This window comes from Vigna unguiculata, chromosome 2 (assembly GCF_037176805.1).
Source record: "Vigna unguiculata cultivar grain cowpea cultivar isolate G323 ecotype 2 chromosome 2, ASM3717680v1, whole genome shotgun sequence".
Lineage (NCBI taxonomy): Eukaryota > Viridiplantae > Streptophyta > Magnoliopsida > Fabales > Fabaceae > Vigna > Vigna unguiculata.
Window position 1 is genome coordinate 7,734,447 of NC_140793.1, and position 72,089 is coordinate 7,806,535.

The 72,089-nt window shown below is 34.1% G+C and overlaps 3 protein-coding genes, 1 long non-coding RNA gene and 1 pseudogene across 7 annotated transcripts; 2 read left to right on the top strand and 3 right to left on the bottom strand.

The window, feature by feature from the left end:
• The first annotated feature begins 8,031 nt into the window (after nt 1-8,031).
• Nucleotides 8,032-12,315, top strand: LOC114168468 (methyltransferase). Of its 2 annotated transcripts, none has more exons than XM_085669588.1 (10): nt 8,032-8,209; nt 8,754-8,927; nt 9,002-9,067; nt 9,169-9,504; nt 9,793-10,045; nt 10,190-10,247; nt 11,227-11,313; nt 11,418-11,549; nt 11,663-11,801; nt 11,881-12,315. In XM_085669588.1, the coding sequence occupies exons 2-10, from the start codon at nt 8,851-8,853 to the stop codon at nt 12,038-12,040; spliced, it is 1,308 nt and encodes a 435-aa protein (XP_085525714.1). In that variant the 5' UTR covers nt 8,032-8,209; nt 8,754-8,850; the 3' UTR covers nt 12,041-12,315. The 2 variants fall into 2 exon arrangements, with proteins under 2 accessions (XP_085525714.1, XP_027909104.1); XM_028053303.2 differs by having other exon boundaries at nt 8,033-8,209; nt 11,922-12,315.
• Nucleotides 12,316-14,319: 2,004 nt separating this feature from the next.
• LOC114173167 (uncharacterized) lies at nt 14,320-15,564 on the bottom strand. 2 transcript variants are annotated; one of them, XR_003602456.2, is made up of 2 exons: nt 15,408-15,564; nt 14,320-14,628 (listed from the first exon to the last, which is right to left on the bottom strand). It is a non-coding gene; the product is annotated as an uncharacterized LOC114173167 (long non-coding RNA). The 2 variants fall into 2 exon arrangements; XR_003602457.2 differs by lacking the exon at nt 15,408-15,564 and adding an exon at nt 15,124-15,401.
• Nucleotides 15,565-32,884: 17,320 nt separating this feature from the next.
• Nucleotides 32,885-50,761, top strand: LOC114173670 (protein VAC14 homolog). 2 transcript variants are annotated; one of them, XM_028058179.2, is made up of 20 exons: nt 32,888-33,368; nt 33,491-33,604; nt 33,702-33,767; nt 34,491-34,580; nt 34,663-34,782; nt 34,877-34,905; nt 35,031-35,173; nt 35,263-35,357; nt 35,682-35,768; nt 35,918-36,025; nt 36,174-36,265; nt 36,387-36,468; nt 38,610-38,675; nt 40,415-40,530; nt 40,648-40,768; nt 41,700-41,861; nt 42,018-42,146; nt 43,256-43,324; nt 49,774-50,064; nt 50,265-50,761. In XM_028058179.2, the coding sequence occupies exons 1-20, from the start codon at nt 33,279-33,281 to the stop codon at nt 50,364-50,366; spliced, it is 2,172 nt and encodes a 723-aa protein (XP_027913980.1). In that variant the 5' UTR covers nt 32,888-33,278; the 3' UTR covers nt 50,367-50,761. The 2 variants fall into 2 exon arrangements, with proteins under 2 accessions (XP_027913979.1, XP_027913980.1); XM_028058178.2 differs by having other exon boundaries at nt 32,885-33,368; nt 49,774-50,761.
• A 1,113-nt stretch (nt 50,762-51,874) lies between these two features.
• LOC114173768 (ankyrin repeat-containing protein At2g01680-like) lies at nt 51,875-55,799 on the bottom strand. Its single transcript, XM_028058355.2, has 3 exons — nt 55,239-55,799; nt 53,815-54,224; nt 51,875-52,949 (listed from the first exon to the last, which is right to left on the bottom strand). The coding sequence occupies exons 1-3, from the start codon at nt 55,543-55,545 to the stop codon at nt 52,080-52,082; spliced, it is 1,587 nt and encodes a 528-aa protein (XP_027914156.1). The 5' UTR covers nt 55,546-55,799; the 3' UTR covers nt 51,875-52,079.
• An 8,313-nt stretch (nt 55,800-64,112) lies between these two features.
• Nucleotides 64,113-65,075, bottom strand: LOC146888294 (uncharacterized; annotated as a pseudogene).
• Nucleotides 65,076-72,089: the final 7,014 nt, after the last annotated feature.

The window sequence follows — 72,089 nt, forward strand, 5'->3', positions numbered from 1 at the left end:
GTATCTTGGGAGAGAAACGCATATGATAAGAAACACATATATGATTGTGTATTGATATATTTGTTTAGCCTTGTGCAGTAGGGGCGTTTTCTCTCTAAGGATAGCGTTAAGCCTGTCTCAACCCAAGATATTTCTACTCCTTACCTTTTATTTATTATTGTTATTATAATTGTTGATCTCTGGTTAAATATTCATTGTTTTATATATTGTCTTAGTATTATTATTGATTTAATAATTATTATTATATTATTTTCATATTTTTATTATTAATAGTATTATTTGAGTAATCATTTTCTAACATTCTTAGAGAGAAAAATATTATCTTGTTATTTATATTTTTTTGATTACTCATCTGTATTCATTTCTACAATTAAAAACAATATAGAGTTGAAGACTGAAAACACATTTTATGAACTAATGTGTTTCTTATGGTTATAATTTAATTAGTTTCAACAAAGCCTAAAAATGGATGTGTATAATTGTTTCTATTTCTATTGATAACAATAAATGAAATTTCATGCTCATTGAATAATTTTCTTTTGTGATGTTTATAGCTAATATTTTGGTTGTTATATTAATTTATGCTTTAATATTGTCTATTCTTACCATTGATAAAGATATTCTATATCATGTATATATTTTAAGTATTTTGTATGAAAACAATTATAAAATAATTTGTCATACTAAAATTACTATTGTGTTATGGAGAAAATTAACTTGATATTTATATGAAAAAAAATATGACTGATAATAAATATAATCCTTATCAAATTTATGAATTCAAAATTATTGTTTATGACATGAAATTAAAATGAATTATTTTAATTGATATCATGTTTAAGATCATGTAAATGCTGATAAAAGAAGAAATCTCCATATGATAAATTGAAGGGATGGTCAAGTAAAAACTAAAATTGTCTTCCAGAAACTTCCTTTTTGTCCAACAAGGTTATGGAGTGGTTTTTGAGTGCAATATGATTATTATTTCTAGACTTTGTTACTTGGTTGGTAAATGATATATTTGTGATGATTTGTTTGAGTTAAACACCTTATCTTGTAATAAAACTTTTATAAGTTTTCTTTAATTATTACAAAATGTTGAAAGTTGTCATATATGACATGCTATTATTACAATTGTTGAGAAGTTGAGAAATTTTGGTTAGAGACCATTCAAATTATAAAATTTTGAGGTGCAAAATTAATTAAATAGAGAAGTTATGATACATGTCTTTATAAATGAGTGTTTTGTGTAAAACTCATGGTCTTATTCATTAAGTAATATCTTCATATAGTGTTAATCTAAAGGTGCAGCGAAAGAGAAAAAAATGCTTTGATATGGTAAATGTTATTTTACAAGTTCTAGCTTGCCTAATATTATATTAGTGAAATTTTATATCATGCTTACCATATTTTGAACACAAAGATTGTGATAAAACTTTTTATGAGTTATGAAAGAAAAAAGAACCACATTTAAAATATTTCAAAGTGTGGGGGTGTCTTGTAAAGGTTAATATACCTTTTAATGAGAAAAAAAAAATCTTTGGTTATACCGATAAATATTTAGAGATGTTTCCTTCAAATAATAAATTGACTAAATTTGTTTATGATACCTCGAGAACTATTTTGCCATCTAGTGTAATATTATTTGTGCTTCTTATATTATGACAATATGTCCAATTTCTTGAGATTATTGAATGATATTTTTAATGTAAATTGGATATTGATTTTGGTGACGCAAAATCACCTATTGGTTATGGCTATGTTTTAACCTTGGATGAAGGTGTACTATCATGAAAATATGTTAAAAAATTGTTGTCATGATTTACCATGCAAGCATAAATTATTCTTTTTTTTAATGCATCCTGACAATTAAATTGTTATATTTAAACTTTTTAGTAAAAATGTCAATGAAATTGACATATGAGAATGAGAGACAAATATATTAGAAACTAAATTACTCATGGTACTGTCTCTCTTGACTTTGTAAGGTCGGAAAAAGAAATATTGCAGATCTGCTTATCAAAGGGTTGATGCATCAACAACAAATATTTGAGTCGTTGAGGGGAATGAGACTATGGCCCATAAATTAGTTGCAACAATGGACACCCATCTCCACATGAATGGCGATCCCATGGAATGAAGTTCAATGGGTAACAACGAAGTTGTTGTTGACTAAAGTACACCAAATAATTTGATTAAATTTTATGTCTCATTCCTATGGCGAAGTGTACTATAAATTGTGACAATAATAAGGTTGAGGTATGTGCATTATTATGCTTATTGTATAAAATACCTCTTAATAAACCTAATGGTTGAGGTATGTGCATTATTTTATAAAATACCTCTTAATAAACCCAATGACAATTATTTTAGGGGTGTGAGTCACAAACCACCCTTTGAAGGTTTACCTAGTGAGTGTGATGGTGGGGCCGCCATTATGAGACATGGGCAAGTCTCTAAGTGACACTCATGAAACAAGATACATGCGCAAGGCCGTAACGTGCACCCACTGATTAGAACCTATAATGAACACCGATATTGTATGTGTTATTTACTAAAACTTGGTCACAGGGGATGTAGTTCAAGACAATTAAGTCTCTGCATTTTCTCGGGTGGAAGTTTATAAGCACTAGGTGTAAGGGTCAGACCCGGAAGGTTCCTTACACTGAACTACAATATTTTGTTTTAAAAGATAATATATTTTGTTTTACTTTTTTAAAATCATGTGGGGATTGTTAGAAATATTTTATTATAATTTAAAAAATAAATAATTAAAATAAAAAAATTTAATGTTACTCATGTTTTTATAGACTTTTAATTTTATGGGTTAATGTCATTTATGGCTAACGACTATATTCTTATTACTCTTTACTCTTTTGTCTCCTTTTGCTACCTATAAATACCACCTAGGTGCATGGGAAAGAAAACAACAAAACCAATAAACAATAATAGAGTTCTCTAAAAAGTGTTCTTCTTTTCTTCTCTATATTATCTTTAAGATAGTGGTGTTCGTAAGGTTCGGAGATCCTTCGCTACACTCGATCGATCTGACGGGTTGTTGTATCTTAGGAGAGAAACGCATATGATAAGAAACACACATATGATTGTGTATTGATATATTTGTTTAGCCCTGTGCAGTAGGGGCGTTTTCTCTCTAAGGATAGCATTAAGCGTGCCTCAACCCAGGATATTTCTACTCCTTGCCTTTTATTTATTATTGTTATTATAATTGTTGATCTCTAATTAAATATTCATTGTTTTATATATTGTCTTAGTATTATTATTGATTTAATAATTATTATTATATTATTTTCATATTTTTATTATTAATAGTATTATTTGAGTAATCATTTTCTAACAGTCCCCTCCTTGCCTTCTATCGAAAAGGTCGATCATTTTCGGTGCCTTCGCCCTGTTGGCGGCGAACCTTTCTACAAATGTACGAGCAAAAACCACGAAAGAAGTTATTGTTGAATGGGGCAAATTTCCTAACCACTTTAGGGTTGTGCTTACCAAAGTTCCCACGAATACCTTGCAGCGCATCGTATCACTTCCCCCGGATATCAGCATCTGGGCATTAAACGCCTTCAGATGACTCTCCAGATTTGAATTCCCTGAAAACGGGGGCAATTTCGGTATGATGAATTGTTGTGGGACTACCTCAGTCATAATGGCAGAGAAAAAGGGATAGTCATCCTCAGGCATCTCGAGATCGATTCGGCGTCCATACTCTCTTTCGTCCATCCGACGCTGAGTTGCTTCTGCCTCTGAATGTGCCATTGTGTGCTCCTCACTTGCCTCATTAGTACAAAGGTGGGCTTCTTCAGCCCTCTACCGAATAAGCTCGTTTTCACGCCTTAGGTCAAGTATATGGTGCAAAAATTCCCTAGTGGTGGGTTCGAGAGGAGTGTCCTCTCGAGTGTGATTGGCGTGATTTTCTGCTTATGAATCAAGGCTTATTACCATGTGTGGTCACTTTGTTTGCTTATAGGACCTAGGAATTTGTTTTATCGAGGTCCTCGGTGGGCGCCAATTGTCTTGTCGACACTCGACCGAATTACGTCTAACAAAACCAAGTGTGTTTTTTGTGCTAATCTTAAGAAAAATGCCTAAAAGAAGTGCTCACCTTCCGCCGTCCCCCATTTGTGCCTATTATCCCCCTTTTATACTCAGACTACTATTAGTTATTGTCAACTACCCTGGAGTTGCGGACTTGTTAGGTTTTATAATTGAGGTGGTTGCAATCTTTTAGGGCAATTGTGACTATTGAGGCGTCCTCTCTCTCGCATGGCAGTACAAGGCTAACAAGTTAATCTCATCTTGAAATTGGGCCCCTAGAATTCAGCCTTTGATCGGGCTATAATCAGTACATGCTAGGTTGGGGCTCCTAGTCGGTATTAAACTTGGGGTTGGTATGGGGGCTGGATTAAATTATGATTTTGAATGTGTTGTCTGAATTGCCTGGATTGTTGTTGTTGAGTTATCCTATGAGCATGAATGGTTGCTTGGTAAGTTTCATGTGTGGATATGAGACAAAGTGAGAAATGCATGTGGGGATATAAGATGGATGCATGTGATGTGTGATTGTGTACTTTGAGTCATGTTGAGCCTCATGAATATGTGTTTTTGTGTTCTGGAAGTATACATTGGATGGTTGGTGCATAAGAGATCTGTTTTGTGGTGTAAAACCGGTTTGTTTTGACACTATTGGTATAGCGCCTAGGGGCGCTATTGGACTACTAAGCGGTCTACAACGAAAAATTGTCAAGCGACGTTTATGCTCCGCCAGGTGATAGTCTAGGGGCAGGTTACGGGTTTTTGTGTGTTTTGCATGCGTGAGTGTGATGGTTTGGTGATTTGTTTCCACTAAGAACTTAGGGTTATTATATGCTATATATAACTATTTGTGGAGGTGATGAGATAAGAATCATATGGGTTCTTCATATGTTATGCTTGAATGTCTTACGAGCAGGGAGGTTCATAAGTGAGGTTAGAGGCGTGATACATACGAACGGGAAGGTTCATAAATGGTTACACTTCATGCGTGTTGGACTACGAGTGGGGAGGTTCACAGATGTTGGACTACGAGCGGACAAGTTCGTATAGGGATTCAATATTCTTGAGATTCTAGGGAAATATAGTAATGAGGTGTTGATTGTAACATCCTGGCCGGATATTACTAATTTAAATAGAATAAAATAATATGATGATAAAATTCGTAATTAATATTCATACTCTTTCCCAAAATGCGCGAAAATTTTCATCTTTATTAAGAGCGCTAAAAACCAAAATCCATATTTCGTTTCAACGTTTACATATTCCAAAACTAATAATAAATCCGAGTTACAAAATAGTAGAAATAAACTATAAAATTCCCATCTTGCCCCTCTATGGCACTTCACCCCACCAGCTCCACCTGCAATATCATATGCTCCCGTGTAACGAATTACACGATCAATGTCAAATACAAACAGATAGGGTGAGCTAATAACATAAACAATTATATAACCAATGTAAAGTGTGCACACACACCCGTCGGAGAACCACCATCATCCAACCCCAGAAAAACATGATCACCATCATGTTCATCCACGTTCTACATCCTCAGATGATGACCTTAAGATATCCTTTGTTGTCTTAAGCCATAACTCGTGGTTCCACCATCTACAAGCCACAACTCATAAATACACATGCAGAAGTATCTTGTTACAAACCACCATCTGTAACGCCAGGTGGAGTTCCCAATACGAACCATAATTCGTTGTCTCGACACATGATTAGCAACATCACTAGCCACAACCTATGATTGCCTAATCAAGTGGAGACCATTCGTAAGAGCCAAAACTCACACACTCACACCGGTTACTAGTATCACCAGGCCATAACACAGGATCGCCACCGGTTACTAGGACCTTCTTCCACTCTCAAGCCCTCAACCATTATTCTCTATATGAGTTTAATGATTAGTAAAGTATTAGGATAATTCCAACCTTGAACTCCTATATCAATGCATTCACTCACAACAAATGGATCTTCCTCATGGAATTCCTTTCCCCACAATAAATCACACTTTACTTCATCCTTATTAATCATTAACTTATACAGAATCCACTAATTTACACAAACCATAACTTAATAGATTTCAGACATTCATAACATCAATACCACAAACATATATATATATATATATATGTGTGTGTGTGTGTGTGTGTGTGTGTGTGTGTGTGTGTATTTATATAGACACAGACACACACATCAAACAAACCATTATGAAGTGTAGAAAATATCGTCAAAGTCACCCAGCCACCGCCTATCGCCATTTACTACTGCCCAATGTCACTCAAATAGAGAAGTCCCTGGAAGAGTAGGGCCCAATGCCAACTAAGTGGTGCCCAACTCTAGCCTAGGCGCCCAACAAGTCTAGTGGTCACCCAATGAGGGGATCTTTGGAACTCTCGGGTTCTTTATTAATTTTTTGGCGTATGATGGTCCTAAGTGGCGCCATCATACGCCACTTAGGACCATCATACGCCAAAAAACATCCTAATTGCCAGTGGTCCTAATTTTTTGGAACCAAGTTAATGAGATTTCTGACTTTAGTGTCGTCCAGCGAGAAGAACCGTCGCCAAAAACAACCAACACAGAGAAGCCACTATCTTAGAGGCGCCCAGCGCTATCTGTAGCACTCGACAGTATCATAAAACTCCAACTTCTCCTTTTGATCTTGATTTGTGTAATTTGACATTCCTTAAGTCAATGCTCAATGTTAAATATTTATATGATTATAAGATTCGTTATTCTTGACTCAACAAATGTCATATTATCCAATTGAAATATCACACATGAAATCCACAAAACCAGCTAACATCACAGATAAACCACTCTAAACATCAATTACATATTTTTATCATTCCATACATGTTCTACCACAACATCACATATTAAAAGCACATAAGCAACAATTTCACATATACAACAAAAACTAAAATCAGTACCAACCTAACCAAGTAGAAATTCTAACTCAAGATTTCACAACTATCCACTTAAATCAACAATAATCATAAAATAAGCACATCATCAAAGTAAAAATTTAGCTTCCCTTAACACAACGACTCAAACAACTCTAATACAATCAAATCCCCTTTAACTCCACAAGATGCTCTATCTACACATAAAAACATCACAAAAGACATACCGTTATGATCATTGATCAACAGAGACTCATATAGAAGATTAAAAAGATGCATGCAAGTGGAAGAAAACTCACATGCAAAAACAAAATACATAAATAGACTAAGAAATGGACTGAAACTTAACTTACGTGAACAAAGTAACTGATTGATCCAATTTGAAAAGTTCAGTGAGATAACCAATTCTACTGTCTCGGTTCTTCAATTAAACGAGCAGAGAGGAAAAACCCTTAAAAAGAAGATAGATAACTCTAGAAAAATTGTTTATAAAAAGATAATATGTTTTTTAAGATAATGAAATTCGATTATAACAAATTTATTTATGTTAAAACATTTTAATATTAAAGTAATTGAGTCTCAATATTTTTAAATCAATATTAGATCTAAAATATCACCTTATAAGTCTTTATCGTAGTATTATTATTAGTATTAATATTATTAGTTGTGTTTTCTATAATGTATTACTTTAACATAAACAAATTAATATTAAAATAGTGCTATTTATTTTTGATTAATTCGTTATAAAAACAATAATATTATTATTTAGTGTTTTTTCATATCATCAAATTCATTCTTTAAATATTATATATAATTATGTAAATAAATTATTTATTTAAAAATAATAACAATTCTATTAATTTTCTTAATTCAAATTGAAAAAAAAAATAAAACAAAACGAAAGACACGGTGTAAGACTAGTGTGTGTAAAAACCAAGAAAGATAAAAAAAAGACGTAAAAAACAGTTTAAAAAGAATTCCTAAAAATGGTTATAAAAGTAGGGAAAGGAAGAGATTAAAAAAATGAAAATAAAAAAATAATTTAAGCCTTTGAATAGCGAAACAAACACACCGTCTTTTTTCCTATACGGAGGTTAACCAGACGTCATAACTTTTTGTTAGAAACGGCGTCGTCTCCTCTAACAGCGAATTTACCCAGAGCTTTCTTTGTTGTTCGGAATAGGGAAAGAAGAAACAGAGTCGAAGCATAGCTCCTGTCGTCGATGGCTTCAGTGTTTCCGGTGTGTGATCGAAGCTTCGATTCTCTCTTATCTCGTTTTACTTCTTTGTAAATTGAAAACTTCAAATGAATTGGTTCATTGGTTCGGTTATGTATGATTAATGAGTTTTTTCTTCATGTATTACATTACATTTCTTCAAGTACCACATTAAGTATGAAAATTTTGAAAATAACCGCCCCGCAATAGAAACAGTTTTTGCAGCAAAGATGGATTTCATCTCGTGTAGAATCCTTGTTAGGGTAAGAAGAAAATTTGAAATTAGCTTAGTAAAATAAAACTCTATGTTATAATTTCTCTAAATTTATAATCTTAATTTGTATGTGAATTAATTTTAGTTTATGTGAAAACTTATTTTTATATTATTTTAATTTTCTTCTTAACCTTTTTCTTTCAAGAGTTCTTGTGAAAAAGTTGACCCAAACAAATTCATAGTTATATGTGTTGTAGTTGGGTATATGCAAGTGAAGGTGGCATTGGATATGTGTATTATTGAATGCATACTTTTTTTTAATTTTTATTTGTGGTTCTTTTCTTCGTTATGCAGGTGATGCAATCTCCTAAGATATGAGCAGTGCTTCTAAAAACCGTAATTGAAGCCTTTCTTTAAGGTTTTTGATTGAATTAAGTTAAAGCAAGGTACTATGAGGACCAAGCGCTGCAACTTCTGGCTTCCTAACAAGAACAGATTTTGTGCAAACTGTCCTCTCAATGGTTCCTTGTAAGTGTCACTCTCCTTGTTTCTATGGAATTTGATTCATTTAACTCACTCACCCTTTAATTCTATGAGCTCAGATTCTGTGGAAATCATAACTCAAGGTCCGAAGGCCAGTGGATCCCATGCCCCATAGATCCATCCCAGTATTTGCTCTCTCTCTCTCTCTCTCTCTCTCATGTTTTCTTCTGTGTATCAACTTATGTTGAGGCTTCTAATTTTTGAGCTCTTTTTCAACATTTGGCAGCTCGGTGCTTGAGGAAAATCTCAAAGGGCATGTTAAGCGGTGTCCATTGCTGAAACAGGCTCAGTCCTTGTCTGTCCAACCTTTCTATCAAAAGGGTATCAATACTGGTTCTGATGGAGAGGAGGAGGCATCTGGGGTTGATGGTTCAAGGTTGCCAATAAAGACAATTTCTTCCGAAATGAAGAGGAATGCTCTTCATGAAATGAGTGTGCCTGAATTTTGCAAGTTGATTGAAAAGATTGAATTTCTTCATGAGTCGTTGTGTAAAGATATTCAGGACTCAGTTCAAATGCCAGAGGTCTGCAGCCTATGGATTAAAAGAGGAGTCGAAGAGAGGTAGCTATTAGTGAATCCCCTGAATTTATTTGATGTCAAAATCTGATTACCTTATGAGTTGTAAAATAATTTTCTCGGGGACTCCTATTTGTTACTTTTCCCCGAGGTTAGTTTCTTCATCACGAAAGCTCCTCATCTGTACTTCCTTTATTATAAAGCTTACTTCTATCCATCAGTCCTGCTGATGAAACTGAATATTTGAGGTTACAAAGTCAAATCACAAGTGGGGGGACGTTGATTTCAACCCAAACTAGAAGGGAGAAAATTGAATAATTTGAGTTGTTGCAGGAAATTGCCATTTCAAGAGAAACATATAATGCAGCAGGCATCTATTGTGGGAAATTTGGAAAACTTTGGGTTACTGAAGAATTCTCATGGAAGGAAACCTTCTGAGTGTGTGGAACCAGTTGAGAAGAAGGACGAGGATGTCCCTGCAGTGATTGAGTTTGGTGCTGGTAGAGGGTATTTGACACAAATGCTCGCAGATTGTTATGGAATCCAACGAGTCTTTCTAGTTGAGCGAAAGGCATACAAGTTGAAGGTAGGCTTAAGCTACTTGGAAAAGTGATAATCATTAAATGCCTCCTATTTCCAACAAGTTCTAAAGCATGGCAATTTTTGGAGATGTTTGCATTTATAGTGATCTTTGACTTGTTTATTTACATCACGCCAATGCCATTGTCAGGCTGATCGATCACTGCGGCAGAATGAGAGTTTGATGTTAGAGCGCTTGAGAATAGACAGTAAGAGTCTCAAAACTCTGGTTATAGAAGATATTTTCTGAAGTTGTACCTATAGTGGTTTAGTTTGCCTGCTTAGATATCTTTACTGAAGAAATCATATTGCATATTTCAACTAAATATGAAAAATTTGTGAATTACAGGATTTGGATTTTTAAATTTAATCTTAATTAAGTATAAACAAATGTTTCAAAATGAACTCTATTACTCTGTTTCTCCCCTGCACCACACGATTCTTATGCATTCATGTTTAAAAACTCTTGATAAAAAACAATGCAGAAGATGCTATTATTTAAGGAAATGAAGTAAGCATATTCGTTTTCATAGCCTAAGCATGTAAAGTCTTGCTGTCCTCTGTATTGGGGTACTTTAAGAATGGTCTGGCATAACAAGAAGTGCCGTTTTTTCTTTGTTCCCCTTTTCTTGTAAGTCACTAGGAACCCCTTTTCATATACAAATACCCAAGAGCTGCTCCATTTAAAAAGTTTTCTCATTTTGCTCCTACTAATATAATTTTAGGCCAAGGGCATATCAGACCATGTTATGAGCATATGATAATTTAGCTCCTTTCATATTTTTCTGGCAAAATAACTTTGCAGCCAGCATTTCTTCTGAAGACTTTTGTGCATTCTCAGTGGTAATATGTTAATCTATGCTCTTCATAATTTTATTTCACCTCATGCTTTTCATCAGATCAGTAAACAATATACAATTGTCGTGTACTATACTGAATTTCCATGCACTTTATATTTTATTATCACCATGGCATGTGCATATTGTTGAGTTATTTAGATTTTGTTCTGTTAACTCTCTTATTAGGTTTTGTCATTTTTAAGTTGTAATCATTTTAAAGGTTTTCTAATCTCCTGATAGAAATTTCTGTATTCATATATCTTCTTCGGCTTATTCATAATTCTATATTGCAGCTATTTTTTATCTATAATTTTGTACCCAAGAAAATTATAACACCCAACTTTTACAGTTGAAGATCTAGATTTGAATGCCGTTGAGTCCTTGCAAGGAGTTCCATTTCTGGCCATTGGTAAACATCTATGTGGAGCTGCAACAGGTGACTTTTTGGCAATTTAGTTAGATAAGTGTTGCCCCGGCCCTAAAATTTTAGGTGATTGTTTAATTGAAGAAAACATAAACGGTTATGCAACTTTTTTTCAGATTTAACTTTGAGATGCTGCTTTCCTGAGTATAGAAAAGATAGTAGTGAACAGCACCCTGCTAACAGTAAGTTTGGAGGTTTAGCTATAGCAACATGTTGTCACCACCTTTGCCAATGGAAACACTATACAAGTAATCACTTTATTCTGGCTTGCTATTGAATACTGTAGTTTGTATATTTAAACCTCTTTGTGGATGTGATTATAAGTTTTGGTTACTTGCTGAATGAAATTGTAACCTTGCAGATAAAAGGTTTTTTCTGGATCTGGGGTTGACAAAAGAAGAATTCCATGCCATTACATGGTTTACCAGCTGGGCAGTAGATGCTAATCATGATTCCGATCTTCCTGATACAACCAATTGTATATCACATTTGCAATTCATGTAATCCTTCCAAATCCAATTCTTTAGTCATTAAATTGAGCATTAATTTCTTGTTACCAATAAAATTTTCTTAAAACAGTTATAGAAGCTGGTATATCAAAAGTTGTGTTTTGGCTGCAGAAAGGAGCAAGGTGATGGATATGCAGACGGAGTTGAAAAAATTCTTTCAGACATGCAAGCAGATAGACGAGCAGCATTGGGATTTAAGTGCAAGTGGATTATTGACATGGGCAGGTTGATGTGGTTAAGAGAGCATGGATTAGATGCAAAGCTTGTCAAATTTGTTCCATCTAGCATTTCTCCTGAAAATCATTTGCTATTAGCTAGATCTTCAAATTGATTTTGAAATGTTTATTTCATTCTCTTGTTTTGCATTTATCGCTGGCGTCAATATTTTTGTTAGCTTGATACCTTCATGTTCTTTTTGATATACTTAAGTAAAACGAGCAGAACATGACAACTTACTGTCTTAGGGATTCTGATTGAATTATTTAATGGCAATTGCTTGGTGCAATTATTAGTTACAGTGAAATGACAAAAAACACTTTCCGAAAAACACTGTTTAGCATGTGTGAACATGTTTTCAGATTACGTATTTTAGATAGACAACTTAAAAAAAGTATAATCTGGTTTGAAGTATCAGACTGCATAATTTGAAGTTAACCTACTTGTTTGGATAAGAGGATGGATTTGGGAGAGTGGAAATGAGTTGATTTGAGGAAGAAAAAAAATAGAGATGAAAGTGAGGTTTTTGGAATAAATTAGAGGAAAACTTATAAAAGTTATTGAATGATTTAATTGATAAAAATAAAAAAAATGTTTTAATGAATAAAATTAGGCTTAATTATGTTTTAAATCTTCATAAATTTAAGAATTTTTAATTGAATTTTTAATAAATTTTTATGATTTATTAGGTATTTACTAAATTCAAAATTTTCAATTAAATCCTCTTGTTAAAATTTTCTATTAATCGGTAATGTAACGGTTAAGTATGTGTTTGGATTACTATTTTAACACTTAAAAGTCAGTTGAAAAATTTTGAAAGTCATACTTACTTTTTGATAATTTTCTTTTTTCTTTTTTGTTTCATTTAGTATTAAAGAGATCCAAATTGTGGTTGCATTTAAAGCAACACTTTCGATACTTTTGTATTGGATGTAGTTTAAGTGTCATTCAACCAAATTTATCTTGTTAAGGTAATCCAAACACACAGGGTGGATGGATTGGAGGGGATAAATAGAAGAATTTATTTTTCTTTAGATTAATGGAGAGATGGTATGATTTGAGTATATTTAAGATGAAGGTTTGTTAAAGTTTATGTATAATATGATGGATATGATAGATTTTTTTTTAATAAATAAAAGTATCTTATTAATATTTTACCCTTCAAAATAAATATGGTATAATTATAAATTATATAGGGGGAAATTATTTGAAAATTAAATTAAATTATAATAATTTAACCACACGTATGAAAGTTATCACAACTTTTCGATATTTTTTACCCAACCTTATGGAACATGATATTTTGACAAAAGAAAAATTGACAAACTTTTGACAAAGTATATGTCTCCTATGTGGTTTTACCCTCTTTTTAGCTTTAGGGTTTTTTAAGATTTCGTAACCCTAGTTCTGGGATTGTGTTTTGTTTTTCAGTGTAATAGTGTTTGAGTCAAGCGTTGTTGTTGATTTAGAGTTCTTGAAACCTCGATATTCCTTTTGCATTCTTGTTTTTCCAAATTCCTTTCTCATTCTTGCAAAAACCTTTTGTATTGAGACTGTGCTAGATTTTGTTTCTTTTGATGCAAGACATTAGTTGCAAGAAGGTTCTTAACAACAAGTCAACCATATAAACCTGAAGGTTTGTAACATCATGATCTAACTTTCTTTGTGATAGAATGCCATTTAAAGAGAATCATTTCTCATCTTACTATTATTGTTTGAATAGGGATTTGAGATTGGTAATGGACTTACTAATCCTGCAATTCATTACAAATCCTACCTATATTACTAACACTGCTAGTGCTTTCACTTGTTTGGAGCCTTCTGCTTTGCCTGTTAACTTCATAATATTTGTTTTTATCCTTTCAGGTACTAATTAAGGCCTTGTTGAATCTCAAGCTTAAAAGGAAATTTTGGTTGTTGAAATTTGATATGTTTTGTTACTTAATTAGTCTTGCAAAAGGGAACATAACACAAATGAGAAAACAATGCAGTGAAGTGTGAGAGATCAATAGGTAGTTTGTGGAATGTTGTACTATATGGATATGGATGTCAAAATGGGTTGACCCGACCCATTTAAGCTTGACCCATTTTTGACCCGCAGAAATCGGGGGTGGGTCAGCCCGCCATTGGAAAATGGGTTGGAAATTTGAACCTGTGTCGCCAAAAGACGGGTTAGCGGTTGGCGGGCTGACCCGCCCCCTTCACCCCTTCTCCTTCACAGATGCGTTTGTGTTCTTGAGAAGAAAAAAAAATCAGCGTTTTGTGAATATGAACCTAGAAGAAAAAAAAGAGATGAACACAATCAATGAAATCATTCATTGGAGATGAGATAGGCTACAACCAACAAACAGAAACCCAATTCACAATCATCATCAATAAAATAAAAAACCACGATTCTCGCATAATCAAAATCTTCAATTCGTAATTACAAAAATCATGAGAAAATCATAAACCCTAACTGCAAAGCCCAAAATCAGAAACTCCAATTGTAAGCAATTCCCAAATCAGAAACCTTAATTCCAAATTTGCATTCACAAAAAACCTTAACTCTCTCCCAACATTTCGGCAACCATCAATCCATCGTGGTCTTCACCTCAAATACCTACAACAAAAAAAATCCATTTAAAGAGGAGGAAGAACATTGAACAATAACGGAGAAGAAGGACCGAAGTAACGTCGGTGCATGTGGTGCTATCGTGGCCTCAAGCATAGAAGAAGATGGAGGTGGGTGTGGAAGGTTTTGTCTCCGATGGCAAGGAGGTTACAGTGGTGAGTGCAGGTGGTGTTGTCACGACCTCACACATAGAAGAAGATGGTGGTGGGTAAGTTTGTGTTGTGCTTGAATTGAGAAAAGAAATGAAGGAAACGAAAATAAAGAGTTGAAACAGGTTGGTGAAGGGAAATATAAAAACCATAATGGGTCACGGGTTTAGAGGGTTGGCCCGCCTTTTGACCCTGCAGGCTAGCAGGTCAGGCGGGCCGAGTTCTACTAGATTGACACATTCAAACACATAAGTACAAAGAACCATGGGGCGAGAAATACAATTACACAACGGAGAGAGAAAATAATTTGAGTGATGAACTCATAGGACAATACCTCCAAAAAACCATGAACATCTTCTAAATATCCTTGAATGAGTTTAACCACTTTATGTTTCAACAATATGTTAAAATTTATTTGTTGCCACCTCAGGTCTTGATATCTATAAAAGTATTTATAAGCAATACATGAAACAATGATGAATGGGTATAATGAAAGAAACTTGGATGGTTCAACCACAAAAGAAAACACATCGAAACAGAAAGAGCAAAAACAAAGGTTAAAAAAAGGGTTGTGAAAACTCTAAACCCATAAACTACGCAAGAAGAACACAAACTTACTCGTTCATGGAAGAGTGAGGACAAACGCAATGCGCGAGAGTAGTGGAGCAGGAAGGAGGAAGGAAAGACAGAGAAAGGAGGAAGAACACGAAGAGAGCATATGGAGGAAAGTGAGAGAGACATATAAAGGAGAAGGAGTGCCAAATGAAAATAGAGTGAAAACCATGATTTCTCTATTCCCTGCCACATTGGAAATTAAAAGATAAAAAAAAAAAAAACAAAACATTGTGACACATAGGAGACACGTATACTTTGTCAAAAGTCTGTCAAATTTTCTTTGTCAAAAAATCATTTCCTTGATCTTATACAACCACTCCACTAAAATTCATATTACATATAATAAAATACTTCAATTTAATACTAATAAAATACAAAGGTTATAAAAGCTTAATATGAAATTTTACTTTTTCCTTTTATTTAAGTCAATTTTAACTAAATCATAATCAATTATTAAACATAAATTAAATTAAATTCCTACAATTTACTAAAAATATGAAAACTGTAAAAAATTAAAATACATATGAAACAAACCAAAGAAAATAATTTTTGAAACAATGGAATCGATTTTGCAATGAAAAAAAATACTAGTGGAATCAATTATAGAATCCACACAACCACAAAAAATCAATTCCAAACTCGGCGAAATTGATTGTGTTGGCTTTTGAATAAGACCAACCCATCTAGAATGTGAAAATTGCTTTCTTCACACAACATAATCGATTCCAACACCTATGGAATCGATTCCACTATCTCTCGAAACACAAATAACTCTCTTATTTTAAATTAAAGTAAGGGCAATTTTGACTTTTCCCACTTTATGAACAATAATAACTCACAAATCTCACCATGGTGCGCTGATCGTTCTCACGGACATCATCACTCACAAATTCATTCACAACCACTTAAACAAACACCCAATTCAAGTGCAAGTCCATCGACAAACACATGCGTGAACAAGGCAACATCCTAAAACTAAGGATGGAAATGGGGTGGGGTGGGAACGAATTTCGCTATCTCATATCCATCTCCCTAGAAAAAATTCATCCCCGTCCCCATACCCAAATCGAACGGGTATCAAACTTTTATCCTATCCACATCCTCACCGGGTAACGGGTATAATCTCATATCCATACTTGTACCCGTTTTCTTACTACTTCGATATTAATTTCAATTATTTTTTATTAAATAATAAAAAATTATGGTAAAGGAAATATAATATCATCAAATATTCAATACTAGGAAGATGGTTGTTTCTCGATATCAAATACTTTGAAATAAGTTATAATTGTTTACCTTTTAGATTCAAATACCAAATAAAATTTCATGAGAACCAAAACATTTATTAAATTTGTAAACATTAATAAAACCTAGTTGATAAAATTGAAAAATATTTTTTAAAAAATATAAAAGGAAAAAAATATTCAAATTAAAATATATTTTAAATGTTTGTTTACTTCAAATTTTTAAATTATAATGAATCTATTTTTTATACACTAATAAAAGTTATAATATATCACTTGATCAAAATGACGCAAAGAACAAATAATAAACATAATAATAAAAAATTGACATAGATTTTGTATATAAAAAAATATTCATGGCAATTACATTAAATTTTTATATTGTAGTAAATAAAAGTTATGTATACAATTATAGTGAAAAAATTACAGTATGATTGATAATGAGTTAGAAAATAAAAAATAATTATATAAAATATATCGAAATAATATTCTACATGATGAAAATAAACAACAAATAAAAATATTAATAAATTAACAAATGTGTGTCTTAGAAATAATTTGAGAGACTATTGAAAGAAATCGCACAAAGAAAAATAAATGTATAATTAAGGGTATGATAAGATGAAAAATAACTTAGAGATTTAAGAAAACTTTTCAAATATCAACATATATACTCAATGATTGAGAAATAACGAAAGTCGTTATAGCAAAACAAAAGAGTTCTCCAAATGAAACAAAAATGAATAATAATAAGTAAATATTTTTTTATATTACCTAGTAAATGAAAGGTTTATGTTATTAAACACTTAAATCGAGAGTATTAAACATTCTTATGTGAAAGAAAAATATACAATAAAGAAAAATATTAAAAATTAATATAAATATTCAAATGTGAGACATAATTTTTTTTAATTCACACACATCATTTTAACATAATTACATAAATGTTATGGTAAGATGAAAAATATATTAGAGATATGAATGCATTTCATGGCAAACCAAATAATTAGAAGAGATAAAAAAATAGAAAATGTATATTTTAATTAATTGTGAATATTTTAATAATTTAAACAGGGATGAATATTATGGCAGGATATGTACATCCTCATACCCATACCCATACCCATACCCATACCCAGTCAATGCGAGAATTTTCCGTCAAAACGGATACGAGTTCAAACAAAACCCATGGAGACGAGTTTATTTGTCATTTCTACCTAAAACAAACACATTCTAAGAGACTGATGTAGTTGTTATCTTATAATATCACTTTGAAAATTTATTTTATAATTTAAAATTTTTATAATTTAAAATTTTATAATTTTACAATTTATGATTTTATTATTTTAAAATTTTAGAGTTTTATGATTTTAGAATTTTACTGTTTTATGATTTTAGAATTTTATAATTTTATGATTCTATAATTCTATGATTATATGATTCCATAATTTTATAATTCTATAGTTCTATAATTTTGTAATTATATAATTTTATAATTCTATAACTTTATAATTTTATTAAGTACTTAATAAATTATAAAAATTTATTAAAGAATCAATTGAAAATTTTTAAATTTATTAAGGATTAAAACATAATTAAGCCATAAAATCATAAAATAATCAAATTACCTTTATAATAAAAAAGTATTATTATTTATAGTATTATTACTTCCATTACTATTTATTATTATTATTATTATAATTATTATTTAAATCATAATATTTTATGTTATTTTGTTATTATATTATATTATTTTGAATTCGTAATATACTACTCAGTTTTTTTTTAAATCGTCTAAATCTAATATGACTTCCATATTGGTAATTTTTTTCAAAAATTACCTATTTCATTGATTATTAAGTATAAATTATACTTTAATGGTAAAAGAACCTCTTTGATCACAATAGTTATCAAAACAAATAATGAGGTATAGTAAATTATATAGTTTAATGAGGTATTAAAAGAAGGTGATAAATTATGTAACGTTCCATTTAAATAATAACGTAATTAAATGAAACATTACGATGAATAATAAGAGGGCAAAGTCATGGAGGAAAAACGCTACTCCTTATAGTTATTCAGGAAAACTAAGACACACCACGATGCCAATAACAACACAGAGAAAGAGATTTAACAGTATTAAAGTAAGTGCTCCAAGAGCAAGGAAATACATGGGCTACAACCCTAAAAGGGAACTCAAAAAAGGTGGGGTCCGACCCATGATAAGCTATGCAGCGAAATCTCCATCATCCTATTGATCACGAGGAGTTCTCGCATCTGCTCCCATCAATAAATTGATGATCATCGTAAAAGGAGAAAACCACACATAGAACATACAAACAGGCAGAAAGGGTAAGCTAAAGTAGAAAAACGTTTTATCATACCATACAATTTTACAACCAAAGATACATACATCAACCAAGCATGTGAAGACTCGCAAACAAAACACTACGACTCAAGACACGATTATCTAGATATATATAATTAGTCGGATTCATCGGATGCTTGCACTTGTGGTGGCCTCTACTGCTCTGCAGAGCCAATTGCCAATGGGTTTCACCATACCACTCACAAGGTTAGCCTTCAAACATCTAAGGCAATTTTCCTGCCAAAGACTAGGGCTTCCTGCTACTCACACCACTTGAGTCAGTACGCTCTACGTGAGACTAACTGACTCTTTAGAGTGTCAGGTGTAACATCCTAGCCGGAAATTACTTATAAAATAAATAAAAATAAAATTTAACTGAATAACCTCATTTATTAGGAACAAATTCCCAAACGCGGGAAGAAATTTAAACTTAAAGTCCAACGCGCCAAATCAATTAATCATAAAGCGCGGCAAAACCGAAATGTAATATAGGTGTCTCTAAAAATTATTACATTAAATCCATAAAATGACAAAAATAAAAATCAGTAAAACTCCCAAAGGGGTCCCCTCTCCGTCTCTATGTCTCAGTCTGCCCACCTGCATCAACATCTGCTCCCATGTAACAAGTTACATGATCATCGCCATACACATACAGGTAGGGTGAACTCATTTTAAAATAAACCAAACTAACAACAATAAACAATTAAATACAACATCTAAACATTTTAAACCCGGGTTAGTGTACTTCTCTCTTTATCCCTGACTTCTCCATTTCCAACACTTGCATTAGACGTCTATCCTTTCTACCCTTTAAGAGAGATCAATGATCAATCTTTGCTGCACGAGTGTCTACTCGCCCCTCCGACTACATGCCACCACCTGATAGTCCACACGTGGGAATAACTTTGCCACAACATCTCACCGTGACACCAAGTGGAGTTCCCCAAAACAAACATAAGTCTGTAGTTGTTCCCAGACTACCAAATCTCTATCAGAATCCTCTGAAGAGGGCAATCATCCGAAACCTCACTGTACGAGCCACAACCTGCACACTCCACTGGACTTCCTAAACCACTAGGCTACTACCTAGAGTGGTCACGTGTTACCCAAATACGAGATGCACTCGTAACTGGGCCCCTAGCCAAAGCATCGCATCATGATCATACCTTAAAGCGGTGTAGAAAACTTTCCTCGCGCACCATCACTGGACCAAAACCGCCTGGTGCGCATCTCACGCCGCTAGGCGGAATTTAGCTCCAGACCGTCAGGCGCCAAGCGCTAGCACAATGCCACACTGTTCCATCACCGCCTGGCGCTTCCAACTCGCGCCGCCAAGCGCCCATCGCCTTCCAGGCCTCCTGCTTCCTTGCCCTGTCTAGCGGAACCCACTCTACCGCCAAGCGCCCTGCGCGCCCAATGACCATTGTAACTGTTCGAGACTCTACCGCCTGGCGGCTCGCTCTACACCGCCTGGCGGCTCGCTCTACACCGCCAGGCGTCATACCAGTAGCGCAAGACTACTGATTTTGGAACTTTCAACAGATATCAAAGATCTGATGGCTTTTTCTTGTCTCCATTGAAGCTTGCATGAAGAATGGAGGCTCCATGGATGGTGTTGGATGCGAAAGCATGAAGGAAAGAAGCTTAAGGTGTTTGGTTTGGTGTAGGTGAAAAGATTCTTAAGAGAGGTGAGGCCAACTCCTAATGAAGAAGACTAGAGTAAACTAGAGAAGAGTTTACTCTAAGGTGAGCTCAAAAGAGATTTGTGCACAAATTTGGGCAGCAATTCATTACTCAATTTCAAGCTGAAAAATACATCTCCTAAGCCTTCTATTTATAGGCTAAAATGAGACCAATGGGTCTCCAAAAAGTGGAGGGAAAAAGGAGTCTAGAAAGTTGAATTTTGGAGCTAAAAAGGAGCATGTGGGAGGTGTGACTTGCCACCTAAGCAAGTCACACTTGTCTTGCCATAGGAAGCTAACTCTCATCCTTGGAGAGCAAGTTTGAGATGCTTCTAGGCTTTTCTAGAGTAGACACACTACTCTTGGCCCATTTGGCCCAATTCCCCTTTTTGGTCCAAAATTACTTCTAAAGCCCAATTTCCTCTAAGGCCCAATACATGGCCCAAAGAAAACCCTATTCTACTGGGTCCAAAATACAAAGCCCAAAATAAATTCCTAATCTAGTATTTACAAGCAAAATGTCCTAGGCTAGGTCTTTACATCTTCCTTGGCCCATGTGAAGTTCATCTTGGGTCTTGCATACGTATTTAAGGCCTATTCCTCTTGTATTCTCCTAGCCATGGCTCTTGTTGTAGGTCCCTTGGCTCGAGGCATCTCATCATCCCCTCCCTCTTGAGAAGGATTTGTCCTCAAATCTGTAGTCTCTGCCTCATCATCTGTACCACCTGCAAAAGGTATTAAGTCAGCAACATTAAAGGTGGCATGCACATCATAGCCTTCAGGCAACTCTAGCCTATACGCATTATCATTTACTCTTTTCAGCACTTTAAAGGGACCATCACCTCGAGGACTAAGTTTAGACTTCCTTTGTTTAGGAAATCTATCTTTTCTAAGGTGTAGCCACACCCAATCCCCTTCTTCAAAAATCATTTCCCTCTTCCCCTTATTGTTGTACTTAGCATACATCTCTATTTGTTGCTGAATTTGGCTTTTAATCTTTTCATGCATTTTTTTTAACAAAATCAGATTTTGCCACCCCTTCTTTATGAATAAAATCAAAAGATGTAGGAAGTGGTAACAAGTCCATGGGAGTGAGAGGATTAAAGCCATAAACAGCTTCAAATGGAGAGATTTTAGTAGTCCTATGAACTACTCTATTGTAGGCAAACTCAATATGGGGAAGGCATTCATCCCAAGATTTGTGGTTCCCTTTCAAAATTGCTCTTAACATAGTAGACAAAGACCTATTAACAACTTCAGTTTGCCCATCAGTTTGTGGGTGACATGAAGTAGAGAAATTAAGCTTAGTTCCTAACCTTGACCAAAGTGTTTTCCAAAAGTGGCTAAGGAACTTGGTGTCTTTATCAGAAACTATGGTGCGGGGTATACCATGAAGCTTGACCACATCTCTAAAGAAAAGCCTAGCAATGTTGCTAGCATCATCCACTTTGTGGCAGGGTATAAATTGTGTCATTTTGCTAAAACAATCTACCACCACAAAAATGGAATCAAAACCCCTTTGTGTTCTTGGGAGTCCTAAGACAAAATCCATACTTATATCTTCCCAAGGGGCTGAAGCAATATGCAAGGGGGTGTATAATCCATGAGGCATTGTTTTAGACTTAGATTGTAAGCATGAAATACATTTATTACAATGCCTTTGGACATCCTTCCTCATATAGGGCCAAAAGAATTTCTCTTTTAAAAGATCTAGGGTTTTTTCTACCCCAAAATGACCCATTAATCTCCCTTCATGTGTTTCTTGAACAAGGAGTTTTCTTTGTGAACCTTGGGGAATACAAATTTTTCCTTCTTTAAACAAATACCCCTCATTCACATAGAAACCTCCTTGAGGTCTTTCCATACATTCAGCATAAGTAGAGGAAAACTCAGAATCTTGATTATACATTTCTGGAATGTGATCAAATCCAAGAATTTGGGCTCCCAATTTTGAAAACAAGGTGTGCCTTCTAGACAAGGCATCAACCACCACATTACTTTTGCCCTTCTTGTACTTTATCACATAAGGAAATTGTTCCAAGAATTCCATCCACTTAGCATGTCTTTTATTCAGCTTATGTTGGCCCTTCAAATATTTTAGCGACTCATGGTCACTATGAATGACAAACTCTTTGGACACAAGGTAGTGTTCCCAAGTTTGAAGGGCCCTAACTAAGGCATACAATTCCTTATCATAGGTGGGATAGTTGAGGGAGGCACCATGAAATTTTTCACTGAAATAAGCAATTGGGTGCCCTCCTTGCAACAACACAGCACCTATTCCTACACCGGATGCATCACACTCTAGCTCAAAGGTTTTTGAAAAGTTTGGTAAAGCTAGAATGGGTGCATTGGTGAGATTTTCCTTGAGTTGTTGAAAAGCAGACTCTTGTTTTTCACCCCAATTAAAAGATACATCTTTCTTGACAAGTTCATTGAGGGGTGAAGCCAAAGTAGAGATATTAAGAACAAACCTCCTATAAAAGCTTGCCAAACCATGGAAGCTCCTAACCTCTCCAATATTTTTAGGAGTAGGCCATTCTTGGATGGCCTTTATTTTTTGTAGGGTCAACATGGACCCCATTTTTGTTCACAACAAAACCTAAGAAAACTACACTATCTACACAGAAAGTACATTTCTCTTTATTAGCAAACAAACTATTTACCCTAAGGATGGTAAGGACAGACCTCAGATGGTCTATGTACTCATGCAAGCTCTTGCTATAAATCAAGATATCATCAAAATAGACAACCACAAACTTTCTTATGCACTCTCTAAGGACATGGTTCATTAGCCTCATGAATGTGCTAGGTGCATTAGTAAGCCCAAAGGGCATCACCAACCACTCATATAGTCCTAATTTGGTCTTAAAAGCGGTTTTCCACTTATCACCTTCTTTGATTCTTATTTGGTGATAACCACTCTTTAGATCAATTTTAGAAAACATGAGGGACCCATGCAACTCATCAAGCATGTCATCAAGCCTAGGGATTGGATGCCTATATTTAATGGTGATGTTATTTATGGCTCTACAATCACAGCACATTCTCCATTTCCCATCCTTTTTAGGTACTAACAAAACAGGCACAGCACAAGGGCTAAGGCTCTTTTGAACCCAACCCTTCTCCAACAACTCTTGGACTTGAGACTCTATCTCCTTTGTTTCTTGAGGATTTGTCCTATAGGCTGGTCTATTTGGTAGACTAGCCCCAGGCACTAAATCTATTTGATGTTCAATTCCTCTAAAGGGAGGAAGCCCAATAGGCCCTTCCTTAGGGAATATATCCTCAAACTCTTTCAAAAGATTTTCAATTTTAGGAGGTAGATTCTTAAGTTCAAGAGCTGTGGCAGTACATGTGAGTGTTCCTTTACACAACAAGAGGCATGAAGGTTGTTCATCATTGAGAACTTGGTTCAAAGATTTTATAGTCAAAATGTTCTCATGTTGAATGACCTTGGGAGAAGGAACACCAATCTCTCCCACCTCAGATTCATCTTTAGTTACTTTTTTTGGGAGAGAGGGAGGACTTTTTTTTTATCCTCTTTTCTCTCCTTTTCCAACTTCTTTCTCATTTGGATTTGATCCTCTACCACTTGGGATGGTGATAAAGGATGCAAGACAAATTTTCTATCCTTGTGAATGAAGGTGATTTCATTGGTAAGACCATTATGCATGGTTTTCTTGTCAAATTGCCAAGGTCTTCCCAATAAAACATGGCAAGCTTTCATAGGTACTACATCACATAGCACACTATCTTCATATTTCCCTATGGATAACTTGACCTTCACTTGATGTTGGACTGTCAAATCCCCACTTTCATTAAGCCAATGCAATTTGTAAGGTTTTGGATGGGGAATGATAGTCAAAGCCAACTTATCAACCAGCCTTGTACTACAACAATTGCAACATGAACCACTATCAACAATGAGAGAACAAGTGTTTTCTAAAATTTTACATCTTGTATGAAAGATGTTCTCTCTTTGTGTTGGCTCTTTTGGAATGGGTTGGTTGCTAAGAAGTCTTCTAATCATTAGAAGGTCTCCTTCACAAGGATAGGCAATTTTCTTAGCCTCATCATTAGACTCCTCACTAGAAGTCTCACTCTCACTTTCTTGCTCATCTTGGCTACTATAATGGTCAACACCCCTTAAGATCATGGTCTTTTTGGTGGGGCATTGAGATGCAACATGACCTCTACCAAGACACTTGAAACATTTGATTTCACTAGTGCGAGTGTGTGAAGATGTGCCTTCCTTTGGTTTCTCCTTTTCCTTGAAACTTTTGGAGGGTTCCTCTTTGACTTGTTTACCCTCCCTCTTGAATTCTTTCTTGGTATAAGAGTTAGAGTAGTCATTTCGAAAATTTTTCCTTAGAATTTGTTGCTCTACCTTTATGCAAAGTTGAACCAAGTCATTTAAGTCTTGGTAGGGCAACAATTCTACTCTATCTCTTATCTCAAGACTTAAGCCACTAAGAAACCTTGTAATGGTGGTATCCTTGGACTCCTTAATCCCAGCCCTCATCATATATAACTCCATCTTTTGTCTATATTCTTCCACTTTCATTTTATTTTGATGGAGTCTTTGGAGCCTATCCATTAGCTCTCTATGATAATAGGAGGGAATATGTCTTCTCCTAAAGGCTCCTTTGAGGTCATTCCAATATTTAACCTCGGGACTTTGATTGATTCTCCTATCTCTTTCGAGGGCAGTCCACCAATACATAGCATTGCCCTGGAAGCTAAGGGTAGCTAAGGGTACTTTCCTCTCCTCACTTATTTGATGGCAAGCAAAGAGTTGCTCAACCTTCATTTCCCAATCAAGATAAGCTTCAACATCATCTTTCCCATAAAAGTGAGGGAGGTCTATTCTAATGGCTCTTGGTTCCCTAGGATCTCTTCTTTCTTTTCTTAGAGGAGGAGGAGGTTGATAGAAGTTGTCAACTAGTCTACTATCTTCTTCATAGTGTGTGACTAGTGTTGGAGTGTGGGAGTACAAATGTTGACTCCTATTACTCATCCTCTCATGCAACCTTTCCATATTTCTTGTTCCCCTCCTCTCTTCATCTAAAAGTTGATGAAACCTATCTCTTTCTTGTTTTTTCCTTTCCCTTGCAATTATTTCATCTTCCTTCCAACGTAGTAGTGCTCTCAAATCAAAGGCAATTTGTTTCAAACTTATTTCTTCTTCATTTGAAGCACTCATACATTGAGAAGGAGGTTGAGACATTTTTTTTAGAAGACTTTGGTCTTTAAAAGAAAATTTCAAAGAAGAAGTAGATAGCAAAAGCTTTTAGTTCTCCTCCAGGAAAAAGAGGTGAATCACTTGGATTGCTTACATACCAAGTCTTTCCTAGCCAAGGGAACTTGAAACTTTTGTACAAAACTTCTTAAATGAAATTAATTCAAAGACTAAGTTGACACACACTAAACTATCAAACAAGAAAATTAAAAACAAGAAAGATTATAAGCTATATGCGGCCTAAGTTTTGGTAGAAGTAGAAGGCACTTGGAACTTTCAAACTTCACCACCAAAAGCGCTTCACTAATGTATGGACGAGGTTCTAGTTAGGAGATGAGATTGAGTACCTAAGACTCCCCCAAGACACCTAACTAGGCCATGAACACAAGAAGGAAAGCATTACAATTTTACAACTCAATTTGAATACAATCAAAGTGCACAAAATGTAAAAGGTCTTCTTGGCTTTGTCTTCTTGGCTTGGTCCTCACAAGTGTTTCACTCTTGCACTTACTCTTGATCTCACCAAAGAGGATTCTCTTTCGGGACTAGGTACTCCACCTCCTAGGATGCTACCTTAGGAAAATTAGATCACCTCCAAAAAGAAGTATGCACCAAATATAGAAACCAAACCAAAAGAGGTTAAGAAATAAAGCAAGAAAAGCACAAAATTATAATTGCTAAACCAAAAGTGAATAATGCCATGACAAACTCAAAGGATCACCAAAGAAATGACAAACTAGAAATAAGGTAAAGAAACAAGATAAGCACTCAAATGAATTACCTAATGAATGGCACTAGAATGGATGAAAAACAAACAAAATAAGCTAGAAAACTGCACTGAAATTTGATTTTTCACTCACTGCCAGTCCAAAAACGTGAATTCAGGCCTCTGCTTCAGATATTTTTCATTTTTTCATTTCTCAACATTTTTTAATGATTCTTTTTTTCACTTTTTCGTCTATGTCTTAGCTAAAAGTGGCAAAAATTAGATTTGGATTTGCACTGGCCAATTTTTTATGATAAATCAAATACAAACAGTGTGCAGTCAGACAGAAACTGGAACAGCAGTAAAATGCAACAAAATAATGCTCTCAAACTCAAGTGATGGTAGTGATTCTAGTGTACTTCTTTTGCAACTTTCTTTTGATCTTTTCTTTTGATTCTTTTTGGCACTTGTTTGTATTCTTTTTGTGCTCTTTTTCTTTCTTTTTATAGCTCTTACAACAGCTAGTTTCCACCACAAAACAGAATCACCACCACACTATGCTTGATCATTTGCATTTTAATGGAAACAAAAAACACAAAGGAGAAGGAAACTTAAAGAAATCAAAAGAAGATCATGAAACACAATGAAACACAATGGAAATTGACTCTAAGACATTGCTAAGATCTAAATAGCAATCTGAACTCAAAAACAGAAATGAAAAAGCACCAAAGCACAATTAATTGAAAGGAAATTTAGTGTGGTTTATGGTGATTTTAAGCAAGCACAAGGAAAATTCCCACTGAACATTAAGATAACTAAGGTTATCTAGATGTGAAGGTTCATTTTCAAGGCTCAAAGAGAGAAGAGAGTGTTAATTTTTAAGGATTAAAAACTGCACTCAAATCTGAAAAAAAAAATTCAGCAACATCACCAACAAATTCAAAGAAAATTAAAAGCTAAACAAGGAATTAATGACATATATGGACTAAACATAACTCTAGACAAAACATATGGATCTTAAAATCAAAATAAACTCAAGAATCAAGAGAATGAACTGAACAAAAAAAAAAACAAATACTGAATTAAAATGAAAAGTAAATGGTAGAAACCAAATAGAACACCTAAAGCACACAAGGATGGTTCAAGATGAAGCAAATGAAGATGAACCAAAGTAAAAAGACATTAATACTCAAAATAAAATGAACAAAAACAGCAAGACAAGTAGGAGAAGTGATGAACAACACGGAATTGAAAAAAAAATGGAGAAGAAGCACTTAACTCACTAAAACCAAGGCTCATGATACCACATGATGGCTTCTTCTTGTCTCCATTGAAGCTTGCATGAAGAATGGAGGCTCCATGGATGGTGTTGGATGCGGAAGCATGAAGGAAAGAAGCTTAAGGTGTTTGGTTTGGTGTAGGTGAAAGGATTCTTAAGAGAGGTGAGGCCAACTCCTAATGAAGAAGACTAGAGTAAACTAGAGAAGAGTTTACTCTAAGGTGAGCTCAAAAGAGATTTGTGCATAAATTTGGACAGCAATTCATTACTCAATTTCAAGCTGAAAAATACATCTCCTAAGCCTTCTATTTATAGGCTAAAATGAGACCAAGGGGTCTCCAAAAAGTGGAGGGAAAAAGGAATTTAGAAAGTTGAATTTTGGAGCTAAAAAGGAGCATGTGGGAGGTGTGATTTGCCACCTAAGCAAGTCACACTTGTCTTGCCATGGGAAACTAACTCTCATCCTTGGAGAGCAAGTTTGAGAAGCTTCTAGGCTTTTCTAGAGTAGACACACTACTCTTGGCCCATTTGGCCCAATTCCCCTTTTTGGTCCAAAATTACTTCTAAAGCCCAATTTCCTCTAAGGCCCAATACATGGCCCAAAGAAAACCCTATTCTACTGGGCCCAAAATACAAAGCCCAAAATAAAATCCTAATCTAGTATTTACAAGCAAAATGTCCTAGGCTAGGTCTTCACATCTTCCTTGGCCCATGTGAAGTTCATCTTGGGCCTTGCATGCGCATTTAAGGCCTATTCCTCTTGTATTCTCCTAGCCATGGCTCTTGTTGTAGGTCCCTTGGCTCGAGGCATCTCATCAAGATCCCAATTCATACCACACACCAATGTATCGCACAAATATGTCACACCAAGCATGATTCAATACCATATTATCATCCACACCATCTAATCATGCAAATAATATAACTACCAATGTTACACACACTTCTTAAAATAACACAAACAATGTAGCATATTAGCCATACCCCCAATAAACATAATTTTCATGCATCCAGACCTGTTTATTGAACTGAATTTACACTTTACCTTTCCTATAAGTCATTTTACTATTTGACCCAAATCTATAATCATCCAATTCCCTCTTATAGTGTCCAAATCACCGATTCTCCTGTACATGCATCCCTTACCATATTCCAGCATACAATTCATATAGAGTTTAATGCTTATATCCCCATTATCACATAATTGTACCCAAATCAGTTTACCCCTTCAATAGTTATAGTCAATTCCCTCATCTATCAAGTTTTATTCTCACGCTCCATATCTACTTACACAATTTTACATACCATAGGTGCAATTAACTACATACTAAAGTCCTACTCGGAATAAAGACATGTGGTTCCTACCTCTGCGATGTCGCTTGGCGGTAATCACGATACCGCCAGGCAGCGCACACCAATTCCAAGGTTGTCCAGGTTTCCCAAACTCATCGTGACCCTATCTAATCCCATACACACCATACAACATCGTTCATATATAATTTCAACTGCACACATTGTAAAGAGTTCATACTTGATCATATTAACTTAAATCTTAATAAATAGTGCATTCTCCATAGGCATGCTTCAACATAAATATTCCCAATTTTCCCAGCATGAACCATAACCCCAATATCATATAAGGCCACAAAATTCCACCAATTGAAACATTAAGAACCAATCACATTAAGCCAAACATACATATAGATAACAATTCGATACAGACCTCCTCATGTCACTGACAATCCAACCAAAATTGAGAAAAACAATAGCAGCATCTACAGTGCCTGGCATTTCACTCCCGGCCGCCAGGCAATTCATCCATAAACCTAGAAAACTGGCGCAACTACATGTGCCGCCTGGAGGCAGTTCATGCGCCGTCAGGCGGTTTCTGGAAAAATCCAGAAAATGCAAACCAAACCAAAATTCAAATATTTAACAGTTCCAACATGCCCCAGAACACATTTTCACATGAATCATAAATAAAGCATGCAGTAAGAACTCCCCTAACCTGGTTCCCTCGCTTAAACTTGGAAATTGAGGCTTTTCCTTGGATCACTGATGAACTCCCCTTGATTCTCCTCCAAACCAGTACTCTTTTTTTCTTCACAACTCACGTTTTTTCCTCTGTCAAAACCTTCCTCACTACCCTCAAACTATCAGACTCAAGGGTGCTCTCTTTCTCCCTCAATTCTTCCCCTTAATGATGCTTTAATGGTGATTAATAAAAAAAAACGAAAATGACCTTAAGCTTAGTTTTAATTGCCATTCAATTTGCTATTCTATTTGATTTTCCAGCACCCTTGGCTACTCCTCTAGCCAGGGTTTCTCTTGCCCCTTCACATTCTTACCAAAACTAGAATTGATAAAAAAGAACGTTTATTGTCTTGTCCAAGCCAAGGTTTGAACCCATCACCACACAATTGCAATTCAAGTGCACAACCATTTCAACTAAGTCATCTTTCATGATAAAATTCATACTTCAAAGATTATATCCTAGTTATCATGCTCCAATCACATTATAAAATAAAATAACATAAATGGCATACATTTAATGGCATTCAAGTTCTCTCACACAATCAAAGTACTCTCAACCACTTGAGCTAGTGCTTTTCCACGTCATGAAGGTTAATATTTAATGCCATAAAGGCTTCTCCTACCCGTATTTATTAAATAATTATTTATTTAATTATTTAAATTTAGTGGGTTTTACATCAGGATGCAATCCTTACTTGAATCCTTACTAAATTATATAATGAGACACCACCACGAACTTCGTGGAATTACGTCCTAAGCATGAGGCACCACCATGAGCTCCCACTAACAGGGGTCATGGAATTACATCCTGACCATGAGGCACCACCACACAACCATCATAGAATTACTTCCTGACCAATGAGGCACCACCATGAAACCATCATGGAATTACGTCCTGACCAATGAGGCACCACTATGAGATCTCACCTAGAGATTCATGGAATTACGTCCTAAACCACATAAAAATCATGTCTCACCAACCCATCATATAGTTATCATGCATACCAATCCCATGCCAACATTTATAACCAAACATTGATTCATGTTCCACACCAAGATCATACCAAACTGATTATTTCCAGTCCATAAACCACTTAACGCATGCATACCGAACCAATTCATGCCTTAACAGAGTAATACAATCATACAAGTGATCACCAACCAAAAATAGAGGGAAGAACAAGCATAGAGCAAATCCCTGCACCAGTCTTGCTCAAGCCATGGACCCTCGCTCAGGTGAAAAGGGTCTTTCGCTTAAGCTACAGGCCCTCGCTTAGGCGAGACTGCCAACAGAGAGTTCTGCTAATTTCGCGAGTTCTCGCGTCCTCATCGCCTGAGCGAGACCACCCCTTGCCCAAAGGTGAGGTTCCTCGCTTGGGCTACAACTACAGTGACACACATCAAGCTCCCACGAGTTCTTGCTTAGGTGAGCCCCTCTCGCATGAGCGAGATAGTACCTCGCTCAAAACGAGAGCTCTCCGCCTGAGCGAGAGCTCTAGTAGGAACCTGGGTCTATTTTTGCTATTCTCGCCTAGGCAAGACAGGCTCGCTTGGGCGAGAGTATCAGTACTCGCCACTGTTCTCCCTGCATCAGCCATACATACACATCTAAACAACACAACAAGGCATTCCATACGTTCACAGTAGCACACAAGCCATACAAATATGAAACAAAGCTGAAAATAGGCAGATTTACGGAAAGAATGAAAGACCCTAACTTCCTTTACCCGAACAAAGGTTAGAGGAAGACAGTGGTGCTCATTAAAGAAACATAGTAGCTCCAAAAGCAGGTTCAAGAGCTGGAAACACTGACCTGGACAGGAAACGAGGTTATACCTATGAACCTCAGTTGCTCCACCAAAAAATAGAGCTAAAGGGAAGAGTATAAGGGGCTGGAGGTCGACTTACGTGGAGTAGAATGAGCTTGAGTGAACTTGATAGAGGTGGAGATCAAATCCTAGTAGAGTACCGTTACATCTCTAAGAGAGGAAGGAGAAGGTTTTTCTGAAAATGAGCATAATGAGAGTGTTAGGACTGTTTAGGAGTTTTGGACATCCCTATGGATCAGTCTTAGGCCCAACAGATTATGATAGCCATCAAACATTGGACATAAATAATTGGATCTTACAAATAATATAAAAAATATATGCATGTAAAATTTTAGAATTTAAATTAATTTATTTAGGGTAATTATGTAATAGGTATGAAATTTCAATTTTCTGGATAACGAAATTTCTTTAGAAACTTTAACTGTCCACATTTAAGGAAGTATTTCTTTGCATTTATATTATTCTTTTTTATCTATGACTAAAACTTTGTTTAGAAGTACTAAATCTAATACATAAGTTTGAGTAATCAGTAGAAAAGGTTTTAATTTTTAGATGAAAAAGTTTTATATGAAAAAAAAGAGGATTTTATAGAATTTTTCAAGACATAGAATCAGATTGTTTGTATCATATTTATTTATTGTAAAATGTAAACTATACATTTTAAGCAAAATCTTACCTTTGTTCATATTTTTTTTTTTGTAATCAGTTTGTTCTTTAATTTTAAAATAAGTTAGTTTTTTTGGCCTCTTAGAGTGATTTAAAATATTAATTTCCAGTTTAAATTTAATGTTGTTAATATATTTAAAATATTGAATCAAATAAAAACCCGAAGGTTTTTATTCCGCAAGAATGACTGTGAGGAGAGGAGTTTACAAAAATTTACATATCTTTCTCCACCAAAAATTTAAAGTGATAAAGTTTAGAAATCACTTAAAAAATATAAATGAATAAACTGAAATTTTAAATGAACAAACTGAAAAAATACATGCATCAGATGAAAAATTAAAATAGAATTTAACTTGTTTCTTAAAGATTTTATGTTGCGAAAACAAAAAAGAGTGACTATACCAATACCCACAAATTAAGGATATTTCCGTGATTTTTCCTCTTTCATCAAATTCAACAATCACGAACAACCCCTCTAAGTTACTCACTGCTCATTAATTTCAATCTCACAAAAACGTGAACTATGCAAAAAAGGTTACCGAAAACTACCGAAGGAAAGTGAAAGAGAATTATAGGTTTCAGTTTCAATTACAATTTCAATTTCCATTTACGTTTTCCTCAGATCCGATTTTCAGTTTTCCCACTCAACCGCATTTCCACGCCAATGAAACTCCTTGAAAAACTCGCCATTTTTTATTTGCACTTTTTGATTTCCGTTTCGTAAGGAAAAAGAAGCGAGGATGTTCAGATTGGAGCAGGAGAAGATCCGCAAATGAATTTGATTCTCGATTCGTTCTTCGAATTTCGATTGCGAAGTTGTTGCCATGGCCGAAGCTCTCTCGGTGATTCCGCCCGCCGTGCTTCGCAACCTCGCCGACAAGCTCTACGAGAAGCGCAAGAATGCAGCACTGGAGGTTGCTTTCTATTATAAAAAATTGTGACTTTTGTTCCTTTTTTTCTCCTGTTTCCAATTTGGTGTGTTTTGAGTACATTGATGATTTTAAAGGGTTTTGTGTTATAACTATTATTATTATAGGTCGAGGGGATAGTGAAGCAGCTTGCTTTTGCTGGGGATCATGATAGGATAGTTGCTGTGATCAGTTTGTTGACTACCGAATTCACTTATTCGCCACAAGCAAATCACCGTAAGGTAGTGCTAATTATGTTTTTTTAATCTTTAATTTGGGTTAATTCTATCTTGAATTTAATAATTTGAGCATTTTTTTTTTAAATTTAATTTATTGAAGGGAGGGTTGATAAGCTTAGCTGCTGCCACTGTTGGGTTGACAACTGAAGCTGCTCAGCATCTCGAGGTAAGGGGATGGCAATCACTTGCTATTTTTGTCATATTAAATTACTCAAATTTCATTTTGGGTGGTGTACCTTAGAAGCTTGGTAGTGTTCACTGGTTGGATTAATTTCCTATTGCATGGGATTAAGGATTTCTCAAATAACCTTTTAATGCTCTTTAATATGGTTAAAATAAAAATAAGATACTTGTTACTTACTTTGACTTGATAAGTTATGTCAGAACTGTATGTATTTTCATCTGTTCAGACCTATGAATCAGAAGCTCTCTGGGGGATACGGTTTTCAAATTTCCTATACATAAATTAGTGACTTTTCAACTTCAAAGTTCATATTTAGATGTATATCTATATGAGTAATTTTGGATATGCAGTAATATTCAGCAAAACTATTTGTCCTGTAATTCATAAGCAGATATGATGACCTTTTGCAGTAGTTTTAAACATTCTTTAGTCGGCATTTTTCTAGCATCTGTAGCACTAGGCACTTTGAAAACCACAGCATTATGAAACTGCAATTTCAAGCATATCAATGAATGAAATATAATAGGTGTAGCTTCACTTTAGTCATTGACATGAAACATGCTAATTACTTTTGAATGCTAGTTCTCTTTTTTATGGTTAAGCTGATCTTCCCATGGGTCAAAATTTTAGGATGAGGTTTAATAAACCAAAAGTTATTATTTAAACTATAAGGATGAAATTGATGTGTGTATACATTTTTGACAGCTAATTGTACCTCCTGTATTAAATTCCTTTGCTGATCAAGATAGCAGAGTACGTTATTATGCTTGTGAAGCATTATACAACATAGCAAAGGTGAGGATCAATTCTGCTTACCTATATAAACTATTAATACTCTAATGTACAATTCTCCAATGTCATCACGTTTTGATGCTAGGTTGTGAGAGGAGATTTTATTATATTCTTCAACCAGATCTTTGATGCCTTATGCAAGCTTTCTGCAGACTCAGATGCCAATGTACAAAGTGCTGCACATCTCTTAGACCGACTTGTGAAGGTATAATAAATTTCTCCTGAACTCCAACAATCCTTTGGCAGGTTTACTGTTCCTTTTGATTAACTAATGATTAAATGTTACTTTATTCAAACAGGATATTGTGACTGAAAGTGATCAGTTCAGGTGCACATCTTACTTCTGTGCTGTATGTTTTTCTGCACGACTGTATCCTGTTGTGTTTTAAATTTCGAAAGAGGCAATTTGTAATGCTTCATGCTCCTCCCCCGTTTTAATCTCTTGATCATCAGTATTGAAGAATTTATACCATTGCTGAGGGAGCGCATGAATGTTTTGAATCCATATGTTCGTCAGTTTTTGGTTGGATGGATTACTGTCCTGGACAGTGTCCCAGATATTGACATGCTGGGCTTTCTTCCTGATTTTCTTGATGGTAAGTGTATTAGTTGAAGAGTCATTTTTTACATTTATATTCTCTTGAGAAAATCTATGTAAAACAGTTAATCTTCATGAACATCTCAGGTTTGTTTAATATGCTGAGTGATTCAAGTCATGAAATACGTCAACAGGCTGATTCAGCTCTTTCGGAGTTTCTTCAGGAGATTAAAAATTCACCAGTAAGGCTTCTGACAATGTATCTTTTTTCCTTTTCATTTGAATATATTCAGATCGCAATTCTTCTTTTTTGGCCTTGTTTTTCTGCTTTAGTTTCCCAGTTAGGGTTTACTACTGCCATTTTCTGCTTTTATATGTTTTCCATTGTTTAGGTTTCATTCATGTTGATTGTCTTTCCCCATCCTTGCATTTTTTAGGTTTCATCTTTTTGCTCACTTCTTCTTGTGCTGTACAACTGTGCACCATTTTCACCTAATATACTGAAACAAAAGCAATATGTTTTGTTCATTTGTCATTTTCTGACTCAAGCAGTGCTACTCTTGAAGTCTGTAGATTATGGTCGAATGGCTGAAATACTGGTACAAAGGGCAGGTTCTCCAGATGAATTTACTAGGTTAACAGCTATCACGTGGGTGAGTTGTGTTGCAATGTTTTGGCTTGTTTAACAAGTTTTTATCGTAATCAAACTTTTGTTTAGTGTTGGCATCTTGTCAAAGTTATTATGAATTGTTGTTCATTATTATTTTCCTTAAATAGTATCTGTGCTTTCTTGTTTTAACAGATAAATGAGTTTGTTAAACTTGGTGGAGATCAGCTTGTTCCATATTATGCTGACATTCTTGGAGCCATTTTGCCGTGTATATCTGATAAAGAAGATAAAATTAGAGTGGTAGGCTTACTGGTGTTTTCACTCTTTCCCTGTCTTTACCCTGTTTTTTGGTAATTTACCTTTTTTTATTCCCGGTAAATTTGTTTGGTTTGGTGTTGCCTGCATTGGAAAGCAGTGGCTTAGAACTCTTTTGTGGCTTATGTATTAGGTTGCTTGTGAAACCAATGAAGAGCTACGTGCAATCAAGGCCGATCCAGCTGACGCATTTGATGTAGGAGCAATCCTGTCCATTGCTAGGAGGTGTAGTTTTTTCTGAAAATTGCTGCTTTTCAATTATGATTGAGGGCCTGTTTAGTTTAGCTGACTCTATTTTTCTCTGTTTATTCCGGAGAATGATTTTTCAAATGATTTGACTGGTTAGGCAACTATCTAGTGAATGGGAGGCTACTCGAATTGAAGCTTTGCACTGGATGTCGACCCTTTTATCCAGACATCGTAGTGAGGTGATTTGATTGAATTCAGCTTTTATTGTTATATTTTGAGGATTCTATTGTTATATGGAATGAATCTAGTCTCTTAATATGCTTATTTGGAATCTTTGTCTTAGATCTAAATTCCACACCTATTTGGATATTTCAGGAATCTTTAGAAACTTTGTGTTGTTTATGTCTTGTACCATTATTAGCCTTTGATTATACGTTTGCCCAGAGATTTATTTCATTGAATTATAATAGAAGTTATTTGGCTGAAATCAGTAACTAATGCTATTTTTTTCCTTTTATAATTTTACCCTATGCTTGAATATCAAATAATATTATGCTTTCCTTTTTGTTATTCCACAAATAAGGGATCCACTTTAACTTTTTGACGTGATTTAATTTATTATGGTAAAAAATATCTTAGCCACTAAGGACATACTTGTTTGTGCTTTTTCCAGAGATAGCTCTTTTTTATTTTTTAAATTAGAGAATTAGAAAATCTGTTAAAAATTAAAAATCTGTTTACTGCGTTCATCAGAAGTTGAAAATAGCTCTTGGGAAAAGGAACCCTTAAAAACACCGAGCCATGGATTCTTTAGTTTTCTAAGCTTTAACAGCCAGGCCTTTTCAATTCTGCAAATCATTTTGATGTTGTCGTGACAGTCCAACTGAACAAAATAACTTTCTTTATTATGAAGAACAGCTATAGTTTTATCCTATTGGATGAGGTCGTCTATGTTGATCACATGACACCGTTAAGTTAAAAACCAAATTATCTGGGATATATACACTGAGATTTCTTTTAATAATAATTCCCTTTGTTTCCATTTTTGGTCTCCTTTTTTTACAGGGCTAAAGGGCATGCGATTTACTTTTTTCACAAGTGCCTTCATTGGCCTTCTTTGCAGATATCCAAACCATCGTAGTCAATTTTTTGTCATCTTATTCTCAATGAGTACCACACTAATATCTCCTCTTATTTAATCATTTAATATCCTGTCCTTTCTTGTGTAAGGGTAGCCTTGCCACACATCTTAACATCCCATTAATGGCACTCTCACTTTTCTTTGTTTATCACTCTTAAACTCTAAGAAAGAGAGAAACGTAGAGCTAAGACTGTATTATAAGATAGCACGGGTGCTTTATTTATATTTGATAAAAAGGATTTGATATCCTCTAATAACAAATATATGATACAAGAATAAATAAAAAATTCCTAATAATACATGTATAAATTGGATCAATTTCGTATTTTTATAACTACAGCAATCACACAAAAAACACATAAATACAGTTTGTATCAACTTATTTTTTGGGCTGAGAAAGCATGATAGTTCTAAATAGTAGCCATGTTGTGTTGTCCGTGTGTCAAACATGTATTCATGTTGGACACTTGACATTTTATTCTTATCGCACAAAAACACACAAATACATGAGTGCAAACTTATTGTTTGGTGTCAAGACAGCTCTATACATCTAAATATTGGCCATGATATATTGTCCAGTTGTCAAACATGTAATCATGTTGAGCATGGCATGGACACTCAACATCTTTACCTGCATTTTACAACTCTTATCACTTTTTGTTTTTACAACTTTTATACCAATAGAAATTGAAATACTACAATATTAAGATATACTGTAACAGTTAATTATGTTTAGAATAAATCCTCTTGTGTTAAGAATTTTATTTTATGTTCATTTTAATTACGTTTATGGTTTTGTTAACCTTATCCCTTTGTGCTAATTTGAAGCAATTGCAGTTGGAAAGTTGTTTGTTGGGAAATAAAATATTTTTGATAGTGGATGTACTAAATTAAAAATGATTTTCCTCTGAAGTGAAAGCATCCACCTTTAGTTCCTGAAATCAGCTATAACGACTGATGCCAACAAAAACTGCTAATTTTACGCATATTATACAGTGCCATGACCTGCATTTTTAATTTTTTTTTTCTCCATTTTATGTTGTATCCTTGTCCATGTATGTCCCTTGCAGTACCTGAGCCTTCTAGTTTCGCAATCTTTTCCTTTTCGCGTAAAATTTTCCCCATTGACATGACATCTGCCCTTTTGAATTATTACTTTTTCAATTTGTGTGAAATGTTTTTTAATTGTGTTATTCTGTTATGTCTGTGCTCACTATTTGCATCTGTTGTCTGAATCAGGTTTTGATATTTCTGAATGACATATTTGATACCCTACTCAAAGCACTTTCAGATTCTTCTGATAAGGTAGCGTCCTGGTGATAACTTTTTTGTACCATTATAGTGTTAACCAACATAGATAAGTTATAGTGTGTATGTATATCATTTCAACTTGGACAATCACAATTAGTTGAGATGCTAAGTTGCTGACGACCCTAACTCAGATGTGTGGTTCTCTAATGCTCTCTCAAGCCCTTTATTTTGGTCCCAATTGTAAGAGAAATAGACTCACTTTCAGGTGTATTAATAGCTTAACTCCTTTTATATCCCTAATTTATCGGGAGCTCTATTAGGGAAACACCCAGTCTTTCCCTAAACCCTAACCCTATGCAAGTGGGTGTATTCATTGGTGGAGAAATTATCTCTCAATCAAGTTATGTATAGTGTTAGTATATATGACAACTAAAACTATTTAGTTGTGTGCATTTTTTGGAGTAAAATTATCTAAACCAATTTTGTTATTCTTGATGGATTAAGTATTTTTTTTTTCATATTGAGGGCTGGGGAGAGTATTATTTACAGGTCAAAACATTAAAAATTACAATTTGTTCTAGAGTAAATTATATTGGCATCCTTTGAGATTTTCTCAAATTAAACTGAGACCCTAGTTTTTTTTTAATTCTACACAAATATCCCCTTTGTTTTAAATAATTACATTTCTCTCCCTTTTACATTATACATGCACCTCCTTAAGTTTTAGAATCATACTGTTGCACCCCCTAATAAGGGAGGTCATTGTAATGGTGAAAAAAGCAGGAGGTGAAAGTGTAATTTGAGAAAATCACGGGGTTCATTGTATTTTACTCAGACAAAAGAGATTGGGCAGTTTTTTCTTTTTTGGTCAGGGAGACTTCAAATTCCCTTTTAGCCTCTTACAATACATTCTCAGACAAAATGAACATGACCATTCAGCTCATACCCTACTGGAGGAAGGGGTAAATTATCATATGGCACTGCAAGTAATATTGTACTGGGAAAACATGATGTTTGGTAATGCTTCAGTTGCCTAGATAATGATTAAAAGCTGGCTGTTGCCCTTTCCCTTTCCATCCTCCAATGGTTCTCATGTCTAGTACTAGGCCATTGTGTGTCTAAGATATGCATTTTTCTAGAAAGAGAGAATGTGGAAGATTATAAAATAAAATTGGAGAACATCAGAAAGATGAGTGCACAACACTGATGCTTTAAAGTTCAAATTTTATTTTTCACTTTTTCATTTGGGAAGCATGTTAGTTACAACTCTGCCGCATAATTGCTGATTAGGAACAGTAACTTCTAACAATATGTCCTTACAAATACTTTGAAGTGATGTTTTTCTTTTTATTGAAAGAATTGTGCCTGAAAATAAAGTGTATACTTGGTTTTCCTAAGAAGGCCATATATATAGATATCTTGCATATGCTCTCTTGATTGTTAAACAATAGTTTAAATTTTTTATCAAATCATCCAGTTAAACTGGTTGAGATCATGAATCAGCTATGTCTATGGTTTGAATATTATCTAGTTAAACCATAGTTTGATCATGATTTAACCACAAATTTGTGGTTAAACAAATTGAGTAATTAATTGGGGTTGATCTGACCAATATTTTGAACATTATCTAGTTCTTTCCATCTCTTCTTTGATCTTTAAAAGATTGCTTGAGTTGACTGGATAAAAAAAGTTGTAACTTTGGACTTTACCTGGTATGTTATTTGTGTAATTTGGGAAATTATTAATTCACTTGAATTGTCCTTGATTCATTTCACTTCGGTAATGTTAAATAGGTTGTGCTTCTAGTTCTTGATGTTCATGCATGCATTGCAAGGGATCCCCTCCACTTCCGGCAGCTTGTTGCTTTTCTAGTGCACAGTTTCCAACTAGATAATTCTCTTTTGGAGAAGTAAGCTATTTTCTTTTATCCTATGAATTATAGTTATAATTTCTTAAAATATGTTCTTACTACTAATATCCACTTTTTCATTCATTAAATTTTGTAATTTTATATTATAAATTCCAGGCGTGGTGCTTTGATAATTCGTCGCCTTTGTGTTCTTTTGAATGCTGAGAGAGTATACCGGGAACTTTCTGCAATATTAGAAGGAGAATCTGATTTGGACTTTGCATCAATTATGGTTCAGGTTTGTGACTTTTCCAAGTGCTAAACACTGCCTGCAGTGTATTTTCTTTGTTTTTATTGGGAAATTTGTTTGGTTTTATGCAGTCTTACACATCTCACTGATGGAAAATGTGGATTTACTGAGCGTTCATGCTTAATAGACAATATACTTAATTTGATCCTCCAAAGTTGTCTATGTCACCATAGTAAACCTTCAACAAGTCATATTAGTTTCTAAAAGGATTTTGTTGGTTGCAAAATTAGTCCCTAAAACTTAAAGTTGTTACTAAATCCCTCAGATATTTTTTTAATCCTGCTTTAATCATCCATAAAGACTGATGTGGTGACGTTTTAGTTTTTTCCTTTAATCTGTCATTAGATTACACCTTCAAATATTCTTGTTTTGAACCACTAGTCCTCCATAGTGACCAATATGATGACATTTTAGATATCATGGGATTAGTTGGGTGACAGATTAAACCTTTGAAGCTCTAAATTGACAAGATCTTTTGAGGTCTAATATTTTGGTAATTTTGATTTTGAGTGACTACTGACCGAAATTTTAAAAAAACCATATGGTGACTCATAACTTTGGAGTACTAAATTGATGGATTTAACTTTTTAAAACAACATTGTTCTGTAATGGAATTTTAATCTTGAGATTTCAAAGATCAAAGCTTATGCTATTTGGTAGGAAAATGTTTTTTTTTTTTTTTCCAAAAATGTGCAATGTAGGCTTCAATCTATTTTATGGAATTGAAATTAATAACTTCCTGGATGGTGTTGGGATGACCAGGTTTTGGATACTATTTTCAATATTATATTTTGTTGCTTGTTTCTTTTTTTGTTCCATTGTATTTCTTTTTCCTTTTCTTTAGTCTGAAGGTACACTGTCCCATGTAATGAAGCAGTATTCATCTGCATTTATTTTTCCCCTTTCTAAAATATTTCAGGCTTTGAATTTGATCTTACTTACATCATCAGAATTATCTGAGATTCGAGATCTTTTGAAGCAATCACTTGTAACTCCTTCCGGGAAGGACCTATATGATTCTTTGTATGCCTCTTGGTGTCATTCTCCAATGGCAATTATAAGTCTATGCTTTTTAGCTCAGGTAGGTCTCTCTAATGAGATTCTGATTATATGTTGCTCTCCAAGTTTCTTTCTTTCTCTAGCAAGTGCACAAGTGCCTCACACACTCATTGTAAACAGTTTCTTTTTGTTGATAGTATACAACATTTTAGTAAAATAAAAGTTGTCTTCCTGACAGACTTACCAACATGCCAGTACTGTGATTCAGTCACTGGTGGAGGAGGATATTAATGTCAAACTATTGGTCCAACTGGATAAATTGATCCGCTTGATGGAAACTCCAATCTTTGCGTATCTTCGATTGCAGGTGCATAATTAAAACATGTTTCGTGTATTTTGTATCTTTTAATTCTTGGAATAACATATATTTTACTTAATCTGGTAAAATATGATAGATATCTAATAGAAACAGAGAAAAGTTTCAGATAGAGGAGGAGAGAATGCAGACATAGGATCAATTGTTCATCACATTGGTAAACTGAGAGTACAAGTATCAGTTACAGAGTATAACATAACAGACAGAACAACTGGCTGACAAACTGAACAACTGACTAAACTTATCTAAAGGATAAATTCTATATCTCTAATAACATGGAGTTGTTGAATGGTGGATTATGTTTATTATTATTTTTTTCGTTAAAATATAAACAATTATGTTATTCCAATACCTGATAGTTTTTCTTTAGGTTTCATTTATCTTACGACACTCCAAATACTAAATGGTTTTTGTTTGTATCAAACCTCCTGTTGGCATTTATCATCCAAAATATTACATCTGATGCGGTAAGTTTTTGTTTTTAACTTGAAAGGTGAAAGTTAACATATTATTAGGATGAGTTCTCTAATAGGCAGTACTCATAATTTATCTCACACTGTTTATCATGTATGTTGAGCATTCAGTATAAAATACAGTGATTGTAACTCCTAAATATTATGGGTTGCATACCAAAGGGTGCATACTCAAAAAGAGCCTTGCTGTTTTATGTATCAAATTTTAATTACAGATCCCATTTTTGGAGTTGATTTACCATGCTGTACCCCACTCTAATAACTTATCACAATGGCAATTGTAACGTTGTCCATATAGCACTTTTTGTGATGTGGAACCCTTTGACTGAGTGTTTGGTTCCCCTTTAAGGGAAGGAAAAATGTAATACATCAGTTTTGTAATTTGAAAGCCTGGTTGTTTCTATAAACATAAAATCATATATAGGAATTTTTAATATGGTTCTCAATCCCTTTGAAGTGTCCTTTATTGACACAGGCACCTTATACTATTCATGTGCTCTTCCTCGTGTAAGAGTTTTCCATTTCCTCCATGTTTGATATGATTAATTTTCTCTTGCATGAGATTCTGGTAAGGGATAATTATGTTTAAATGGTTTCTCTAATGCTCTGACGTCATTGTTTTTGCAGCTTCTTGAACCTGGAAGATATATGTGGTTATTCAAGGCATTGTATGGTCTTCTGATGTTGCTTCCTCAGGTATCTGCAACATTTCTTTTACCTGTTGAGAAGTTGTAGTTTCCTTGTAATAGGATGTATTAAAATATCCTTCTAAACATAGTATCTTGGATGATCCAAAAAGATACTGTAATTTTTTGCTTATTTCGGTCTCTTTTTTTCCAATAATAGGGATTTTGTTCCTTGGTAATAGGATGACTGAAAAAAAATGTAATTCTAGTGATGTAAATTAATAACGACAGTATCTTTTTTCAACTTGGTAGCAAAGCTCTCGATCTTGGAGAGCTTTATTATATCCTGGATGTTGGTTGGATTGAAACGTAATCTTTTGGACACTTGAATATGTTTAGTAATTACATTTTAATTGGGAAAGAAGATTTGCACTTTGTGGTTTCAGTTTGCAAAAAATGAGACTTTTTAAGATGGGCTATATGAGCAGACTGTTTCAGTGCAGATTTGTTTTCTGCGTATGGACTTAAATGAATGGGACGGCCTGTGCGCCTACTTCTACTCCCAGTGTATGTGCCTACTTCTTGCGAGACCCACTTGCCATTGAACACATTGGTAGGGTTGTCAGACACCATCTATTCCATTCAAAGGGATGGTGTCAAGTAGTTCAGTTCCATTCTGTCCTGGATCTACAACTTTTGCGACTTTGTTTTGAGTTGTGTTTTTGGGTATGCTATGGTTTTCAGTTATGGTTGACTGTTGCGTCCTAATGGTTTTATCTATGTGGTGGGTCCATATGTTTGTAATTATCTATGATGGAGCAAAGGCTAATACATTAAAAAAATTCTTAAAGGACGTTTGAGGTTTGATCATATTGATGGAGGGGGTTCTTTCCTAAATCACCCAAGGGGTGGGACAGTGAAGATTCAACCATAATGACCTGGGTGTGGCATTCTTTGGTTTTGAAAATAAGCAATAACTAAATGTTTTATCCTTTTGCGCAAAGAGAAGTGGGATTGAGTGCAACCTTCGTTTTTGTTAGATATAATGAGCTTACGCCCATTTCTTTGTTTTTCTTATTTATAAATGCATAACCCTATGTGCTTTACACACATTAGAGATTTGGCCTATGCCCCTCTCTTATTTTAACATTTTTGAAAAAAGGATTTTGCTGCATGCTAGAAGGAATTTTCGTAGAACACAAGGTACTGGATAGGAATTTTGGTATTACGGGGTGTCTAAGTGTCACATTGAGTAGTATGAGATACTTGCTGGAGTATTTAAGTGGTTGGTTTTCCTCTCTTAATTGCTAGCCTTTGAGGGTGGGCCTAAGTGCTTGGTATTTATTTGTCTCTGCCTATCAAAGTACCATGGAATCCTTAATGGATTATGATGGCCATTGTGCATGTTGAGGTTGTGGAAAGAGGAAAATTCTGTAAATTCCTCCTTGGCCTAAACTCAATCCTATTTGGGTATTACCATCCTAGGGAAGGAGAAGCTTCCCTCTCTACTTGAAGTGTCAAATATTATTCATGGTTGGTGGAGGAAGCTCCAACATAGGTTCAAAGGAAGAGATACTACTTAGTGTTAGCTTTTTGAAGAGATCGACCTTTGAAGAAAAGTAACTTGTAAAATTGGGAGTGACATCCTCCAAAGAAGGCATATCAGCCAAGGAATTAGACTCTACTGACACACCACCAGTAGAAATATCCAAATTCTTGACAAGAGAAGATCTATTCAAAACACAAGTATTATCTTGATTAATCACCACTACCATTGGCTCAGGATGTAACTGAGCAAGAGGTAGTACTACAATAGGCTCAACCATAGGCTCGATTATAGGCAACACCAAAAGTTCCACCATAGGCTCCACCACAAACTTCACAGGCTGAACTAGAGAGCCTTTAGTCCCACCTTATGCACAACCATCTTAGGATGATATTGTTGCTTTATTTTTATGCCAACTGTTTTCTCCCTACCAAAAATAACATTGGCATCTTGTCGTAACTGTCTAGAATTAGATAGATCATGACCAATCATTTTACAATTTGTATAAAATAGAGGCAATTTCTCAAATTCCACATCAGCAATAAATTCAAATCCCGTCCTTTCCTTTGATTAGGAAATCAAATAGCAAATTAACATCAACCAAGGCACGTGTAAAGAAATCTTGAAATTTATTCATGGTATAATCATCAAAAGATAAATATGTATCAATCCCGCGTGTTATTGAGAAAATCGCTTTCGATTGCCAATATTCCAAAGATTGAGTTTTCGTGAGTTTGATAGAATCCAAGATAAAATCTTTTGTCTAAGCAAAAACATGACGAATGTCAGGAGATAAATTTGAAGTTCCAATAGCTGAAACCCTTTTCATGTCTTTTCAAAGAAGAAAAAGCAAATTCACAAACCCCTTTGGCAGATGGAATTGCCTTCCATTGACCCAAATGCTTCCAAGTGACTTTAAGTTTTTTACATAGTTCCAAATGTGTACGGTTTATCCCCTTTTGCTAACAAAATACACCCATGCAAATGATTTTTGCACTCCTCCAGGCCAACAAGATAAACCTTTTTGGCAATTTGTACAAAGGTCTTATTTCCCTTTATATAAGGAGAAGGTAATTGTGACAAAGAAGTATCACACGTATTATTAAGGATCTAGGCAAAATACGTTTTTGTGCCCACACATTTGAAGAGGATTTAGGGGAAAATAATTTTCCCTGATTTGGACCCTGTAACCAATCCCAAGGTATACTCGAAGAAGAAGCTAGACCTACACCTCACCATGCAACATACCTCCCTCCGATGAGCCACCCCCACCAACCGTTAAACCAACTGTCTTTGAATCCAAATTGCTCCAGCCACAAAATCCTGCAAAGCCAACTTGCACACCACTTCTGTCCAGCCAACACATTGCTTCTAGCACACAAGAAAGCACCGCACCAACCCCTTTCCAACAATAATCTGAAATGTAAATATGTTTTCAGCCACGTGAGTAGAAAAGCACCTGCCACGATCCAACCAACAACACGTCCAACACAACGACCACAAGCGCAACAACTGCTACTCCGCAACCAACAATCCTTGCATTGTTCCTATCAACAACAAATAGGAGACGAAGGCCAGAACCACTAGCGCATCCAATAAACAAGCCATAAATCGTTGCAAGCACAAAAGTATCTGCATCTGGGCCATGTGGTAAATTGTCAAGCACTCAAACAACCCAATCAGGTGAAAACGTTGAAACCACAAATGCCAACAATGTACATGCACCTAGCTCACTCATGAATCAATTAGATGACTAGTCACAAGTAAACAGGAGATACCAATCCACCAAGCATCACCACAAGAGATCACCATTGCTAGAGAAAGAGAAACCCTAACACTTCATTGTGAACTTCAATTCTAAATTTTTCCACCTTAGACTCATACGTTATATATTCATATATTTTGCTCTTAGTGCCTTGAGCGTCGGAAAATCTTCTACAGGTGGCCCTCCCACTTGTTCGATTCATGATCAACCATTTCATGTCATCCTTGGAGGACCCACGCTTTTTTCCGTGTTCACGTGGTTGTTGGCGGGATCAACACATGGCTTTTGTTTGGAACAACATTTTCATATAGGTTTCACGCATTGGGAGTGCTTTCATCATGTGGAGCGCAACATGCTGGGTGCTACCTGGGGCATTTGGTTTTGCAGCACGTGGATTACAGGATTCAAGTATAGAATTGAGGTTTCACATGTGGATCTTTGATTACGTGGAGAGGTGCTTATTGGGTGTTGTGTGGAGTGTTAGTATGTGGGTTCTTGCATGAGCGATTGTTTAAAGTGCAGATCTGAGTCACGTGCTGATTCTTGGAGCAGGAGCATAACACAGTGCAGATCTTCTTGCTGCAGCAGATTGGCATTACAGTGCAGGTAGTTTCATGCGGTCCTGGTTTGGAGATATGACTGTTCGTGTATGGGTTGCTGGTTGGAGGAAGGGGAAGCTGCCTCTGGCATAGCATATGTATGACTTCTTTAGCCTATCAAATGCCTTGGGGGTTGCTTACACGATCAAGATAAGGGAAAACAATCTATGCCCTAAATCCTCTTCAAATGTGTGGGCACAAAAATATACCTTTGCCTAGGTCTTTAATAATGCGTGTAATATTACTTTTCTCTAATTGCTTTCTCCTTTTATAGAGGGAGATATGGTTTCTGTGTAGATTGCTGAGGTAGTTTATCTTGTTGTTTTGGAGCAATGTAAAAGTCATTTGAATGGGTGCAATTTATTGACAAAAGGAGATAAACCTTACACATATGGATCCTCGTAAAAAACTTGATGTGACTTATAAACATTTGGGTCAATGGAAGGCTATTCTGTTTGGTGGTAAAGGTTTCTATGAATTTGCTTTTTAAGACATGTGCATGGTTTTGACTGTTGGAACTTGGAATTTATCTCTTTGTATTATTCGTGTTTTTGCTTGGACAAGAGATTTTTTCCCATTTTCCATGAAACTCACGAAAACTCAATGTTGGATTCGTATTCTTGTCCTTCCTTTGGAGTATTGGCAGTCGAAAGCGATTTTTGCGATTTTTTCAGTAGCACGTGACATTGATACACGTTTATCTTTAGATGATTATACCAAGAATAAGTCTTAAGGTTTCTTTGCATGTGTTTTGGTTGATGTTGATTTGTTTTATGATTTGCCTAATCAAATTGTGGAAAGGTCAACATTTGCTTTTATTGTTGATGTGGAGTATGAAAAATTGCCTCTATTTTGTTCAAATTGTAAAATGATTGGTCGTGATCTATCTAATTATGGACGGTTAGAACAAGATGTGAATGTTATCACTGGTGCGGAGAAAACAGTTGGCGTAAAAATACAATATCATTATCGTCCTAAGGTGATGGTGCACACGATGGGACTAAGACTCTCTAGCTTAGCCTAAGGTGGAGCCTGTGCCTATGGGGGAACCTATGGGGAAACTTGTGGTGGAGCCTTTGGTTCCACCTTTTATGGTGGAAGGTGGAACCTGTTGTGGTACAGTCTATTGTTCAATCGCAGCATGAGCCAGTGGTGATTAATTATGATAATATTTGTGTTATGATGGATGTTCTGCAAGACCCAGGAAATTTGTGTGCTTTGGTTTAGTGTGAGTTGAAAAGGTTAGATGCAAGGAAGCCTTAGAATGTATGATTTTTGGAGCTGGATTGGAGGCTAAAAAAGGGCTTTAGACGACCCCTTGTAGCTCATAGACGAGTCTCAACCCCATGCATCTAGCAGAGAGTATCTAGCCTATTAGATGAGTGTCTACTAGACAAGTGGTCTATTATTGTGTGCTACAAGCCTATCCTAATCATGTTTGTTGGCTTATTGTGTCATCTGCTATTGGGTCCTCCCATAGACCCACACTTGAGATGTTTAGTCTTTGTCATGAGGGGGCATGTTGGAAATTCTACACCGACTAGAGATATGATCAAATAATGATATATAGGTGGTTGCAAATCTCACCTTAACAAATCGGTTTTGTGAGGTTGAGTTAGGCCTTAAATTCTACTTTCTTAAGACATATGTCGGTTAATCGCAGCTAGGAAATGTTTTTGGCAGAAAATTTTGTGACTTGGAGGAGTGCAAAAGATAATCACTTGATCTTGTGTAGAAGTTGATCTTGTGTAGAAGTTGGGTTTCAACCTATGGCATAAGACGTGAAAGGCTGTGGATGGGGATCATTCTTGGTGATCTCAATTAAATTTGAGATCCCTGTTAAGTTATTTTGTGATGACAAGTCAGTCATTGCACACAATCTAGTTCAACATAATGCAGCAAAACACGTAACATTGAACACTTCATTAGAAAGAAGCTAGACAAGTGGTCTTTTATTGTTAAAAGTCATGTTCCTGTCAGATTCCAAGTGATTGATATTCGACTAAGGGGCTTCCTACTGTTATATTCCAGGAACTTATAGACAATCTGAGAGGTATTGGAATAAACTTAAATGGGCTGTTTTATGGGTAATAAGTTGAGTTTTATTGTCATTAGTGTGTTATGTTTTTGTAATAATTGTGTCTTGATAGCATAGATTAAAGCTTGGAGATGAAAAGGCAATCTGGAGTCTATATATTGTAATGATGTTTTCATGGATAATACACAAGACGTGAATCAGAATTACTCACTTAGAAACTTGTTGTCAACAAGAGGGATTGATATTCATTAACCAACTTGAGAGTGTCCTTAATGCTAAAATATCAGAGGAGATTGAAGATATTGTACTTTATTTCCTTCTTTTCAAATTTCCCCATTCCATATTTTAATGTCTGAGAAAATGTAAATTAATATTGGTAGTATCTTTCGAGAATTTCTCAACATTGTGTCAGCAACATTTTTTCATCGAGATGTTTGTCTGGTCGGTAAGAATTGTGATTTTTGTGATGACTACTATTGTTGATGATATCGTATTGTCTCTTAGAGTAGATGATTTTCGTGAGTACATGCTTTGATGTTTATATATTAACTCTTTCAATACTATTATGCAGCAAAGTGCCGCCTTTAAGATACTAAAAACTCGTTTAAAAGCTGTGCCTTCTTATTCAAATAGTGGTGAGCAATGGAAGAGAACACCTTCTGGGGATCTCTACCAATTTCATAACGTGCCTGATGGATCTCAAACCATTGAGGATGGTGTTATAGCCGAAGATGGTGGGAGCTCACGTAATGGAATAAATTTTGCTGCAAGACTACAACAATTTCAGCAAATGCAGCACCAGCATCGGGTGCTTGCCAAAACACAGGCAAAGTCACGCAATATTTCCAGTTCATCGACAAAGGTTGCTGACCTCTTCATTCTGCATGTTGATTTTGCTCTTTTTGTTTTCGTGTTTCACGTAAGTTATTGTGTAAAAATTCATAGAAGAAAGAGAATATTTGAAATGGAGGGGAAGAGGAGATGGTGCCTGATTTATAATCTCTTGACGTAGTATATTTTCCTTGGTGTATCATGTTTGTCATTATTTGAGCTGTTATGCAGGAACCAAAAAGAGAGGAAGAACCAATAAAACCCCAGTCTGTTGAACGTAATGTTACTCCTTCAAGATCATCTAAGAGAGGTCTAGGGAAGCTACGCTTATAATTTTAATATTTTGCTTCTGCTCATTTAGTCTTGTCTAGAGAGTATGTGAACTTTGAAGGGGTTCGGGGTTCGGTTATGATCTGTAAAATTGTAAATCATAGTAAAACTGTTATAGAAGCTGGGATGGGTGTTTATGATTCAAGATAAGCCTGGGCTTTTCCTTGGCCATTCTTTTGACTTTTGTACAACGTGATACCCGCATGGTTCTGTTATTTTTTTTAATTATAACCATGTGGGCTAGAGGTAGATAATTTATATAGTAAAATATCTTGTCTACCTCCATTTCAAACATAATAAGGAATTAGCTACTTTCTTTAAGAAACTGCACAATTAGGTAAAGTGTACTGCAACAGTTGTATATAGTCAGTCATATACTTTTGTTTAATTTCATGACATCAAGTCTGTGATCTGGGTGAACAAATACAATTTTGTACTCGAAACTCTTAGCAACAGGAAGTTTTAAGTTTAATTAAATTTTATAAAATTGATTCATGAGATAAAATTTGTATTTATTATACTATAATTTGATTTTTTATAGCTGCAGTAGGAAAGATGTAATTAAACCATGACTTTTATAGCAATTCTTTAGGTAAATTCATTGCCTAACGTTTTTATGAATTTCCTCTTTGCTTTAAGTAACTCTAATTTTTACCTATATTGATTTGGCTTTAAAGTAATTCATTCCCCAACAATTGAAGTGGGACACATGTAAAAGCATTTTCTCTATCATCCAACTTGCATGATTGTTTAGATGATGACTGTTCACTGATTTACTTTCGGCGGTGACTTGACTTTTTGAGCTGGCCTGAGTATAGCAACAAATATGACGAATAAATAGTGTTTGGGTCCTAAGTTATGTCATCTTTTTAATAATAATAGTCATGCAAAAAGGTTAACGTAATGGTTAAATATTGGATTTCGATTTGAAGTGACTCATCCGCAAATTTTCTATATCCGGTTTCCTCTTTAAAGAATAATTAATTACAATTTTAGTTCCACTTTTAGGCTTATATTTGATTTGTCCAAAGCAATTTCGAGCCAACCTAATGTCTGTTTTTCATTTTAATTTGCCCCTTCTAACTTTTATTCTAACTTGAGGGGTTTATGGACTTGGGATATAAAATAATTTGAAAGTTTATAAGCTAGATATTTAGTACAAATTTGATATAATTACGAGGATTTTGTAGAATGGAAATCAAGGTTTAAAGAGGAATGTAATTTAGTATCCAATTTTTGTAAAACTTGACTTTTGGTTAGTAAATTTCTACTTTAAGTTGAAATATGAAGAATGCCATTTTAAAAGTTGTGCATCCCCAAAGTGTCCTTATATCTGGATGACATCATTTTAAGACAGAATAACCAGATTAAGGTTCTAGACAACTTTCTTTCCCTATCAACTTCACAGCAGAGAAACGTCACACAATTATGCATAATGCGTCATAAGTCAACGAATTAGAGTCTAACACAAACCAAATTATGGAGCAGAACCATGATAAAAAATCCAGAGCTGGATATAATAAGCCTTAAACAGGACTTGCTTTCTATATTTTTATTTCCATGTACATAAATCTACACCGGACTTCTGATAATCAGTCTCATGTATTAGCATATCCAACCAATTTTCTTGTGTAAGGCTTACTAGCTGAATCCTAGTGAGTTAACATTTCACTTTCCACATGGGTGGAAGGATATCAACTAAGTTATCAAACTCACTCACAGAGCATATATCTTCTCATGATCAGAATCATAATCCTCTGCATCTGATATGTTCACTGAGTAAGACCATGAGAAAGATTTGCTTCCACTTGGTCTCTTGACTAGTCTCTGAGAATCACCACGGAGTCCAAAACGTCGCCTAAAAACAAAGTAGCACAAATACGCTAGAGTGCCAAGTAGAATTGGTGCTCCCAAAAGGGTGACACTAATAGCCAACCATGTTTCATCTCCAACCACCACAAAGCATATAGCAAGAAATGCCCCACAAGTGCAAGCACATGCAGCCCACATTAGCTTATTAATCACGGACACAACCTGCCTTTGAGCCCTTGTGTCCCAAGCCACCAAAGTGATTTGAACAACAACAACTGCAAGAGAAATGAAAAGAGCTGTTGCATTCAAAAGGCAGAAAGCACTGAAGGCAACATCATGGGCTATGTTTGCCTCTCCTGCCTCCGGTTGCTTCTTTCGGTATTGACCGGGTAAGCTGAATAAGGCCATGAATGCTATTGAGCCAAAGAGGACAGATACTACTGTGACAGAATTGATGGTGTTCTGAACTGCCTCTCTATGAATTTTCTTCAATTCCTTGGCAATACCGGAAACTCGTCTGCGAGTCTTTTCATTCTGTATAAGCTGTGATTGCACCTCATGTTTGATATCACTCACAGCTCTTTTTAGTTCCATGGCTTCATTCACTTTCCCAATATGCCTCGCATGCTTGGCACCACATTCGGTAAGGGCCTCCTTGATTTCCAAAGCTGAATCTCCATATGGCAGTTTATCTGCCAAATCCAAGGCTGTTTCCTTCTGATTATTGATGGCATTGACATCTATAGCTGTGTAGGTTAACAAAAAGCTCACAATCTGAAATAATAACAACCATGTGTCAGTGGAGACAGCACAAATTCATTGCAAGAGATGCAGGGTGCAACTTTGAGAGGAAAAACAACTGTACATGTATTTTGCCTATTATACCAGGATGTAAAGTACTAGAGCAAATGAATCTCATTTTGTATAACATGAACTGCGTGTTTGGTTTTGTGTTATGTACACACAGTTGTCAAATACAAATAAATGATGTAGAAGCTACAGATTTCTGTTTGAGTTGGGTCCAAAAGCCTTGAACACTGAACAAAACATGCACAAAAACAATATGGAGATAGACCAACGGTTAAGGTTGCCTAGGCCATTCCTGAAAATCCAAGATTGGCCGCGTGGTGCTATTTTGTTGTTACTGTTTTACTAGCATGCAACATCACAGGGTTAAAATCCCTTGCCGGGTCATCTATGACTAGAGCTTATCAATAGATGTTTGAATTGCTTCTCCTTGAAGTAGATTTTGCAGCATATCATTGTTAACACACCTGATCCCAGGGCATCCAGAATATGTCCTGCTATTGCTAGCTGAAGCACCAACAATCTCTTTAAAGGGTATAAACAAATTTTGAATACAAGTATCAGGTAGTTTACGGTTTGAAAAATGCTTGATACAGACAAATAACAGCATGAACATCAAACTGAGCATTTATGCTCAAGAATAATGAGCAAATGCAAGAATACATGCTGATACAGGATACTGTGCAAGACAGAACTGCGTCCTCATATTGTTTATGGTCAACAAAACAAAGAAGCTATCATAATCACAACATCATGCAAGATTGGATGGACCAATTTATAATAAAACTGAAGAAAGCTTGGAATAATGGAAATCAACTATGGTTCAACTGACCTGTGAACGCGCTTTCCTGGTAGCCATGTGAAGAGCAGTGTTTCCCTTCTTATCTCGTTCATTCAATATCGTAAGGTCAGCTTGTAATATCTCTTCCACCACCGAAGTACTTTGTCCTTTCACAGCCATATGCAGTGCAGTTTGACCCTTTTTATCTTTGATGCAGATTATTCTAGAATCACGGGCAATCAGTGCGTTTACAATGCGAAGGATGCCATACCTAGCAGCATTATGCAGTGCAGTTTTCCCATTTTTCCTTACTATCATCATTGAACTCACATCAACATCCAGTATTGCATTTACTACATCCAAATGATCTTGAACGGCGGCGAAATATAGGGCACTACTGTTAGAGGAGTTGCATATGTTGCAAGCCTCAGGCCAGGTACTCAAAATGTCCTTTACGATATCTGGACAAAGATTCACAGTCAATATATCAGAATTGAAATCCTTATTATCATCAACATAGCAGTGAAGAAAATTGTAATGTGATAATTCTCCCTTTGTCTCAATTTTTGCACTTACTTTTGTTTCCCTCAGTACAATTTACTCATAAATGAGAGACTAATCTCAGTGTCAAAGAGGGAGACCTCCCAACATATATTTTCTTTCCATTTCAGGACCTATAAATACTATAACAGAAATTGTAGCGAGGAATTTGATAGTGGTAAATGCTCAGTAATCACACTACAGATACTATCCTGAAATTCTAGAGGATGTGCTATAATTTGACATATGACACCCGTGGTGAACTTGATCAATTTAAAAGCATAACAAAAGAGAAAATAAAATCAATATCGAATAAGGCATATATGTAGCAATTCATGGTTCTAGTATAATATTTGATCTTTCAAGTTGTAATATGTTGAAAAAGGAAAGAAAGGAAAAATGGATCCTAGAAGGTGGAATATGAGGTATGGAGGCTGAAAAGGCAATTCTTAAACACTCCATTTCGCAACATCTGAGAATGGTTTGCCTCATTTTGGATAAGTAAGTCTAACAAAACCTTTATGAAGCCCTTGGCTGATGCTAGTGATGTACTGATTTTTCATCCCTGGGACTTTAGAAGGCTGTCATTAACATGTTTGTTCAGAAAATTCCCCAATCAAAATTGATTATTGGGAATAAGTGCTATCATATTGTGATTAGGGTGCTGTTCACAGATTTATCAAAATACAGACTATAGATTTCCACCCTTTTGAATTTCCTCTAACATCAAAAGCAGCGAACCAAGAGAGCTAAATGCATCCATACCATCAAGCAAAACAACCAATCTCATTTTTTTTTTTCAAATGGGTTTATTGTGAATTGATTCAACAATCCTTCAACAGCAAAATCCATAACCAACTCCAAGAAATGACACACCCAATTTAAGAGTCGAAAAAGTAGAAAAAGAAACTAAAGAAGCAGAAGGAAAAACCAACCCAGATGGCCACGTTTGGCTGCGACGTGAAAGGCGTTCATATCAGAGTTGGCCCTGATCTTGAGCACCTCCAAGTCACACAAACGAAGCAAGAAGCTGAACACCTCACGATGACCAATCTCAGCAGCTATATACAACAAAGTTCCCCCTGCATCGTTCTGCATAGACATCACCTCCGAAATCACCCCTTCTGACGATCCCTCACCCGTGCAATTCTTCATCTGCTCCTTCAGCCCTTCAAGGTCCCCACATCGAACAGAGTTGAAAATGGATTGGTGGGTTATGAAAGTCATCGCCTTGGAGTCCATAATATCCTCCTCCTCCACCACCACCACCACCACCACCACCTGCACCACCCAGGATTCAACTTTCACTTCTTCTCAACCTCGTTGCGTTGTGATGTGTTGCACTTTATGGTGTGAACCAAAATAGATAGAGATAGATAAAGAAGCAAACTTGAATGAAGAAATGAAGAGAAGAGAAGAGGCAGTATCTAAGTTTCGAAGAGATGAGAAGTTGGCAAAGACACGCGTTTTTAGTATTTGGTATTTATTTGTTTGGTGTTGGAATGGTGGGGTCGTGTTGCACAGAGAATGCATGTGAGTGTGAGTGTTTTTTTGTTTATATAGTAAGCAGATTCCTCCTCCATTGTCATCATCTACAGTGCCTCTTCCTTGTCCTCTTCTGTCTATTCTCTTCATCAAAATTGCATTTGCTTCTTCACTAAGCTGCTTTCACTATCCGTTTTCGTCAAAACCCACCACAACCCACCCAATGCATCAGACATTTGAACATAAATAAATAATCGATGATAAATAGATAATGTTGAATAAATAAAATTTAGAAAAAATAAATAATTGTGGTCAAGTTGAAATAATGAATTAAAATTTTATGACATCACATTCAATTTGAATTTATATTTTAATATTCATAATTTATAAATATATTTTATATTTTACATTATATTTTAAATGATATTATTTTGTTAAAATTTAACAGTATGTTATATAAAATTATAATTTATTATAATAATTCTTAATAAAATTATACATGCTTTTTTTTTATGTTAAAGATTCATTATATTTAAGTCATTTATTTAAAATAAAAATAATTTATTTTACTAAAATAAACTAATTTAATATAAATATGTAATCTAAAAAATCTGACCAAATTAGCTTATAACTCGAACTATCTGAATCTGATAATTCTTATAAATTAAATAATCAGATATAACTTTCAAAATTTTTAATTCGAATTATATTTGATCCATCAAATTAATTCTGAATACGATCTAACTGATACTCACTCTATTGCACCAACTTTATCGTACTTGACTATTGTCTTGTTGTTTTATCATGTTTAGAATTTCACTTTATTATAAATATTTTACCATTAAATAAATATGTCTTATATATTAAATGTATTTGGTGTTTAATGTTTATTACGTTAGCTTTATATTATAATTGTAAATGATTAATTTACAATTATTTTTAATATAAGCACAAAAGTTTCTCTCCAATCACAGTGTATTTTATATTTAGTAGGATTGTTGATTGTAATATATTAAAGAACAAAAATAATTAATTTCTTTTACCATTAAGAATTCAAAGTTAATAAACAAAATATTTTTTGTGATATGTTTTTCTAATTATCATTGTCTATGAATATACATATATAATTAATTATAATAAAAAATAAAAAACTATATGTAATTACCCTTTTTAAACAAGTATTTTATGAAGAAAAAAGTAGTGATATTAAACAAGAATATTAAAAATTGATTTTTCGTAACATGCTAAAAATTTAAGTATATTACGTATAATTATCTTGTTTATAGAAAATAATGAATACATTACTTAATTTAATTATTCATCTAAATATATTCTAATTCTTATTTTAAATATTTATTGTTACCTTAATTATATTAGTTGATATTTTCCATTTTGAATATTAAATGAACTATAGTTAATAAAAAAATAAATAAAGAAAGACGAACACATCATGAATTCGAAAGTGTTTTTCTTCATTATGGTAAGGATAAATATCCATATAATAATGAAGAAACAAATCACAATAAAGAGATATATATGTTTTCTTCCACCAAATAATTCATTTTCATTAATTTGATTTTAATTCTTTAATTTTAAACCCTACTTTGTTCAAATTGTAGGAGTAAAAGAAGAGCACCCATGTTGGACAAAGAAGAGTGAGCTAGACATATAGTACAATATTATAGAATTCTATTTAATGGATGGTCTCCAAATGTCTAATGTTTCAATAAACAACCAGTAGGAGACCCGTGTGTCGTTTTGCTTTTGGTTATCTTGAAAAAATGATTTTTATATTTTTATGTATAAATAAATGATTAGAAAAAAAAAATATTTTGAAAAGTTCAATACTTAATTTAATTATATACACCGATTAGATTGATTTAAGGATATATTATTAATATAATTAGCTGAAATTAATTATTATTTTATGTTATGTTTTTTAGTATATTTCATGATGAATTAGTTGTAAGGTAGGTTTAAGTATAGCTGTAATATGTAATTTGATTCGTTGTAATACATATTGTTAGTTAATGTTATTGTATATAAATGATTTATTTCGATTTAAATGATTTTAAATGATTGATTTGTTAATTTGAGTATATGAAATTATTACAATTATTAAGTAAATATAATCTACTATAACTACGAAGAATTAATTAATTTGATGTACTATATTCAAATTTTTTTAATTTTGGTTATATTTGTAATGTTATTGATTTAAAAGTTTATTAATTGTTGCTAAATTTAAATTTGATGTCATTACTATTAAATTTGATATATAATGTCATTAATATTTTAATTGGTGATTGAACCTATTAGTAGATATTTGAAATTGTATTTTTTGGTTTAAATTAATAATATCATTAAATTCCAAATAAGATATTGACGGGAATACGAAGAGATGGCAGCAAAAGGAATTATGGTTTGTCTTATCAACGTGTTCAGATTGATATTCTCCAGCTTATTATTCTAAAGGTCAGGACGTTTGGAGTTGTAAGAGACGTTTCCTTTAGTTTAGTTAAAAGGAGATTTGAAGACTGTAGGTTATTTTGTTCAGAAACGAAGAAGAACATCAATCTTCCTCACGAGTTACAGAAGCGTCTGACGATCAATATCTACCTCCAAGGCTTTCAGCTTCACCAATTTCTACCAGAACTCTATCATGGTGATGGAACCCTTAGAGGTTAGTCCGTTTGCATGTTTGATTTTGTTTATGTTTTGTGTGTTTGATGTATACAGTTAGTTTTTGGACAAAAGTTTTAATTTTTCTGTCATCCTTTGCTTCAACCATGTCCATTATATTTTATACACTTCTTATTTTTAAGGATCGTTGTGGTTTTTTGTATGACAAGAGTGTCTGGAGTTTGAAGAAGGATTTTATGAACAATGGGATAAATCTCTACTAATGGGGACACATTTTTTCAGTGATCCAAGAGGAAACGTGATCAATGTAAGATCCGTGAAATTTAATTAATTAAATAAATAAATAATTAATAAATGCGGGTAGTGAGAGTCTTTATGACATTTAATATTGATTGATGGGGGCTTGAAAAACCATCATAGAATTGCCAATGAATTGACAATTAAACTCAAGTTTAATGGTATTTTCGTTTTATACCATTTACCTCTCATTAAGACCACAATTAGTGGCCAATTAAGAGAAATAAATAGTGGTTTAGGGACTTTTATTGTTGCATAGCCATAGGTATACGAAAATTGAGAGTGTAAGGTGAGGATTGAGGGAACTCACAACAAGTCCAAAAAAAGCTAAGGAAACTAGGTTATATGCAATTTCTTATTTTAATGATATTATATGCAATTGTGTTATATATTGATGCATGAAAGCTTTCTCCTGAATCAAATTCTTGTATCGTTTAATGTTTTGATGTTTGTAGTAAGTGATTTTAGAGAGTATGTGTGTGCTTGTGGTTTTCGTTGTATTGAGTTCTCTTTGTGACTCAATCATTGCTATGATTATCATGATTCTTCTTTTTGGCTTTTGTGACCCAATCATTATTATTTTTAATTTTCAAATTTTGTTTTTTTTTATTATTATTATTATAATTATTATTATTTACATTAGTATTATTTATTACTATTTTTTTATTATTATTACTATTATTCTCATTTTAATTTTATTTTATAATTATCTTTATTATTATTATTATTATTATTATTTTATTTATTTTATTTTACTATTATGTTATTATTATTGCTATTATTATCATTAATTTGTTTTATTGATGATTTTATTATCATTATTATTGTTTTATTATTATTTCTTTATTTTATCATTATTATTATTTTTTTTATTATTTTATTTTACTAACATTACTGTTTTATTATTATTGTTTTATTTTATTTTATTATTATTTTCATTATTATTATTTTTATTTTTAAAATTTCGTTTTATTATTATTATTAGTATTATAATAATAATAATTATTATTTATACTATTATTATTATTATTTTGTTATTATTTTTATTATTATTTTATTATTATTATTATTAAATTTTTCATTTCATTTTATTTTATAATTATCTTTATCTTTTTTGTTATTATTATTATTATTATTATTTTATTTTATTTATTACTATTTTATTATTATTTTTATTATTATCAGTGTTTTATTTTATTTATGATTTTATTATCATTATTATTTATTATTATTGCCTTATTTTTTTATATTATTGTATTATTTTATTATTATTGTTTTATCTTATTATTTTATCTTATTAGTATTATTGTTTTACTATTATTGTCTCACTTTATTTTATTATTATTATTTGTATTATTTTGTTTTATTATTATTATTGTTGTTGTTGTTTTTTTATTATCATTATTATTGTTTTATTGCCCTTGCGATATTTTGAGGCAATGGTTATGTATTCTTCGTGCTTTTGTATATTGTTTGGTTGTTCAGGATTGTGTTGGACTATGATCCAGTCATGTGATTATGACTGAATAAACATATCTCATGTTATGGATTGTATGTATAGTGCTTGGGGTTCTTTGGAACTTGTTTCAAAGTGCCAAAAACCAGTAGTAGTGACGCTACTAGTGTGGTGCCTAACGACTTGGGGTGTGCTGCCTGGCGGCTTGGAGTGTGTTGCCTGGTGGCTTGGGGTGTGCTGCTTGGCAGCTTGGGGTGTGTTGCCAGATGATAAGGGAAAACTAGAGAAGCTTGGAACGCATGACACTTGGCGAAAAATGTGATCCCGCCAAGCGAAAAAGATCTGGTAAAGGCTCTGGAGAGCTATGGCGCCTAGTGGTGTGAGGTGCGACAAGGCTTTGGTATGGCACGTTGCGCTTGGCGGTGTGAGATGCCCGCCAGGCGGTCTGGAACCAGGTTCTGCCTAGCGACGCGAGAGGTGCGCTAGACGATTTTGGTGCAGAGTTGGTACGCGAGGAGGATTTCTACACAACTTTAGGTGATGTTCATGATGTGATGCTTTGGTTGGGGGCCTAGTTACAAGTGTATCTTGTATTGGGGTAACACGTGGCCACTCTAGGTTGTAGCCTGGTAGTTTAGGAAGTCCAGTGGAGTGTGCGAGATCGTGGCTCGTACGACGAGGTTTCAGATGATTGCCCTCTTTAGTGCATCTAATTGAGTTTGGTAGTCTAAAGACAACTACGAACTCCTGTTCGTTTTGGGGAACTCCACTTGGTGTCGCGGTGTGAGGTCGTGGCAAATTTATTCCCGCGTGTGGACTATTAGGTGGTGGCCTGTAGTCGGAGGGACGAGTAGACACTCGTGCAGCAAAGATCAATCAATGGACTCACCAAAGGGAGTAGAATTAATAGACGTCTAACGAAAGAGTTGAAAGTCGGGGAACTGAGAAAAAGGGAAATTTGCTAACACGTTTTATAGTTTTGAGATGCTTTACTTAATGTAATGTTTTATTTGTTTATTTACATGAGCTCACCCTATCTATGTGTGCTTGGCGATGATCATGTAACTTGTTACATGGGAGTAGGGATTGATGCAGGTGAGCAGGTGGATACGTAGAGACGGAGTGGGAAACACTTGGGGATTTTCACTGGTTTTCTATGGGCAGATTATGAATTATTTGTATTAGTTTTATAAACATTTTATAGTTGTAATACTTGAACGCCGCGAGTTTATTTTAGTTTGGCGCGTTGAAATAAAAGTTTTAAATTTTCCTGCGTTTGGGAAAATGAATTATCATAAATGCGCTTTTATACTTATATCCCTATTTTAATTATTTAAAGTAATAATATCCGACCAGGATGTTACAATCAACATAGAGTTTGAACAAACTCTTCTTCCTCAGAGATAGTTCTGTGCGGTAGAGCAGTTGATGTGGTTTTATGAGCTAAACGATGTATATTACGTCTGTAGCCTTTATTGTGGAAATCAATACTTTTGCATAAGGTTGTTTGATCTGGACGAGAATGAAGTTGTGTATCCTGGTAGAAGAAACAATGGTCTAGCATGTGACCTTTTGTCCTCAGTCAGATTTTTCCAAGTATTTAGAGTGCAATTCATTCCAAACACGGTATGGAACTTTAGTCATTTTTTTTAATTTTTAGTGTACATTTGGAGTTATTTTTACTAATATAGGGTTTCTATTGATTGTTCTGGTAGCTGTTGATAATCTTGCCCGATTACTTCCAAATGTTCTGTCAGCAAAAAATTTCATTTAACGATCTGGTGAAGTTGTACGATCCTTTGACAAAATTTTTTGAAATATATGTGGACACAAATGAGGGTGGAAGGATGGTATTATTTGGTTTTTGTCAGTATGTTGCATACTGTGGGTTCATTTCTCCTTGTTTCCTACATTTAAATTATGTAGGAAACAATGTATTTGTTCACAGGATCTTCTCGGTAGAAGGAGTTGAAATTGATTATAAGAGAGATTTTGACAATGGTTGTAGCAACAAAGTTGAAGTTGGTTATGTTGATTGTGAGAAAATATTAAATCCTTATGATGTTCGATCATCTTCTTTGGTATGGTTGATAGTTGTAGTTATGAGTTTATAATTTTGGTTTATATTTATGTTGTTAACACATTTTCTTTCAATGTAGTATCTGGATGTGAAGTTTGTGAAAGAAGGCTTGGTGAAGGGGAGAAACAATTATGTTCTAACAAATGGCCATTCACAATACTGGAACTGCAAGATTCGATGGACAGGCAGAAGTTCATTTGAGTGTTATCTAACATGTGGTTGGAAGAAATACTGTAAGAAGAATGGGTTGGTTGCTGGAGATCGTGTTCGATTTATGGTGCAGACTGACCAAACCAACGTCATCCAAATTCTGAAGATTTAGCATGTATAAATGTTTGTTGTTATTTTGGTTGTAAAACGAATGTATGGGACCTATGAACAATGTCTTTGTATTTGGTTTTCTTTATTTCAACATGTCTAATATTTTGTATGTCAACATTAAAATTTTTTGGTATGTTGGCATTAATGTTTGTCTAATATTTTGTATGTGAATATTAATGTTTTTTGTTATGTTTGCATCTTTGTTTATGAAGACCTGAATATATAATATTAAATAGAGTATGTATTGTAATTATATGTAGTATTTTTGATTGGTCTATGTTAAATAATTTCATTTTAGTACTTTATATTTTTTTAAGTAGATTATTAGAGTAAAGAAAATATTTGAATAAAAAAAAATATATATTATCAAATTAAAATTCTGAATGGATAGATTATTTGAATATCAAATAAGTTTGAATAAATTAAAATAATATATTATCAAATTTTGCATTATATGAAACGTAGAGGAAGAAAAATTAAAAGTTAATCAACTATTCTTAATAGCAATTTCTAAATAAAATTGGAAATTTATATAACTATTATTACGTAAAAATCCATCCAAGTTCATTGAATATAAGTATTCCAGTTCGAAATATTATTTACTAAAAAAAATTAAATTAATTTAATAATGTGTACCATGAAAATTAATAATTGAATGTCTACGATTAAGGTTGAGTATAATGTTAAATATTTATAAAAACTATAATAAGTTAAAGATAATAATATTTGTTACAATTATTATACAAAACTGAATTGAAAAACTAATTCGAAAGGTCGTGATTTGATGTAGTTAATATAGGTTAGGATAGTCATAATTACAATTCATATTTGATATATGAAAATGGATCACCATTTGTAGAGCTTATAACAATAATAATGTCAAATATGTGGGAGGTGCGCTAGAGAATGATGGTGGTTTGGTTAGTAAATACTCATTATTAATTGGGCTAGTTATAGGTTTTAGAGTCTTGGTTTACCTGAAAAAATTAATAACGTCACAGTTGTGCAAGGTCCATGGCATAATTATGGTGGTGTGTTTAGTAACTATATTTAGTATCAATTGGGCTAAATATAGGTTTCAAAAATAATTATTTTGATAACTAATTATTATACGAACGTACATGAACACCATTTTGACCTGATTGTGCTAGGTGTGCCAAATAATTATGTTGGTGTGAATAATAAGTAATAACATCAGTTTGTTGAATCTATGCATTTATTAAATGTTGTTTTGTTATTTTGGTGTATGGTAGATTAGAATTTTAATGCATCTGGCCAAATAAGCATCTCTTCAAGCAATAAAATGGTAAATTCAAGATATGATAAACCAACGTATATGATGACAGTAGGAACCCATTTACTTGGATCTCCATCTTTTCCTGCAATGCATTGAAACAAAAGCTCAAAACAGGACACCAAGTTAGCATATGAATGCAACACAATGAACCATTGATATCTTCATAAGTAGTCTCTGACAGGTATTTTTCACAAAATACAAGCACACAGGTATGTTAACATACAGTGCAGTCATACATTGTTAAAAACTTAATTGAAAACTACATTTGTGGTAGTAGTCAAAGGTTTGTTTTCATTGTCATGGATTAAAATCTTTAATCCTGACTTGATTTTAACTCTAGAAGCTACAACCTATAATTGACCATGACTAAAAACTGGTGTTGGCAAATACAACCCAACACAATATAAAGATTGTCCTTCAGATTTGTTAATGGTCATAGCATAAGACAACATGATCGGGAATTGTCTTCTAATTAGCTTGAATGGCCAAGGGGACTGGGATGGTGACATGGACATATGTGGAATGTAAATCTGTGTCCCTTTTGATTTTCCAGTAATAATCTTTGCACCGATTACATGGTTTGCAAGTTTAGTCGCTATTAATCGGCTACCATTACACAAACCTTGAGATTGATCCAAATTTCTTAAAAGCATAATTGGAGCACCAACCTTTAGCTTGATACTATGGTTTGGTAGTCCAGATGTTCTTAAAGAATTTACAAATTCTGGTGTAATACCATCGTATGCTTCAACTTCTGTTGGCTCAGAGGTATCTATGCAGTTAGAGCTTGGGTATTATTTAATTTCTCCAGAAATACATGGATCAGATTAAGTTGAGAGATCTCAGTGATGATTTAGTAAATTGTTAATTAGGAATAATGGCTCATCTGGAATTGATTCCAAAACAGATTGATTAATTTCATCAATTGTTTCAATTCGACTGGCTAGAATAGCTCTTGATATGAGGAATCCTTCATCTTTGTATTTTTGCATTAATCCTGGATATGTGCTATTGACAATGGCTTGGATAGGATCATTATATTTTGGTATTAGTAATTCTGATGGGATTTCTATATCAACTAATCCATCGTTTGGTTCATTCAATGAACCATTGCCAATTTTTATTATCCAGGAAGAAAACTCTTCAATTTCAGTTATAGTAGACTGCTGTAATCCATTTTGCCACAGTCGCATGTTCTTTGTCAAATTCATAATCTAGCAATGATCCAGAGATATGATGAGTTAATAGTAGCATGAACAATATCAGACCTGCTTTCACGTGGAATAACATGAAGTATTTGTCTAAAATCTCCTCCAAAAACTACTACTTTACCACCAAAAACTAAATCAGATTTGTTCTTTTCTCTCATGATGTCTTTTAAAGTTTGATCCAATGCTTCAAAACAATACTTGTGTGCCATTGGTGCTTCATCCCAAATTATAAGGTTTGCCAATTTCATCAGGTCTGATAGTTCACTACCTTTTGTAATGTTGCAAACAGAGTGCTCTAGTGTAGGAACTGGAATCTTGAATTTAGAATGAGCTTTCCTACCTCTAGGCAATAACAAAGAAGCTATGCTACTTGATGCAACTGTTAAGACTATTTTTCCTTCAGATCGAAGAGCAAAAGATAAGGTTGTCCACATAAAAGTTTTCCCGGTTCCTCCATAACCGTACAAAGAACATCCCCCTTGTTCATGATGGACAACATCTATCTATTCAAAAATATGTCTTTGCTCATCTGCAATTGGTCAGAATTTATTAAGTTATATTTTAATGTCTTGATGAATAATGCATGTATAAAAGAACACAAACTTGCCATACGGTTAAAGTTAGATTCAAATATATGTAGCTTATCATCGTTGTTGTAATCAAGTTCTGCATATACCAATCTATTTCCACAATAATCTACCACAAAATCATTGGGATAAGGCATAGATGACCATTCCTTTAATGTTCTCCTGTTATTCTGCAAGAGCTTCTCAATCTCTATCAAGGTCAAATTTTGAAGAGTTTCAATATTGAGATTGAGTTCTGCAACAGAAAAATTTAGTTAACATACTTGAAACATGAAACATAGATTTTATATGCTTTAATTGATTCTACCTTGATTTGTAGCAATAATCCTTTTGTTGTATAATATTCCATCAAACAGCCATTCCCATGTTTTACTCCACAACTCTTCAGGTTTTAAGACACTATTTGACATGAGGATGACTACAAATAATTTCCTTAAGAAGTGTCTCGATCCCCAATCTTTAGCTTCCTTAATAACATCGACATATTCGGTATCCTCTGCTAAAAATCCACAAGCTTCACACGCTTCTCTAAATGTAGCATATATTATGTTGTCAACAGTTCGAAGATCTACATATGATTGTGGACCTTTTACTACTGTTAGCATCCTCCTTAACTAGAATAGTTCACCAGTTGCTGGGAGAACCCAGATAAGTCTGCCAATGGTGTTTCCCTTTTGTCTTGGTTTCCAACATCTATGATTCTTGTTATAAACATACTTAGATACAAATTGGGGATATGTTAAATTCCTTGCATCAGAATTATTTTTGTTGCACTCCATCCAGGTTGTAAACATTGACTCCTTAACTGTTGGTTTTGCCATGATTTCATCAATATCATCATCATCCTTGAAGTACACTGACTGCTCACCAAGCAAATGAAAAAGTAGTCGTTCAACAACTGGATTTCTTCCCTGAATAGGAAATAAAAATATTCTCCAACATGATTCACATGGGGAAATATATCTACAATCAATATACTGTTTGATTTCATCTGTTGCAAGTTGAGGTACATTCTCATCATTTCCATTGGAAACTATAGCAGTTGTAATTCTATCATATCCTTTATTGATGTACTTAAATAAGTACTTGATAGAATTGGAACGATTACACCATTCAACATTGACATGAGCTTGATATTTGACCAATATTGTAGGATTGTAAGGGACAACAAAACGATTATCTAGTTCTATGTCATTCTTGACAACAGTGATTTCGTTGCTTCTTTGACGATAATGAGGAAAACCATCTTCTGCAATTGTGGTAGTATTTTGGAATTTCTTCGGATAAAATCTGGAACATGATCCATTCTTCATGCATGGAGATGATATATTAGCTAATCCACATGGTTCATGTATCATATGTTCTTTGACACAGGCATACAATTGTGGCTCCTTTTTGGCACATGGTATTTCAGCTGAAATGACCTTATCTATATCCAATGCTGTTGGATATTTGCTAGAAGGATGCAAGAATATTAGCAAATGAGCATGTGGTAAACCACGTTTCTGGAATTCAATACTATACATGACTGTCAAAAATAAATTAAGAATTATGTTATTAGAAAAAAATAGTAATTGAAATTTTGACATTCAATCATAAAAATATTAATACTTACATGTTATTACTCTGCCCAATACATGCTTTTTTGTTAAATTTGATAGCAACTCATCAAATTTGATTCTAAATACTCTTGCAATAATATCTGGCCGGTCTAAAGGACTTAACTTTAAAGTCTTTAATATTCGAGATATCTCTGGCCATTTCGGGCTGCAGGTAAAAGTTACAAATAGATATGGGAATCCTACATGACCACATATTGCCATTCCATCAAAATATAATTGAACCATAAATCTTCTGCCACCAACAAAGCTTGATGGAAGCACAAATCGTTTTCCTTTTTTAGAGGCATCAATTTGGCTTTCATTACTTGGTTGACAAAGGTTATTATACTTATCAACCCTCAACTTGGATTGATTGTTTCTGATGAATGATAACCTTTCTAACTCAATCATTGTGTATCCCTCATCAACAAATTGTTGGAACAATCTTCTAGATCTAAGAATAGTCATTGCCTCACAATCTCGAGTCTGAATTCTAAAACAAAACCATTCCCTGATTGTTAACCGATTACGTTTTGATGCCAAAGAATCGCGATGACTAATATCATGCCTATAACCATCTTCACCATATGGAAACAATAGAGGATATTGATAACCCAAATAACTGGTGTGCAACTCGTTTATTCTTTGCAGCTTTCCTGTTCTGCTTTCCATAATAATATCTTTAGGAGAAGTGCTATCAACATCACCAATGACTAATGCAGCTACTTCTGAAACCATTGGCATGTTGTATATTCGTCCATCTTTTTGCCTATCTACTATAAGCCTTAACTTGAGATCATGAAATGGTTGTTAAATCAGATATGTCTAATAGCTCAACCCAGAAAGGGATCTGAATTGATTAATGAGCCTTTCACTTGTTTAAGATGAATCTTGAAAGAGTCTTTAGGTCTTATAACCCAATTAATCAATTTCGCAGTTTTGTGTTAATGGACTGTTTAAAGTAATCAAGAAAGATTGTAAGAGAAGATAAAGAAGCTCTGATACCAATTGTTAAAAACATATCTGTCTAATAGCTCAACCCAGAAAGGGATCAGAATTGATTAATTGGGTTATAAGACTTAAAGATTCTTTCAAGATTCCACTTAACCAAGTGAAAGACTCATTAATCAATTCTGATCCCTTTCTGAGTTGAGCTATTAGACAAATTTATTTTTAACAATGGTTGTTCTACATATTGATCCCTAGCCATTCTGAAAGATTTGGCATGCACATTGTACTTATCCAGCATCTCAGTTAGTGTTCTTACAATTTCAGCATCAATATCATTATGGTTCCTACACCGACATTGAATTTCAAATCAAAACAATATCCTCATCATATAATAAAATCTGGAACCATAATAGTAGTTTACCTCAAAGATTGAATTCTATTGTGTATCTCGTTATCAATATCATATATGTATAGCTGAGCAAACTTTGGCTGTTTTCCAAGTGGTGGCAGAAGACTACAAATTCGATGACATGACTGGCCATGAACTCTTAAATTTGGTGGTCCACGTCCATTGTTATATTTATTGTCAATTTTTGCTCCAGGAGATGTGAATGTAAACATCATGTTGTATGTTCTAATGTGTTGTTGATAACTTCGACTTTGTTTAGAATCAGATTGAAATAGAAGTTGTTGAAGCTCATCAAGGGGGTCTTTAACATTGGCAATTGCACTTTTCCATTACCACAACACAGTTGAAAGTTGGGATTAATACTTCGATGAGTTTTGTCAATACGTTCTTTATACCACATATGACCTTTACAATGCTGACAAATATAGATTGGATCCCCTATATCTGCATACAACTCGTAAATGAATACCTTAGTGAGTTTATATTATCATAGATGATTGTAAAAATATATTACAATAATTGTTTTTAGAAGCCTTATCTTTCTTTGTGATTGAGGAATTCGTAGTTCATATCATACTTTGCATGATTGTTTGCAAAATAAGTATTCATCTAATACAATTGTAATCATACTGATATAATTTTAGTGTTTGACAAAGTATATCAATATTCATTTCCTTATTATAACTTACTTTTACCTTGTACATGGAAATTAGATGAATCTGAATTATCTCGGTCTAACTCTAGTTCATCAATATCTTCTAACTGCACTGATTAAGTTGGCATGTTGGAATCATTGGTTATTGTGACCATATTAACAGTGGCTTCAAACCTCCGAAGAAGATTTTGTTGCTTTCTTCTGCTTCCAGCAATATCTCTTTGCTCATTCACGAAAGTAGGTTGTGGACCTTTTATTGGTAATTCTTTATGAGACCTTTCTTCATTCAGAAAACAACTTGTTACATCAGCTAATGGTGTACAATTTCTTCTTTTCTTTTCAGGGTGCTTTTGTTGTATGCACGTAGCATTCATCCTCTTCTGTTGGATTATTTGTTTCCTTTTTAGTCTTGCACTTGTACTGAACTTGGTATTTTCATTATCCATCCTAATAGATAAAACAGTACATGAAAAACATTAACACAACAATATAACATTTCCAATAATCTGTAAATGTTATGTAGAGGTTTTGTAATAGGTATTAAAGCTTTAAGACGAACTTCCTAGAAAACAATTGTAGATGAAATTAAAAAATCACCCACTAGCCAAATAATACTCTTCATTGCTCAAGTATAAAATTTGTCTGCTCTAAGTCATTACTAACCTCACAAATCTGGTGTTCTACCATATTTTGCTACTTGCTTTACAAAATTCTTCATTAGATTACCATTACTCAAATTTTTGGTGTATATGTTACTGGATGGAACAATCCATCAATTTTTACCGCCAAAAATAAAACTTGTATAAACTAATATTAGTACGCACGATATAATTAGGGTTATTAAATGGAGGTCTTTTCACCTTAACATGTCTTATCTTTCACTTATCCTGCATTTTCAATGTAGCTTATTTATAGATGACCTTGTTAATACCACAATGAAATATTAGGTTCAATACTTTTCTGATGAGGGAAACCCATCAACAACTTCTCCGTAATAGTACATTCCATACTTTTATGCCAAATTTAAATGTTCAACAATAGTATTAGTTTTAAATGCATGTCCTCTCAATCAATATGAATGTCCTTTCAAGAATCCTAAAACATCCCATCGAAACCAAAAAGTGTCTTAAGTTCTAACTATTACAATTTTTGCCTGTGTGTTGTATTATTATATTTCATGGATGACTTCTTTATTCACACAATTTAATCAATTATAAATAACAATGTATTATTATAGTTGTAATCAACAAATCTATTTTGGGGCGCTTATTCATTATCAATATTGTGATAGTATCATTATTATGTTGCATAGTAATGTCAATTAATGGTAGTATTCATTAATATTGAAGTTTAATAAAGAAAATCTTGATTATAAGCCATAAACGAAAAGTGTAGTAGTCATTATACTTATTTTTTATCTAAAGTCATTACTAAATAATACTTCAAAACAGATAGCAGTAATTTCATAATTTAACAATATAGTTACTTGTAAAAAAAAAGATCTAAAATATAATAATAACAATCACGTTATAATAGCATTCTTCGAAATTGTCTTCTACAATTTTGCACCCTTAAAACTATTAAAGGTGATTCATTAAATTCAAAATTAGAATTCATCAAAACAGGACCGAGAATGAGTTACGATAGAAATTACAATATGGTATACAAAGATAAAAAGGTTTTCAAAAACATTTTAACAAACTTTCCTGGCCATATTAATACATTTATAATTTCTCCTTTTTGATACTCTTGATTGGCTTTGTAGTCTTTGTAGCTGATAACTGAGCTAAAGGAATGTCCTCCAGAAAATCAAACTCCATGATACTTGATGGAATGTCTTGAACATCATCAATGGGAGCACAAACATCTTCAGTAGGCGTCATACAGAAAACTATATCAGGTTCATCATCAACGGTGGAAGAAAGGCACATCTTCAATGAGAACATAATCATGTTACAGATTCAAGGCATCAGTTATATTACTATGCTAACTGAACTAAAATTATACTTACCAATGAACTATCAGTATCAGCTGTTAAGTCACATGCAGCATTACCAATACATTCAGCAAGTTCAATTGCCTGACAACATATATATATATATATATATATATAATTAATTAATTTCAAACATTGTATAACAATTTATCTTACAACCAAAATGACCATATTTGAAATACTTACTAAAGAAGTCCCGCTAGAAGTTGGTACATCAGAAACACTGGCATTGCTACATTTACCAATAACCATTGCCTGCATAATTCATTTGCAATTAGAATTTAAAAACACAAACTATCATTGTTGTCATTAAGAAACAAAATTAAATTCAACTATACTTACCGAGGAATTGCAAATATCAAGAACTATGTTAGATGGACAACTAACCATACATTCACCAACTTGGCTTGCCTGCAAAGTGTTATAAACAAAATCAATTAGTAATAAAACTATGATTCATATTTCAGGTTATGACTACAAAATATTGCAATACTACCTCCTCTTGTCCAAGTAGTGCTTTAACGTGATCAATAATTTCCACGTTAGTAGAAACTCTCATAACTGAGGCAGGTTGGTTCTTTCCTTGTAGCTTAACCTTAAAAGCCCAAGTACATCCTAAAATAACATCTAGATCCTCTGGGAAACACTTAGGATCGTCTTCACCATGCTAATATAAACCAAGTACAACAAAATAAATTATTACTAAGTTGTTTACAAAAATGTTTCTTGTAAAATAAGTTAAGTTCTAAAACAGACTGCATTTCTTCTACCTTGATCATTTTCTTTCTCAAATCAGC

Bases quoted from the DNA above. Each gene is read 5' to 3' on its own strand.
- LOC114168468 (XM_028053303.2), top strand. From the start codon at position 8,851: ATGAGGACCAAGCGCTGCAACTTCTGGCTTCCTAACAAGAACAGATTT. The intron at 9,505-9,792 runs GTAGCTATTAGT...GAGTTGTTGCAG, and splicing joins AAAAGAGGAGTCGAAGAGAG to GAAATTGCCATTTCAAGAGA. The intron at 11,314-11,417 runs GTGACTTTTTGG...ACTTTTTTTCAG, and splicing joins TCTATGTGGAGCTGCAACAG to ATTTAACTTTGAGATGCTGC.
- LOC114173670 (XM_028058178.2), top strand. From the start codon at position 33,279: ATGGCCGAAGCTCTCTCGGTGATTCCGCCCGCCGTGCTTCGCAACCTC. The intron at 34,581-34,662 runs GTGAGGATCAAT...TTTTGATGCTAG, and splicing joins CATTATACAACATAGCAAAG to GTTGTGAGAGGAGATTTTAT. The intron at 41,862-42,017 runs GTAGGTCTCTCT...TCTTCCTGACAG, and splicing joins GTCTATGCTTTTTAGCTCAG to ACTTACCAACATGCCAGTAC.
- LOC114173768 (XM_028058355.2), bottom strand. From the start codon at position 55,545: ATGGACTCCAAGGCGATGACTTTCATAACCCACCAATCCATTTTCAAC. The intron at 54,225-55,238 runs GTTGGTTTTTCC...ATCTTTGTCCAG, and splicing joins AGCCAAACGTGGCCATCTGG to ATATCGTAAAGGACATTTTG. The intron at 52,950-53,814 runs GTCAGTTGAACC...TTATTATTTCAG, and splicing joins CCAGGAAAGCGCGTTCACAG to ATTGTGAGCTTTTTGTTAAC.